The sequence below is a fragment of the Lontra canadensis genome, unplaced genomic scaffold (assembly GCF_010015895.1).
Source record: "Lontra canadensis isolate GAN:19392208 unplaced genomic scaffold, GSC_riverotter_1.0 scaffold75, whole genome shotgun sequence".
Classification (NCBI taxonomy): Eukaryota; Metazoa; Chordata; class Mammalia; order Carnivora; family Mustelidae; genus Lontra; species Lontra canadensis.
The window spans coordinates 10,290,312-10,351,259 of record NW_022631069.1 but is presented as its reverse complement, the minus strand read 5'-3'; the positions used below and the strand labels follow the sequence as shown (position 1 = coordinate 10,351,259).

General features: G+C 41.1%; 1 protein-coding gene across 1 annotated transcript; it reads right to left on the bottom strand.

Annotated features, from left to right (window-relative positions):
• Positions 1-2,233: 2,233 nt before the first annotated feature.
• On the bottom strand, positions 2,234-39,848 carry AKNAD1 (AKNA domain containing 1). Its single transcript, XM_032881584.1, has 15 exons — positions 39,759-39,848; positions 35,299-36,384; positions 32,936-32,975; positions 32,408-32,556; positions 32,249-32,311; positions 27,654-27,784; positions 20,529-20,685; positions 15,206-15,286; positions 15,026-15,117; positions 12,106-12,203; positions 7,920-8,042; positions 7,717-7,824; positions 5,377-5,455; positions 3,161-3,290; positions 2,234-2,401 (listed from the first exon to the last, which is right to left on the bottom strand). The coding sequence occupies exons 2-15, from the start codon at positions 36,277-36,279 to the stop codon at positions 2,270-2,272; spliced, it is 2,364 nt and encodes a 787-aa protein (XP_032737475.1). The 5' UTR covers positions 36,280-36,384; positions 39,759-39,848; the 3' UTR covers positions 2,234-2,269.
• Between the last annotated feature and the right edge of the window lie 21,100 nt (positions 39,849-60,948).

Here is a 60,948-nt window from a genome sequence, read left to right as displayed (position 1 = left end):
TTTCTAGCCTAGGTTCCATGGATTTGCTTCAGGTGTCCATGAACTTTAAAAAAAAAATTGTGTGTGTTCTTACATCCCTTTTCCCTGTAAGAGGGGAGCATGGGGTAGGGAGAGTCCATAGCTTTCAGTAGTTTTTCAAAGAGGGTTGAACCCAGAAAAGGTTAAGAGCGAATGATTTGTACGAGAACCCTTGAACCCTTCAGAGAAGTTTAAATTTTTTTTTAAGATTTTATTTATTTATTTGACAGAGATCACAAGTAGGCAGAGAAGCAGGCAGAGAGAGGGAGGGGGAAGCAGGCTCCCTGCTGAGCAGAGAGCCCGATGATGCGGGGCTTGATCCCAGGACCCTGGGATCATGACCTGAGCCGAAGGCAGAGGCTTTAACCCACTGAGCCACCCAGGCGCCCTGAGAAGTTTAATTTTAACCTTGGGGACAGGATAGTGATGCTTGGCACACAAAACAAGTTATCAAATTGTGATTAAATTTAGGTTAGTGATAAATCTAGAAGCCTATTAGCATATGTACAGTTTAAGCTCCCTCTTTTAAAATGCTACTACCCATCTTCACTCTCTTCCTTATGGTGCCAAGACTTAAAGTACCTTCAGCCACAAAGTCAGAGATCTCTTCCGTCTGGCCTCTGCTTTATCTCTTCTAAGGCACTCTAAACCAATTCCCAAGCCCTAAAGTTAAAAGTAGCCCATTCTCCAGCCAGCTAGACAAATAGCAGCTGCCTTGGCCACAAAAATCTTCAAAGTGGGGATGGATCAACTCTGCTTACCACTGACTAAAGCTCTGGGGGTTGGAAATTGTTGACTGGAGTGAATAGAGACCTCAGGAAGCAGGGAAAGAGCCAATCTTGGGCTGCTCTGTCATGAAAGAGGTTATAAACCAGTCTTAAAGAAGCAAAAATAATAAATAATAATAAATTTTTTAAGAGATTTTATTTATTTATTTGACAGAGATTACAAGTAGGCAGAGAGGCAGGCAGAGAGAGAGAGGAGGAAGCAGGCTCCCTGTGGAGCAGAGAGCCTGATGTGGGGCTCGATCCCAGGACCCTGGGATCATGACCTGAGCCGAAGGCAGAGGCTTAACCCACTGAGCCACCCAGGCACCCCATAAAAAATTTTTTTAAAACAAAAAAAATGTCTTGTTCTGACGGTCTACACAAAATGCTATATACATTTAGTTAATCCCTGGTCCATAGTTTTAGAGAATTGTCTTCACTTTTGTCCCAAATTAATCTAGGACTAACATTTTTGCATCTGACTTTAGGAGATCTTCACATAGTTCACATTATAAACATAAGAATTTCATACTGTACAGAAAGTAAAAGTAAAGATTCTTCCTTCCCTGAATGACACCCAGGTTCCATTTCCTAGAGGTCCACTGAATAGTTTTGTGTATTGTCCCAGAAAATATGAATGCCCTTTGAAAAACATACACAAATGAGGGCACACTGCATGTATTATTGATCGTTCTTGCTTTCTTTCACTATCTTGCAAGATAATCTGCCTCATTTTTTTCCGCAGCTACAGAGCCCTAACTGCATGACTGTTATTTATGAATCTCCACGGGGGGTATTAGATGAGTTCCATTTGGGGGCTCTTCCCATCTGTGCTCCAGTGGCCACCCCTGCGTAATACCATGGCCTATTATGTGAGTTCCCTAGGAAGTAATTTCTAATAGTGGGGTTGCTGCTCAAAAGGTAAGTGCTTTTACATTTGTAGGATTTGATACCAAGTTCCCTTCCCCCCAGGTTACACCAATTTACACTTCCATTCCCAGGGTACAAAAGCATCTGTCACCCCCAACCTCGCTGACACTGGCTTTTCTAAACTTTAGTTTTTGCCATACTAATAGGCAAAAGTATATTTTGGTTCTATTCTTTTTTATTTATTTATTTATTTTTTTAAATAATCTCTACACCCAAGGTGGGGCTCAAACTCTTGAGCCTGAGATCAGGAGTCGCATGCTCTTCCCATGGAGTCAGCCAGGTGCCCCTAGTTTATTGCTTTGATTTTTTTTTTATTAGGAATTAGGAATAATAGATTTATTTTAAAATAAATACTTGTTGATTCAATTTTAAGAATCAGGGTCCATTGTTTTTTTCCTTTTAAGCACTTTGTGTGCCTCCCCCGCCCCCATGGTTTTGCTGTTTTCTCTAGAAAGTCACCTTCCTAAATGGTATAAGAAGATACTTTGGGGAGGAAAATCAAGTTTTCTTTGCATTTCTTTTCTTTTTTAAGTCCTCAGTTGCCTTGGGTTGAACTAGTATTTCAGTTGATTCCTCCATCTCTTTACTTTGGCAAGATCTTCTGCAATAGTTCTAATCATTCGATCAGTGGTTTCTTTCAAAATGGTTGCTGTCCTTAGGGCATGATCCAAAGACAAGTTTAAAATCTACAGAGGAAAAATCCACACATTTTATTTAAAGTTACTGTTTCTGTTCATTGGGTTATCTCATTATTAAACATTGCAAGGTGGAATTTTCCCACCCAGTCTATTCCTGTTTTTGACGGTTGGTTTCCTAGGTAACTGGTCTGAGATGGAATATATTTTTTAGGGAAAGGGACAGAAAAAAAAAAAAAAAAAACCCACCCAACACGTGACCAATGAATGTGACTCAGAGGGCGAGATCAGCAACCTGCTGGGTCGCTGCCCGGCCACAGAGGAAGAGATCTGTGAGAAAGAAGGCAAGCTCTTGGGGGTCGTCAAAGGAGACGGAAGGGTCATAACCCCTGAGAGGGGACCCACGGAGACTAGTGCTTGTGTTGGAAGCATTTGAAAATGGCCTGGGATTTGACTGGAAAATAGGGAACTGCAGGGGGCTCTAACCCCGCTGTCACTGGAACAGACTTGTGAGCGGCTGGAAACAAGCCGCTGCCTGCACTCCCGGCCCAAGGGATCCTGCAGCTGAGGCACCACCCACAAAACACTTTCTCCAGGAAATTTCCCTTGGAACCAATTTAGGAATAATACAAACTATGTAGCTGCTCAGGCTGTGTGTCTTTATGTTAGTGCTGAGCACAAGTTGATTTTAGTGGAGCGTTTTCTGGTCCCCCCATAATGTAATAATTTAAAAGCCATCAGTTTTGTGGTCAAGACCATACTTACAAGCTGCAAGGATTCTAGAATGTTTTTTTTCCTGAAGTTCCTCACCTCAGATTCTGTTTCTTCGATACTGCCAAAGTTGCTTAAGGACTTGCTTCCCAAAATCCTGCAGAAGTGGAAATGGGGTGAGGGGGTAACAAGGTCTGAATTAAAGGTCATGAAAACCTTAAGATTGTTTCTGGAAGGCAAAAGCATAATTGTATAAAGCTCCCCTCTCCCTCTAGCTCTGTGGTGGTTCAGGAATGACTGTGTGTGTGTTGGGGGTGAGGAGTTTGTGCAGTATCTGCCTTTTGTAGCTCTCATAGTCCTGTTGTGGCTGACCACAGAAATAATTTGTTCCATGACCATGAAGGGTTTTTTCTCCCAGAATGTCTTCCGTTGGCACAGAAAGAGGCAAAACTCCGACTTTTATTCAGTTTTCATTATTTTTCAAGCCAGCCTTCTACCCTGCATATTTATAAAACAAATGCACACAAATCTGCCAATTGCAGGCACTTTGAGTTGAGTTCATCTAGCACCAGTGAGTTTAGAGCAAGGAGGCAGCAGCAGTAGAAAGATAAAAGCAGCACCTCTTTAAACAGCTCCCCTGGACTACTAAACTATAAGTATCACTCTGTCTCTTGATGGGCTGGGTGAATAATGGGGGCCACTGTCACCATGTAACTGTTGTTCAGTTGTGCACTGCATAGCTCTGGGAGGTTTCATTTACAGTCTATGCAAAGGGCACTGCCTGGTGTTATGCTTTGCACAACCATGAGTAGTGGACCTAAGGGATGCCACAAGATCTTGCCTGTTGACACATGGGCCGTGGATTCATCCTCACATTCCCCCTGGCTTGAGATTCCTTCTGTTAAGCAGTACTTCGCTGGTACATACAACACTTGCAGCAGTCATCTCCAGAAAGTGGCTCCAAATGCTATGACCCGAAGCCCCCCTTCATTCCTCTCCCCTACCACATTCACATGACTTGGTTCTACAGGTTAGTTTAATACTTTGGATCTACCATCCAGTTGAGAGCATCAGAGAGTGTCAGCATCGGGAGCCCCTAGCTAATGAAAAACTCCAGGCAGGGCAAGGCAATGTGGTGCAATGGGAAGGGTGTGGGCTTCAGAGTCCTCTGTCTCCCCACATCCAGTCGGTCACCATGATCAACAATAACAGCCATCACTTGCTGAATGCCAGGTACTTTTCCAGGTGCTTTATATGTATTGACCCAATCCTCAATGAGTTTGGTACTATTATGATTCCCATTTGGGGAATAATGGGGAAATATAGTGAGGAAAGGGAGGCAGTCAGAAGTCAGGCAACCAGCTCAAGGACACAGAACGAAGGTGCAAACCCAAGACATCACCAGAGACCACATTCTTAAACACTACACTGCATTATGATAGTAGCTAATGAGTTCAGACCGAGTGAATGAGCGCAGAGCCTGAACTATTAACCACTCTGCTACACTATTGATTCTGCCTCCTAAATAGCTCTTGGATACTAGACCTCTCTCTCTCCTCTACCACTCTTGGCCAAGCTACTATCATCTCACTTGGACTATTGTACCAGCCTCTTACTTGGCCTCTGTGCTCCAATCCTTGACTCCTCTACTCCATTCCTGCTCATTTAGTAGTTAGAATGATCTTTTAAAAACACTAGGAAACTTTAAAAATGCCCTGGCTAAAAACTTCATTGGCTTATTATACTCAAAAGTCTGAAATCCTTCCTGTAGCTTACAAGCCCTTGCATGGTCTCGCCCTGCCCATCCCACCAGCTTCCCCTCACCAGCCCTCATGCCCCACAGACACAGCCACTGCACTGTTCTGGAATTTGCCAAGGGGCCTTCCTACTCCAGCAAGCTCTCTTAAACTGGAATGGCTTCACTCTTACCTTTACACCCCCTTGCTAATTGATTCACATTTATCCTTTGGTGGATAACCCCAAATTAGGTAATGGTACTCCGTACACCCTCTTTTTGGACTTACAAAGACTGGCTCTTCTACCAGGAAAGTAACTTCCATGAGGTCAGGGACAGTAGTTTAATTTTTCACTGTGTCCTAAGAACCTGGCACAGGACCTTGATGTTAACACTCAAATACTTGTTGAATGAATACATGTATGTTTGAAGTATTAGCCATACTTTCATTTGAATCTTGGCTCAACTACTTATGATCTAGGTGATCTTGGGCCAAGTAATTTCATGCACTAAGCACATTGTATGTACCCAACTAGTGGGTAGTCATATTTGTTATTGTTAATAATAAAATAATACTTACATTCCTGGTATGGGCTCATGTTCATGAGAGGATTTTGGATTCAGTGTCTGGGAACAGATCCATTCTGCCTTTGAACGAGCTGAAAGATGTTAGCTATGATTAAATTCAGAGCATCAAAAATGATCCCCAGGGGCACCTGGGTGGCTCAATGGGTTAAAGCCTCTGCCTTTGGCTCAGGTCATGATCCCAGGCTTGTGGGATTGAGCCCCATATCAGGCTCTCTGCCCGGCAGGGAGCCTGCTTCCTCCTCCCTCTCTGCCTGCCTCTCTGCCTACTTGTGATCTCTCTCTGTCAAATAAATAAATAAAATCTTTTTAAAAAATGATCCCCAAATGGTAGATATATGGGTATCATTTCCCAGACTTTTCTGTGTGAAATATTTCATGAAATTTTAAGAAGAAAATTGGGGAACATAGAAAACAAAGAACTTTCTATCAGGTATTCTGAGTTCAGGAAAAGAAATTTAACTCATTTATCTTAAGGAAATCAACCTTTAATGGGGGTTTTATCAGTAGCCATGAGACCAGGAGTCTAGGTTTAGGTTTGCTGGGAGCTAGCTGTGTGACACCTGAGCATGCCGTCCAGCTTCTGTGGACTCAACTACTTCATCTGACAAGTGGAAGGATTATCCCTTTGATGGGGATTGATGTCTTCTCCAAACACAGGAGCAAGGTTTCTAGGAGTCAGAAACTAAATTATGTTACTAAGACAATTCCAGAAAATAGAGACTAAACAAAAATAAATAAATAAATAAACATAGGAAAGGCACCATGGAAGACAAGAAAGCCAGGGAAAGGAAGAAAGAAGAGTAGTGGCCAATAAGTCTGCCTTCTCTGTTGCTGGTTCTCCTTCCCAGGTCTCCTGTCTTATTCACCAGTCTCATAGCTAGGCTTCACTCCCCCTCAGGAGGATCCCATTTGACAAGGGAACTGGGAGACATTGTCGCTCAGACATGGAAGGCAGAGCAGAAGCCAGAAGGTCCAAATTAGACATGTTGACCACCCAAACCTAAGTTGTGATGAGCAGAGATACTAATGAGTTTAGTCTTAATCCTGTGCTAGTCTACAATTTTAGATTTTATTTGAAACATAGAAACTCAGAGTTGGGGAGGGACCATAGGGTCATCTGCTCCAGTTCTAGTCTGGTCTGCAGATTTGCACATCCTGACAAAGTACATTGTCTCCGGATGGGATCTGTAGAGACATCTCTGCAGATGGGGCTCACAACCTCCCACAACAGCCCACTCCATTCCAATTTCTGGAAGGTTCTTTTCAATGTTGAGCAATACCTCTCTAAGACTTCCACCCTCTCGGCCACTGTACAGTTAGTAATGTGGCTCAAAGTCACACTTCCAGTGACTCAGTTGACCCCTCATTCCCTCATGTATTGGAATGACAAGTCTCATGGGCTATAAACCCAAAGGCCAAGGAGATAGTAAAAAATCTGCTCTGTTACTTCTGCAGAGTTTTAGTGGCTGTCATCTTGACAGAACACATCCACTTGAAGGATTTTGCAGCTGGGGACATGGGGGGCACACAGCTGAGTTCAATCTGGTAAATGGCATTCTTTCATCTCGGAAATTGGCAATTGTGAAAGATAAGAAACATTCTCCCTGATGCACTGTCCACAGATAAGGAGAGAAAGCGCTGGAGGTTTCCCACAAGGAGAGGATGTTAAAGAACCTGATATGGCTGCCATTCAGAAGCAAAACATGGAGTATTTCCTTCCTTCCCTTTTGTTCCCTTAGCACACTCTGACTTTACAATTCTAGCACCACATTTGGCCATGAACTTTACTTTTTTGGGGATGAGTTCCTTTCATAGAACTCCTTGGGGAGGGAGGAGCCGTGTCTTACTCATCTTTATAAATAAATGTTTGTGGGCTTTTAATTTTTTCCAATGACAGCAAAATTTTGCGTTGAAATTAGCAAAATGATGTTTAAGGAGTGTAAAAATAGTCTGGTTTTTTACATGCCAACTTTTAGTAGGGACATATTTAAAGCTTTCACCGCTCCTGAATAATAGCAATACTAGTGGCAACTTTTCGGTTGGTCATTTGTATAGTAAATATTTACCATTTGTTACCTACTTACACTGAGTTAGCACTTGATAAGTTTCAAGGTCCTTTATTGCCAGGATTTCCTGTCTCCCAGCCCTGGCCCAGCCTCTGGCCATCCAGGATGCAAGAGCCTCAGGTGAGTACTGGAGAACCAAGGAGCAGACTGGAAAGGGCAGGGCATCCCCCACCCCAAAGGGAAGCAGTGGTCGGTATGATGCAGGTCCCACATGCCTGGGAGACCACCCTGCTTACAAGATGAGATCGTGCAGCAGATGTACTTACAAGGTGAAGAATTTTTATTTTCGTTTAAAAAGCAGAGCTTGACAAAGGCACTTCTTTCATTAGGATTTAAGTAATTCTGTCCTGGCATGTTGTATTTGTAATGAAATTCTAAAAAGAAAAGATGAAAAATACAACTCATTGCTGGCAAACAATAGCCGTCCCCACTTAACGCCTTCCTTGCAAGGCACCTTTGTCATGCTCACCTTCAAGTGGCTTTTTGCCACAGACTCTTCTGGAATTATGACTCTTAGTGCCACAGATCTCACACTGATTACTTTGCAGTCCAGTCCCAGAAAGAGAAGAGCAGCTGGGGCCTGCATCAGAACCTGAAAAAGCCCAAGTTACACAAAGAAAGTGTGAGTTTCTTCATCAGAGTCATAAAATGTGGTGTGGAGAGTAGAGCTCGAACCTCTCCAGGTATGTAGTTGGTTGCCAGAGTGTTCCACTTCCCCAGTTGTGTTCCCAAGGGGAGCTGCCAGCCTCGGGATGATGTTCAGAATCCTCTTATGACAACCGAGAGATGTTTTGATAAGGAACAGATCTGATATGAAAGTCTTAAGATTTTCCTTGCACATGGTGGTGCTTAGTGAAGGTCTGTGGAATTGATGGGTCTGTGAGAATGTGGCCCACAGAATCAACTACAAATGCAAGATGGAGGGGCGCCTGGGTGGCTCAGTGGGTTAAAGCCTCTGCCTTCGGCTTAGGTCATGATCCCAGGGTCCTGGGATTGAGCCCTGCATCGGCCTCTCTGCTCAGCAGGGAGCCTGCTTCCCCCTCTCTCTCTACCTGCCTCTCTGCCTACTTGTGATCTCTGTCTGTCAAATAAATAAAATCCTTTTTTTAAAAATGCAAGATGGATATTTTTCCAGATTTGCCCTGATACACCCACATTCTTTTCTCAGACCCTGTTGTGGCCAAGAGCTTGTGCTTTGTCGCCCAGACAGTTGGAAAGATGGTTTTTCTTTACATCAAATCCATACGCCGATATGGGCAACTGAATTATAGCTCTGTCTTTATACATGCCACAGAGGCTAGCAGCCTGTATATCTAACGCAGGTCTAGAACCTCGCAGGCTGTGGACCATGGAGCCCTCCAGGTAAGGCTAGAGTGTGAGGGCCTGCGCCAGATGGATGAGTACATCAGGCTTGGGTGTCCAAGCAACATCTCAGCTCCAGGAGGGATGAGACCAGGGGACAAAGTCTCTGCCAATGCTACCTGCTTCACCGCTCTGGTGATTATGCTCATTTGTAACATTATCTTTCAAAGAATAAGTCACAATGGAATGAGCTCTAGAGATGTTTTTTCTTCTCCATATTCTCAGTCAGTAGCCACTGAGGGGCGCCTAGGTGGCTCAGTTGGTGGAGCATCTGACTCTTGGTTTTGGCTGAGATTATGATCTCAGGGTCATGAGATCAAGCCCTCTGAGTCGGGCTCTATGCTCAGTGTGGAGTCTACTGGAGATTCTCTCCCTCCCCTCTGTGCCTCTCCCCCCACTTGTGCATCCTCTCTCTCTCTCTCAAATAAATAAATAAATATAATCCTTAAAAAAATAGTCATTGAATTCCTTCTCAATCCATAACTCAAGAAAATTGCAATAGAGGATTGAGGGCATACCCTGAGAAGGTTGTATAGTGGAAAGGCATGAGGTTCAGATAGACCTGAGTTTGAAGTCCGGGTCTGCCACTAGTTAGCCGTGATGGTTAAAAATTTTTCCACAAATTCTTCAATATGTTCTTCAGAAGGCAGAGCCTAATTCTTTACTCCTTGAGTGTGAGCTGGATTTAGGACCTGCTTCTCACAAAATTATAATGATGATGTATAGCTTCCAAAACTAGGTCGTAAAAGACACCAAAGCTTCCATTTTGGTCTTTCTCTTGGATCTCTTGGCTGTGATGTCATAATGACATTCAATGTGGGCCTACTGGAGAGGCACACATGGTGAGGAACTAAGACCTCCTCCCAATGGCCATGTGAGTGAACCATCTTAGAGGCAGGTTCTCTAGTCCCAGTCATGCCCTCAGACGATGGCGATACTGGCCAACATCTGACTATAGCCTCATCAGAGAACTTGAGCCTGAATCACTCAGCTAAGCTGCTCCCAAGTTCCTGACCCATAGGGATTCTGAAAATGTTTGAATTTGTTTGTTATTTTGAACCATTAAGTTTCGAGATACTTCACTACACAGCTGTAGAAATACACCAGCTCTTTGATTGGCAAGTTACTAAATTTCTCAGAGCCTCCATTTCCTTATCTGTAAAATAAAGATAATAATTCCTACTTACAGGGATGTAAGGATTGCTGAATGTTATGCACCATGTCAATAGTTCTCAAATATTTTACATCAGAATGCTTTTACACTCTTAAAATTAAGAACCCTAAAGAGCTTTTGCTTATTATAGTTTTTATCTATCATATATCATAATATATGCCATTTTTTGACCTGTGGTGAAAAATCTCACCCTGCATTGGAGAAGAACTGTTATATGGCATTCAGTTGGTTGAAGATGGACTGGTACAGAGATATCTATTATAAATTTCAAGTCATTTTTGCTAGTGAAGAATCATTCAGATCTTCCCAAGACTGAACTGACAGTCCTAAGGCTTTTTTGTTTTCAAGTAGAATTTTAAACTGAAACATTTAAAAATGTTTGATTTATTTCATCATTTACAACCAATGGTAAACCATTTCATGCTGACAAAATAACTTTTTTTTTTTAGTTTTTAAAAGCTTTATTCATTTATTTAAGAGAGAGCACACATGTGCTCATGGAGGCGGAAGGGCAGAGGGTGAGGGAGAGGGACAAGCAGACTCTGCACTGAGCTCAGGGCGCAATACAGGGCTTCATCCCAGGATCCTGAGATCATGACCTGAGCCGAAACCAAGAGTCCAATGCTCAACCCACTGAGTCATCCAGGTGCCCCCAAATAATGGGTTCTTAATGCAAAAGAGCTATTTTTATTTTTATTTTTTTAAAGATTTTATTTTTTTATTTGACAGACAGAGATCACAAGTATGCAGAGAGGCAGATGGGGGGGTTGGTGCAGGCTCCCTGCTGAGCAGAGAACCTGATGTGGGTCTCAATCCCAGGACCCTGAGATCATGACCTGAGCCAAAGGCAGAGGCTTAACCCACTGAGCCACCCAGGCGACCCAAAAGAGCTATCTTTAAAAATTAAAAGAGTGGCAGTATTTTATGTTTTGGCAAGTGACTTGAATATCTGGCGTAACAGAAGGCGCTGGATCCCACAGCTGCATCTCCATTCAATCGGTTGCAGTATTGGCCTTGCACGGGGACTTAGCTAGGAAAGAGGGCCTCACAGCCCCGCTGAAACCTTCTGGGCCTTCTGACCACACTTGGAAAGCCTGTCCTGGTATAGCAGCTGGTAGGTGTTCAATCAATGAAACATTACTATGACTATTAGGAAAGGAATCACTGGGACGCCTGAGTAGCTCAGTCGTTTAAGCATCTGCCTTTGGCTCAGGTCATGATCAGGTCATGATCCCAGGGCCCTGGGATGGAGCCTGTGTCAGATTCCCTGGTCAGCTCAGGTCCCTACTCAGCTCAGCTCCCTGCTTCTCCTCCTCCTTCTACCCCTTCCCCTGCTTGTGCTCTCTCGCTGCCTGTAACTCTCTCAAATAAATAAAAATCTTTTAAAAAAAGAGATTGAAAATGAATCATCTACTGAGAAGAAGTAGTAACTACACATGACAGAGCAGAAAGAACACCAAGTTGAAGGAAGGGCTCTTGGCCAATCGCTCTTAAGAGCATAAACAAGCCTCGTTAGCTCTCTGGCTCCGGGTTGTCGTGTATAACAGGGAAGACCGGGCTCGGGTGGGGACCCTCATGCTGGGAGCTGCCTGAACAGGCAGGCCTCGGCCTCACCTCTTCCTCAGCCAGGGTGGTTCTGCCCGGGGATGTTTTTCTGCTTAAACTACCTTTGGAGGAAGGCTCCTCTGACTAAAAATATCATTGAATTCCATGCCCTGCGTGCTCTCCCGGTCTCCCAGCTCTCTTTCTTTGCTTCTCTGAAATGTGTATGGACAAGTCGGCAGCAAGTCTCCCATGGCCAGGAAGCTTAGCAGGTGGGGATTCTGGGTCATGCTGGAAGGATGACACCCAAAGCTGAGGCCACCTCACAACTGAGTACATGGAGTCCTGGGACTCCCGCACAGACACAGGTGGGCGCTCTCACCCCGTCTGACCACATTTGATCCATTTGAATCTATTCCATTATTAATTTTTTACATAGTGCCAAAAACATACAATCTGCAACCCCCACATCTGGGTAAAGCTGCTTGGTCTGGCAGATGGTCTGCCGGCAGGGAGCAGACCCATGGAGGGGGACCTTGAGGATGGAGCCCCCACCTCCCCAGGCCCCTCAACTTACTGTGAATCGAATCTGCATGCAGGGACTTTTCTTGAATGGCGGGGGGACACCTTCCACAGTTGGTCCTCCTGTGCCCTTTTTTCTCCGTGTTTTCCTTCCTATAAAAGGTGCATAAGATCCCATAAACTTTAAGCCCACTTCTAGAGATTGTGAGCATGCTGGTAAAACTGAAATGTTAAATTTCTTGTATCAGAGCCTGGGACGATGCAGGAGGTAGCGTCTTGTCCTCAACACAGAGATCCCTCTGCCTCCCTTTTGGAAAGCTTCACTATAAGAAACCATACCCAGCACCACCTGGCCTAGTAAGAATATGTATACTAAATGTTAAAAAATAAATCTGTTTTGTTCCCCAGAGGACAATATCTAATCACCATGCACACACATGCAATGTAGAAATTTGAAGCATGGAATTGTAAAATTTGGAGTTTTCTTCATATTCATGTCTCAAAATCAACTCTTTTCAGGGGAAGAAGCTGTGCTCCCTGTCAGTATTGGGTCACATGGCTTTGGCTCCACACATGCAAGCTGAATGTGTCCAGAACATCCAGCAAGCTGGATTTCAGCTGTACAAGGCCACCAGGGGGCACCAGAAAGATCTCTTCCAGGTGTCTTTTACCAGGACACTTTCTCTGACCTGTCTTTCGCTTCATCCTCCCTCCTTCTTCACGGAAATTCTAACTCCTTCAGAGAAATTCTAATCCATCACAATTCTTAATAAAGCCCTCGCTCAGCCCCTGAGGTACGGTAATAGCCCTCCAGGAAAGTTGCTTGTTCTTAGTGTGGAAGGCATTGTGCCCTTGATGTCCTAGACACAGCTGGTGAAAGGAAAGAGGAGAGGGGAATGGGGTACCAGGGTGGGGCACAGGAGGAGGAGCCCCAGGCGTTGCTTGGCATATGCAGCACCCCTCAACCGCACCCAGGCCCGCTGACCTCTGGTGGAGAGGGGCCCTGTGCTTGGAGTTGGTGGGGCTGGGGGCTGAGAAGCTGGGTCCCTCCCCTCCCCTTGGAAAAACATGCTATCCTCCTGACTCACATATTTTCTCACACCTCATTTTCTGTCTCCACCCTCTGCCTTCGGGGCATTTGAACATCTGCTCTCCAAAGTGGAAAACTTGGATCTCTTTCAAGAGAGTTCAGTCCCACACATGACTTTCTTTTTCTGCCTCTTTTAAGCTTCTTTGTGCACTAAAATCTTCTTGCCAAACATAAAAGCTAAGGACGATTCTATTTGAGGAGACAGGTTCCCAAAAGGACAGAGTAGCTAAAGTGTACTCTTAAATCCAAAATCCTGCTTCAGACATAGCACAAAGGGATATGCATTTTATTTGTGGCATATTTATCATCTATTTGCATATATATAAATATCCCTCGAACATCAGCAAACTTCATAAAGCAATGTCCTGAGAGATATCTAATCTTCTAGAAAAATAAAGAGTGTATGTAGTCCTTTCTTCAATTAATCCCTCAGGTATTATGTAGTTCACCAAGATTTCAATTTATAAATCAATTTATACATTTATAAATTTCAATTTGTAAATGAATGTATCCCAGTCATACATTCATTGTTAGATCTGATCATCACACTCGGCTGTGCTTTTCCTTCCCTCTTGCCTGTCATAAAAGAGAAAATTTAGTCTGGAACATCGGTCCCTGACTTGGTACTTAAAAGTATCTGTAGGGTCTAGACTAGGACTTTGGAAGAGAAGCATTCAATACGTCGCATGCTTAATCAAAACATTTTTTTAACATCAAACTGTTATTATACTTAATACAATTTTAAAAATTCCAAAACCTTGGTTTCATTCAATAAATAAAAATAGTGGGCATGGGGTGTCTCAGAGAGTAGGCATCATTACTGCCCCTTATATTTAAAGGAGAGTCAAAGCTGATGACTGGCATGTTGGTTTAAAGCAGTTGTCCACACCAGATGATGCATGGTCATTTTTAGCACAAACACCCTTCTGTTTTGTTGGGGGGGGGTGGCAGGGGAGGCGGACACTCACTTAGGACAAGCGCCCATTCCCTTGGTGGAATCCTTTCCAACTTCAGACCTTGTCATCTGCTTCTATTAGAGCCTATTATGTGTATGTAATAATAGTTGCTAAACATCTCCTCCCTCCTTGACTCTTGACCTTTCCAAGGTAAGTTAGCCCAGCTTTGGCCCGCATCCAGGATACTTCCTGAGCATATAGGTGACGCCTCTCACTAACTGACAGAAGCTGCAAATAAATGATTCTGAATCCACATGGGCTAACGAGCGAGCCAAGTAAAGTTTCAAGAACATTAAGGATTTCTCCTTGGGATTTTACATCGATAGCTTTTTTTTTTTTTACACAATTTACAACTTCTTAACCTCTGGAAGATTTCTTGCTCAAGAATGGGGAGAAGTGAACCCTGAGAGGTGGAATTAGGTTTATTTCTAGTGGGACTGGGGACAGAAGGAGGGAAAGGGCAGATTTTCACTCCTCACCAGGAGCTCGTCTACAAATGGTGCACGATATTCACCCCTTTGGGTAATGTTCTGACAGAGCCTACAGGATCAGCCACCCTTCGTGTGTGCTGTAGCTACGATTCTTAACCAGGGGAACTTCTGAGAATCACTGGAGCAGATTTAAAAGAAGTATTCCTACCAGCGCTCCAGTCCCGGTGAGGCTGACACAGGAGGTGAAGTTGAAGTGTGCGCATTATTTGACAATCTCCCCATGACTCTGATGCTCACCCCACTGGAGAACCACCGCCAGAGCGATTTGTGCATGGGGAGGGAGGCGGGGCCTGCCCAGCCCTGCGATCTGTGATTCTGAAACTTAGCCAGCGGTTTGCTGGCATCTGTTCATTTCATCTGACGCCCACTCTCCCTGGAGCTATCATCCTGGCTCTGGCTCCCACCCATCCTAGGGATTCAGCAGCAAGAAGCCCTCACCATTCAAGAACCCCGTGGCAAAATGCACAGCTTGGACTGGTCATCTGCGCGTGGTCTCGGTCCTGGTTTCCCGAGGTGTTGTTGGGGTTCTCCTGCACCACAAAGCACACACAGATGTGGCTGTGCGCAAGGAAGTGACTCAGGCCGCCACCGCTCACGCACAGAGGCAGCTGAACTCACCACTTCAGGACTCCTTCCCTCGGATGTCTCTGATTTCTCCCCTTTCTCCCTCGGTGGGGTCTGTGCTGTAATGGCCTGGGGCTTAAAGAGAGAAGATTTCAACACTGGCTTGGCCTCTCGCATTCTCCAAACATTTAAAAATCTAGTTTATAGGGGCACCTGAGTGGCTCAGCGGGTTAAAGCCTCTGCCTTCGGCTCGGGTCATGATCCCGGGGTCCTGGGATCGAGCCCCGCATTGGGCTCTCTGCTCAGTGGGGAGCCTGCTTCCTCCTCTCTCTCTCTGCCTGCCTCTCTGCCTACTTGTGATCTCTGTCTGATATTATATATATATATATATATATATATATATATATATATATATATATACATATATATATATATAAATCTTTTTTAAAAATCTAGTATATAGATGAGAAAATACTTTACCCCTTTTTTTTTTCCTTAGTTTGGAATTACCCCAGGCTCCGCAGGAGGATGAACAGATTTAGGAAGATAATTTTTAAATCCATCAATCTGACCACTCTTCCTAGAGCTCTAAGAGCTTTTCCAAAGAACTGCATTCAACTACAAATTAAAACAGGCTTTAGGGACTATTCAGAGGCTGAAATTATTGTTTATATGTCCTTTTTAACACAGAAAAATGACACTACTTCACCAAAAGGCCTGACACCACCCAGAGTGTATTTTTTACTACAGTTTTACCCTTTCTGCAAACAGAAAATGTGCTTTTCTTGCCCCATTATAAACAATGCTGGCACAAGCATCATTGTACAGATAGCTTTTTCCATATTTTGAATTACTTCCTTAGGAAATGTGTAGGTCAAAGGTTGTGAACATGTTTGTGTGATGATACCTGTTGCCAAATTGCTTTCCGCAAACGCTGTAAGAATTACACAGCCGCCAACAATGTGGGCAGCTCAGTTTGAGCACACCCTCTGCTGCCTCAGGAATTATCCTTGAAAATGCTTTTGTTAATTTAAAAAGCAGGGAGGTGGCACCTCATGTTATTGCCTCTGTTATTAAAGGAGAAAAGCATTTCCCCATGTGCTTATTTATTGGCTGTGTTTCCTACTTGTGACTTTCAGTTCATCTCCTTTGTCCATCACTTCTTTGGAGATTTTCAGTGTTTCCTTACTAGCAAAAACAACCATTTGTTGACTGCTCATTGGGCCAGGTGCCCCTTTGTTCCTTCTCGCCATCCTGGCATCCTGAGGCTCAGAGAATTTCAGCCACTTGGCAAGGTCACAGAGAGTAAGTGGCAGAACTGGGATTGAACTCTCCCCTTCTCCTTGTGTTCTTAGCCACAATCTTCCTGCTCCTTTGTGAACCCGTCAGAGTCCTTTGTATAATAAAAATCTCAATATTGAACATTATTTGTTCCTAATATTTTCCAACTTGTCTGCCTTTAAAAGAAGGGGGCTGCGGTTTTGGTTTTGCAAATAGTTAAAATGTTGATGTTGCCAAAGAGGAGGTGGCAATGGCCAAGAAACATATGAAAATAGTTAAATTTCACAGAGGAATACAGGTGAAAACAATGAGATACCAGTTTCACTTACCACTTTGACAAAGGTTGAAAAAAAGAAAAAAAAGATTCCCGGGGTGGGCTTGGGGAGATGGGGGACACAGCTCCTTTCCGATGTACAGCTGGGGCCTGACACACCTTGCTAAGGGCCAGTTTATCAGAATTTTCACTCTGCCTCTTTAACTACACTCCTAAGTTTTTAGTCTAAGGAAATAATCGAGTATGGCCCAAAGCTTGCATATAAAATGATGTTCCCAAAGTAGTGTTTGTTATATCAAAGAACTGGAAAAAAACAAATATCCATCAATAAGGGATTGGTTAAATGACTTGGTAATGAAATACAATGCAGCCCTTAAAAATGAAGCTGTAGATTCATTCTACATGATTGTTGAGGTGCATGTGATAAATGTTAAAAGAAAAAAAAGCATCATACAACTATATAGCATGATCCCAGTTTTGCAAAAATGTGTCTGTGTCTGCAGAAAAAAAAGACTGGACAGATACACACTAACATATTAGCTATGATTTTTCTCTCTGTGAAATGTTCTTCCTTATACTTTGTCTTCTCATTTGTTTTCCAATAAGCATAAATTGTTTTTATAATTTAAAAATTAAAGAATTTGCCCCTGTGTTTTCTTTGATCACTTCTCACTTTCAAGGGTAGAGGGGTACCCCTCCACTTCACAGACAAGGCAGATTTACATGAGCAGAATGTAGGCAGGTGCCCTCCACCTGAACTGGGAGACCTGGGAACCAGTGTCCCCTGACATTTGTCCCCGGCAAGTCTCCTCACCTTCCTAAGCTTCCAGCTCTTCTTCTGTCAAGTCTTTGCCAACTGTGAGCTCTGAACCAACATTATACTTTCGTCACTCTCCTTTCAGACCCACAGTACTTCCAACTCATTCATAATGAAATAATCTCAAGCTGTGGGCCCCAGACCAGCAGCCCTGGCATCACCTGGGAGCTTGTTAGAAACACAGAATTGCAGGCTCACCTCAGACCCACCGAATCAAAGCCTGCATGGAGGAAGCTTAACACACGATTCCTGGACGCACCGAAGTTGGAGAAGCCCTGATCTGGAACAGGTACCCCAGGCAAGTGTCTCCTGAGCTCTGAGAGTGGGAAACAAGAGCCATACCAGCAGCTGTCACCAGCACTGACATCCAAGGCGTCAGCTGGTTTCAGAGCCCAGGGCTCGCAATGAAGCCAGTTTCAGAGCCACACTTGGCAGCACCGGCTTCAGTCAGAGATCCAACAGAGTGAATGGAACCTAGCAGGGCTGGGCTGCTGGATGTGCCCCTGGGATCAGAGGACCACCTCACAGCCATTTGATCTGGTTAGTCTGTGTTAGCATTGTTTTGGGGGTTTGGTGTTTTTGTTTGCTGTTTTTGGGGGGGTTTTAGGCAGTTTGAATTTAGAATCCATTCTTGAGCTCCATGGGAGGCCCACTTTAGGGGATTCTTTGGCTAAGAGTCACTGGGAATTTAATGGCAGCGTTCCTGGGACGATGGGAAGGAGCAACCTGAGGTAGTATGTGGTGGGGACATCTTGTGGCCACTCTCCCTTTCTCCTCTCACAACTGGTCAGGCCCTCCCTCAGGAGCAATAGCTGCGAAGGAAGGGGTCTGTCGTGGCCCCAAAGGACGCCCCCATGTCCCTTAGGAATCTGTGGCACCGCACAGAGGGACTGCCTTTAGAACTGCAGTTCCACGGGGAGGGACCCACATCAGTTCAGCATCCCCACCACACCCCTAAGGCATGGTCACATCCTGCCTGGAGTCCCTGTCCCCAACCCTCCACCTACCTGCCTCCTTCTCAGCTCTCCCTCCAAACTCAATTTAAATCTTACCTTCCCTGACCTTGTTTCCCCACTCAACTGGGCCCTCCCACAGTGAGTGACTTTTAGTCACATGCCATTACTGAATAGTAACAAAAGCTAACACCCAGCTAGTGGGCTTCCTACGAGCCAGGCCCCGCTTCAAGCACTTTACCTATATTAACTCACTTCACACCGTAACAACATCAAAACAATTTCTGACAAGCTGCCAGGTGATGTCAATGCTCTTGGTCTGGGGACCACACTTAGAATTATTTCATTACAAATTAATTGGAAGTGTTGGGATTAAAGATCTGTGCGTCTGAAATGATATGACAAAATTATAGTGAGAAGTAAATAATAGTAATTCTGTTGGTTCAGAGCTTTACAGTTTGCAAAGACTTTTTGCAGAAGAGGATTTGGAAGCTTAGGCTGGTATTATTATCTTTATTTTAGAGAGAAGGAAACTGAGGCACAGAGAGGTTACATAACTTGCCCAAGGCCACAAAGCTGATGAGTGACAGAGTTGGTATTCAGATCCAGGCAGTTCAGCTCCAGAGTCATAGGAATGTGTCACGTTAAATGCATTGCACTTCTAACATTCTGTTATTACACATTAATTTTATTTGTTCATTGTATGTATCCCTTAGAGATATGTAAGCATCTTGAGGGCAGGTGGTTTGTCTGCTTTGTTTATGTTATACCCCAATACCTAGAAAAGTGCCTAGCATTTGGCAATAAGTGTTTGTTGAATGAATGAATGATCCTCACAATAGACTCTTTTTTCAGGGCTACTTAGGACAAAATTCTAGAGCTCTCTTTATTTCGCAGTAGTTGCTGGTAAACTTGCGACCCAGTAAAGAAAAGCAAACCCAGATTTGAAGAAACTTCTGGGAGGAAGGCTAGGCTCACTCCCTGGGCTCCCTCATACCACTGGGAAGCCAATTCCTGTTCACAGCTGGGAAGTGTTGGAACTGTTAAATCCACAAGGGCTCAGAGGTTACTATACTGAGCATTCACGCTATACCAGGCATTCAGTCAGATGTCTGAGACACAAAGATAGGTACAAAGGCATAGGGGAAAGTGAGACACAGTGCTGTGGGAACACAGAGGTCCGAGCAAAGAATTCTGCCCGGGGTGGGGGACTGTGTGTCAAAGTTACATAAATGGCCCAAATCAGAAGCTGAGCCTTGAATGAAATTTTGCTGGGAAGGTTAAGTGTTTTGAAGGGGCAAACATACTCCTTTGGCAGGGCTAGCATTTATGTAATCTTCAATATCTTGTTCTTAACTGTGACAAAAACCTATTCAGAGTTTGAGAATCAGCCACAGGTTGTGATTTCAAGTACTGTCTGAAACAAAATAAATAAAAGTGTCTTTGTTCACAGATGAAAACAAAACAAAAGAGTCACTTTATGGCAATTATCCAGATGATTCAGTTTCTCAGAATTTTAATTTAGTCTGAAATGTTTCTGATAGTTGAGGCTACAAAAACAAAAAGCGTAGAAAGACAGTGCTGATTGCTTTGAATTCCTAATCTTGCATATGTAGACAATCCCAAAGAATTTAACTTGAGCGAAGGAAAATGCAGAAGTGGACCCATGGGAAATAGTTCTTCCCACTGAGTATGTTATTTTTTATGTAGAAGAGGGAATATAAAACTATTAAGAAGAAAAATTATTTCTTCCAGGCACAATCCACAAAAATGTTGCTCTTCATCCAGAAGAAATAGCTTTTCAGTGATTCCTCAGTTTAAACTGCATTGTGACATTTTAAACTAATAAGATATTTTAAAAGCCAACACTTAAAATAGCTTCTAATTTTTAAAAGGTGGTTCCACTTTAAATAATATGATTCATGGGACTTTGGAAAGTTAAATTTTCATGAAATATTAAAATAGAATTCATGATTTCATGGTTTAGGATTCTATAAGTGCATAAAAAACATTTTTCCTGGCATGAAATTAGGCTGTAGGTTGCTGTATTACCTCATTTGAGGGTGGAGAGGATGTGGATGCCAAGTCATCCGGGATGATTGGAGAGATCACCGGAAAAGAGACGGCTGAAGTACATTTGCCCTTATTAATTTTCTCTTTAACATCTTCAAGTAGCATCTCCAACTTGAAGATTTCACCTTCCACTTCTCTAATAGACATAAACAGGCATCTTACTGGGTATGCAGTCAACATTCTAATTAGTAACAACAGCTCGTGAATATAGCATTGATCTATATCATTAATGTGGTTTGGCTTCAGACAGGAAGGATAATGGACACCCGCCCTGACATGCATCCTGTTTATAGCCTCACTCCAAAGGCCTGGGCTCTAGTCCTCATTTTGTTATTCATTAGCTGTGTATCCTTGGGAAAATCACTTCATCTTACTGTGCCTCCAGGGTCTCAGCTATAACATGGGGAGAACAATAATCTGCTCATCTGGATCTAATTATTTTGAGGTCCCTTACAGTTCTAAGAGCTATGATTCTATGGAAATAATGATTTATATTAATTGAAAAGAGGAAGGACATGAAATATCTGAATCATTTGATTAACAACTTGATCTATAGGCATATGTACATACATGTACACATGTATAAACAAATTTTGTATGTGTAAATGTGTACATAAATATAAATATCGCTTTTTCCCAAAAAGAACCTAGTTTCCTCAAAGTCTAATTTACCTCATATTAATCCACAAAGAAAAATCTCAACAAATTTCAAAACATTAAAAATTATACCACTGCTTTCTCACTAAGATCAGGAAAAAGGCAAGGATGTCCCTCCACCCCTCTTTTTCAACATTGTGCTGGAAGTCCTACCTAATGAAATAAGACAAGAAAAGAAAATATAAGGTATATAGATTGGAAAGGAAGAAATAAAAGTGTCTTTGTTCACAGATGAAAATCCAAAAGAATTAGCAGAAAAACTAGAACTAATAAGCAATTATACTGAGGTTGCAGGATACAAGGTTAATATACAAAGGTGAATCACTTAGCTGTATACCATCAATGAACAAGTGAAATTTTAAATTTAAGACACAATACCATTTACATTAAGATCCAAAAAAATGAAATACTTAGGTAGATTTATAAGACCTATATAAGGAAAACTATAAAACTCTGATGAATGAAATCAGAGAACTAAATAAATGGAGAGATATTCTATGTTTGTGGATAAGAAGACTCAGTATTGTCAAGATATCAGTTCTTCCCAACTTGATCTATAGATTCAGTGCAACCCCTGTCAAAATTCCAGCTTGATCTTTTGTGGATACTGACAAAGCGATTCTAAAGTTTGTAAAAAGAGACAAAGGACTCAGAATAGTCAACACAATATTGAAGGACAAAAACAAAGTTGGAGGACTGATGCTACCCACCTTTTTTTTTTTTTTTAAGATTCTTATTTGTTTATTTGACAGAGAAATCCCAAGTAGGCAGAGAGAGGAAGGGAAGCAGGCTCCCTGCTGAGCAGAAAGCCAGAGGCGGGGTTCGATCCCAGGACCCTGGGATCATGACCTGAGCCGAAGGCAGAGGCTTTCACCCACTGAGCCACCAGGCACCCCATACATTACCCAACTTTGAGACCCATTATAAAGCTACAGTAATCAAGGCAGGGGGGTATTGGTGAAAGACTACACAAATAGATCAGTGGAACAGAATAGAGAACCCAGAAATACACCCACACACTCACCTGATATTTGACAAAAGAACAAAGGCAATACAATGCAGCAAAGTTAGTCTTTTTAACAATTGGATATCCACAGGCAAAAAAAATTAATCTAGACACATACCTTATACACTTTATAAAAATTAACTCAAAATGGATCACAGACCTAATGTAAAATGCAAAAGTGTAAAACTCTTAGAAGATAACAGAGTAGAATACCTAGATAATCTTGGGTATGGTGATGACTTTTGAGATAGAAAGCCAAAAACACCATTCATGAAAGAAATAACTGATGAGCTAGATTTCATTAAATTTAAAACTTCTGTTCTGCCAAGAAAATGAGAAGAAAAGCCACAGACCAAGAGAAAATATTGGCAAAGGACTGATAAAAGACCATTATCCAAAATATACAAAGAACCCTTAAAACACAACAATAAGAAAACAACCAGCCCAATTTTAAAATGTGCTACAGACCTTAACAGACACTTCACCAAAGAAAATATACTAAAGGGAAATAAGGCTATGAGAAGATGCTCCACACCATTCGTCATCAGGGAAATGTAAATTTAAACAACAATGAGATACCACTAGACGTTAATGGAATGGCCAAACTATGGAATGCTAAGAACACCAAATGCTGGCAAGGATGTAGCGCAATAGGAATTCCCATTCATTCTTGGTGGGAATACAAAGTGGTAGAGCTACTTTGGAAGACAGACAGTTTCTTTCAAAACTAAGCATATTCTTACCATACGATCCATCAATCACACTCCTTGGTATTTACCCAAAGGAGCTGAAAATTTATGTCAGCACAAAAACTTGCATACAGATGTTTATAGCAGCTGTACTCATACTTTTCAAAATTTGGTTGCAACCAAGATGTCCTTCAGTAGGTGAATGGATAAATAAGCTGTGGCACATCTAGACAATGTAATATTATTCATCCCTAAAAAAATTGAGTTATCAAGTCATGAAAAGACATGTGGGAACCTTATACACATATTACTGAGTGGAGGAAGCCCAATCTGAAAAGTCTACATATTGCATGATTCCAACTATGTAACATTCTGGAGAAGGCAAAACTGTAGGAACAGTAAAAAGATCAGTAATTGCCAGGGGCTGGGGGAGGGATAAGAAGATAGAGTACAAAGGATTTTCAGGGCAATGAAAATTCTCTGTGATGCCATAAAGATGGATACAAAGCATCATACATTTGTCCAACACCAGAGAATTTAAAGCACCAACAGTGAACCCCAATGCAAACTATGGGTTTGAACAATTACGATTTATCTGTGTAGGTTCATCAGTTTTAACAAATTTATGGCTCTGGTGGGGGATGTTGATAATGGGAGAGAGGCTGTGTGTGTGTGTGTGCAAGCAGAGGTATATGGGAAATCTCTGTGTCTTACTCTTCATTTTCCTGTGAGACTAAAGATAATCTTAAAATGTCTTAAAAAAATTATACCGTCTACATTCTTTGATCACTGGAAATTAATAACAAAATGCAGCAACAAAACACTCATCCTAATAACTCTTGGGTTACTAGGAAACAAAACTAGAGATTAGGGGTACTCTACAAGCAAATAAGAAGTGAGCAAACAACATGTAAAACCAATGTAATGTAGCTAGTACAGTACTTGGAGGAAAATTTATAGCTTAAAATGCATTTACTAGGGGGGGAGTTCAAAATCAATAAACTAAATATTCAAAACAGGAAGATAGAAAAAAAGCACAATATAAACCCCCCCAAAAGAAGAAATAAATGGAACTAAAAAGAATTTGATCAATAAAATAAAACATTTTCTTTGAAAATCTCTATAAAATAAACCAGTAGAAAGTGACTGAAAAACATTAAAAATGAGAAAGGAAAGATAACAGAAGAAAAATTTTTAATCAAATGGGATTGAACGACTTTATACCAACAGTTTGGAATCTAGATGAAATGGACAAGTCTCTAGGAAAGCATAAATTATTAAAATCTACTCAAAGAGAAGTAGAAAATCTGAAAAAACTAACCAGAGAAAAATAGAAAGGATTATCAAAAACCTACCCCTACAAAAGGCATCAAATCCAAGTGGGATTATGAACGAGGTCTAGAAAGACTTTAACCCTTTTGGAACATAAAAAGAAAAGGGAACATTTCCCAAATCATTCTATAGTTGAACATTAGGATGTTGATTAATATGTCAATATTAATTAATTATAGACTAATCTATATTAATAGGTTTAGGGAATAAATTAAATAGTTTCCTAAATCCTTTGGTTAAACATTTTCCTAAATTAAAAAAAAAATCTAATCCTAGTAAACTTAGGAGTAGAAAAAAACTTTCTTGATAAAGCTTATCTACTTGAAACTACAGCAAGCATCATACTTGGAAAAAAATTCCCTTACTCTTCAGAACATGACAAGAATGCTTGCTTTTGCTAGTATTATTTATCATTGTTTTGGAAAACCTAGCAGATAAATCGATAAAAAGAAACGTGATGTTAAGAATTGGTGGGAAGAAAAGATAAAGTATTAATATTTAGGGGGGAATGGGAGCGGGGAGAACCCATCATTATTTTCAAAGGCTATGACTGTCACACCTAAGATAATCAATGGATAATCAATGGTTAATCAAATACTAAAAGCAAACTTGTGTAAGGTAGCCCAGCACAAGTTAAATATGTGATTTTTCTTTATTTCCTGTATATCAATTATGGAAACATCTATTGCTAATGCTCAGAAAACCTACAAAATAGCTAGGAATAAGTCTAACAAAACATGCATGAAATCTACACAAAGAAAACATGTTCCTGGATGGAAAAACTCACTGCAAAGATTTCAACTCTAACTAATCTGTAAATTCAACACAATCCTGAACAAAATTCTAGTGGAATTTCATTGAGGAAGTTTGGTGAGCTGATTATAAAGTTTCTCAGTAAGAAGAAAGTGCAAGAACAGCTAACAAAACTTAAGAAATATTTCAAATGTACTCCAGACTACAGTAATTTAAAACTGTGTGGTTAGTGTGGAAATAGAAACATAGCTCAATGGGATGGAACAGAACCCAGTCCCATCTACACGTGGAGGGTTTTTTTATGGAATAAAAGTGGCTTTTTCATCCAGTGGGAAAGGCTCCTCTACTCAGTTAGCGGTGGTACAAAGATCTAAGTGTGGAAAACCGTATCGATACTTAAGTAAAATATAGGAATATATGCTCTAATCCAGCAGGCAGACAAGAACTAGCAGGGGACAAGGAGAAGTTGGAAACTGGAAGGAACTGAAATGGTAGTGCAAGGCCTGAAGGTAGTGGGAAGAAGTGGGCTCAAGGACCACGGCCAGGTGGGTTGGAAGCAAGCAAAGGAAGAAAGAGGAGGTGAAAACACGAAGATCTGGGGATGGGGAAAAGACTTTTTTTTTTTAAGTTTATTTATTTTTTAGTAACTCTACACCCATTGTGGGGCTTGAATTAACAACCCTGAGATCAAGAGTTGCCTGCTCTTCTGACTGAGTCAGCCAGGTGCCCCGGAAAAAACGTTTTTGAGGGAATTTGTGATCTGTTCCATAAAGCAGAAGACAAGGTTGTATGCTGACGGTATCAGAGAGAAGGGATCGGTGGAGACAGAGCCCCACCCCTTGACTCCTTGGCTTTCAGTGTTAGCGTGTGAAACGATTATCTGACAAACAAGCTGCATGAAATAAAACAACTATTTTTGCATGTTACCTTTTTTAAAGATTTTATTTATTTCTTTGATCGAGAGAGAGAGACAGCAAGAGAGGTAACACAAGCAGGGGGAGTGGGAGAGGGAGAAGCAGGCTCCCCCCTGGAACAGGGAGCCCGATGTGGGGCTCAATCCCAGGACCCTCTTACCACGATCTGAGCCAAAGGCAGATGCCTAATGACTAAGCCACACAAGTGCCCCCTGCATATTACCTTTTAAAGGCAATAATAAGAAGGTCTTAATAAGAGCACATTGCGGATTTAAACAAGTAATTAGTCAATGAATCAGCAGAATTCTTTCCCCTGCAAAAAGTCATCTACCATGGCCTTTGGATTCAACACTTAGAAGGTTTTGGACAATTGCATGAGGTTCTGCCCATTGCCACATTATGCCCATGCGAGACAAGAGGACCAGAGTTAAGCCGAGCAGCCTTGCTTGCTCTGAGCAGGTTTTAACTCAGTTTTGAGAGACTGGGTCCTTCCCTTGCCCCAGTATTGAAAGCTTTTCCTGTATCTCGGATATAATTGCAGTTGAAGCTCTTTTGATGTATACTGGGTCCAGCACACCGTGGGTGTAACTAGGATATAAATACAGCATTGCATAACTTTGGTCTCGTTGTGCACAGAGGCCTGACTTTAAAATGACTGCCCAGACAAGTGGGAGTCCTTGGAAAATAAATATCCTTACTCTATTAGTTTTTAAATAAATAGTGAAAGTATGTAAAGATCTTTCTTTTCCCAGAAAACAAAATAAGCCTTTGGGAGGAAAAATCAATATTAAAACCTCATCCCTGCTGTCTAATTACTCAGTATTGAAATAACAGTAGACAGAGATTTCATTCATTTTGAAAAAGTAAAATTGTACTTTGGGGAAAAATATACCTTAGGACACTAGTGCCAAAATAGAAACCATTAAAGTAATCTGGCCTCAAGAATGATTCCATGTGAAAAAATGCTATGAATACAGAGAGCTGAACTTAAAAAGATTAAGCCTCCTAAATGGATTCTTTTAACTCATACCAGGAAATTAAATGGAAACAATCCTAGGCTTGAGTCCTGGAATACATCTTAAAATTATTTGGATTGGAGAAAGAGGCGTGCAGGGCCATAAAAAATGGCCAGTTGGAAACTTAAATGAATTTGCTTCCAAGTTTCTCATGTGAACTAACTCAGGAGTCATCTTGACCTTTAAGCTTTAACATTTTCCCTTTATGGGGATTGGTTGGACCCTCGGCTCCAACAGCCTAACAATGGTCCTCTTGGGCCCACTACCCTGCTGGAATTGTCTGTGGATGGGAAAGAAAAGGGGGAGAAAGAGACAGAAGAACCAGACGGGGGAAACAGGGGCAGAAGTGGGGTGAAGGGCAGGACACGGGGAACTTGGAGAGAAGGCCCCCCTGGGGTTAACATGTGAGCCTATCTAAGGTTTTTTTGTGTTGTTCTGAGTCTCAGAACCAATTCTGACATCCAACAAAGGACTAAACTGTAGTATAAAAATCTCTCCTCCAGGAGACAACTGTTCATTTCGAGGACTCCATCTGCGCCGGTGCCCTGACCAGGACTTCATATGTAGCGGGAATTCCACACTGCTTGTCGCATGGGGTAACTAACACCTGTTCACTGGTGGCAGAGTTTTTGCTGACCCTAAGGAAGCTGTGCAAGCTCTCGGCCGGCAGCCACATCAGAATCCCATGTGAAGGAGGTCGCCTCTGCCCCCTCCACCTCACACAGTTTAAGCCTGACCTTTCTGGATCAAAGTCACCGACAGCTGGGGATTCATGCCTGTGAGCTTGCTTCAAAGTCAGATGCTTCTCCTTGTTGTCCAAAAACTCCTGCTCCAGCAGTTCAAGATGTCCCTGCAGTTTCTCCAGGACCTGTAGCAGCAAAGTCACTGGAATCACACACATGGAAGCCTCTGAATGTGGTTGTTTTCCCATCAGATACAAGGAGGGTATACTCTATGCTAGTTTCAAAACAAAGCCACCATCCTTCTCCTGGCAATTTTTTTTTGTTTCAGAGTCTGACATCGAAAATACAGACAACCCAGAGTCATCTCCGTGTTTACAACACCCTCCTGGTACACAGCTTTTTCAGTACACTGACCTGATTTCTCTCCCAGAGCCTACCCAGGAACCTCTAAACTTCCATAATAGGATAGCAATAATCATGTGCTTTTGCAGAATGATTTGTAGCTTACAGAGCACTTTCCCGTGCATTGTCTTACTTAATCCACACATCTGTGTTGTAAATGTTGCCAAATAGATGTTGTTATCTCAGATGTATATGGGAGGAAATTGAGCTCTAGGATGTATGTCCGAAGCCACACAGACCTTAAAAGCAACTGATGTTAGAGGAGCTGCGTTTGAATCTATGGTCCTTGGACGGTGAGATAGGGAAGGAACGTCAGGAAGTTTAGCTAGAGCTTCAAATGGGTCTTTGAGACGTCCACACACACTGCCCATGCAGATGAGTACTTAAACCCATGCAGGTTAAGGTCTGGTCTTGAAGTGTGCAGGCCTTGGCCCTGCGGCCCCAATAGCTAAACATTCCCTGAGAATTGCCTGTGTGGGGCCCTGGGCCAAAAGTATGAGAGATACACAATTATATCAGGCACAAGCAGCCCTGGTCTCAGGGGTTTTATTCCAGTTGGGAAGAGACTGGATTCAAGGGTTTTGCCTTGGCTCGGGAGAAGTGAGACCTAAGTCAGGCTTAAAGAATGCTCAGGAGGACCTGGACCAGGCAGCATTCATGAACGTGGAAAGGAAAGGATGACTGGAGAGATGTTGCACACAGCACAGTTGGGTTACAGGATCAGATACCCTGGGGTTCAAGTTCAGTCTCGTTACCTAACAATTATATTATTTTAGTCAACTTGAACTCTAAACTTCAGTTTTCTCATCTGAGATACTAATAGCCCTCACCTCATATTGTGAAAATTACATGAGTTAATGCTGAGTGCCAGTATCATCACCACCAGGATTAATTCTGATTATTAAAAATGAATAAACAAGTTTGGAAACATACTGGTCAAAGGGCATACAAAATGGCAGGTGTAGTAGATGTTTTCCATGTCCTCTGCCCAGACTCATCCTCCATCTCTCTCTCTGCCCCAGCCAGGAGGCTCACCTTCAGTGGGCTACCTCAACAGGCTCCCTTTTCCTGACACTGGTTTCAGCCAATGCAAGGCAAAAGGAGAAGAGAGAAATGAAGACGGATGACGTAGGGGTCTTTTTATCCCTGATGTCCTCCTGCTTGTACCAGCTACTCCTACTACTATAGCTACTCTCCCTAGGCCCCCAAATCTGCTGTTCCTTCTATGAGATGCTTTTTGTCCCTTATTGGTTTCCCCTTGCCCACACCATTGTAAAATGATTCCTTATTAAATTCTCCTCAGTTGTTCCGCTGGAGTAAACTGTCAAGGTCCCTGCCAGGACCGTGATGGATACTGCAGATCTCACAGATAATGCTCAGGTTTCTAGCTTGGGAGGCAGAAAGAATGCGAAACCCCTGACTTAAAATGAGGAATCTGAAAAGGCTGACAGATTTGAATGAAGCTGTCGATGTTGGACAAATAGAATTTTCAGCAAGAGCAGGAGAGCCAAGTGAAGATAAGCACAGACATTTGGAGCTGGAGGTAAGAAGTTAGGACCTGTAACTTAGGGATTGGTAGATGGTGATGGCAGTGAAAACCATGAGAAGGAATTAGGTGTTCAAAGGAAAGGAAAAAGAGAGAAAGATAATCACAAGCTATAATTTAAGATCTTGGGATTTAAATTATATTATGTCACAGACAAAGGTAGAGCATGGTTGTCTAGCCATAAATGTACCTCCTTTAATTCTCATAGCAACTCTGAGATGGGAAGACACACTGCATGTCTGAGATCGTACAACTAGTACTTAGAACTAGAATGCTCCAACATCCAAGTGCTTTCAATTCTGTTGTGCCGCTCATGCTGAGGTTAGTTTTATTTTTTTATTTTTAAAAATTTATGTATTTGACAGAGAGAGAGGGAGCACAAGCAGGGGGAGTGGGAGAGGTAGAAGCAGACTCCCCACTGAGCAGGGAGCCTGACACAGGACTGGATCCCAGCACCCAGGGAAGGGAGCTGAAGGCAGATGCTTAACAACTGAGCCACCCAGGCACCCCTTTTCTTTTTTAGATCTTTTTTTTCCCCGGAAATTAGTTTTAGCCCTGATATCTAGGGCTTTGACTCCCTCTTCTTTTACCTGTCCCTATTTGCTGATTCTTTCCTTGGACTTCTTTATGGCTTACTTTATATGTTGCCTGGGCAATCTCATAGCTTCAACCAACAGCTATACCCAAATTTACATTTCTGCCCAAACACTGAGGCCTTTGAGGCCCAGATCCATTGGTCTAATTGCCTATTAGATCTCTCCAGCTGGATGTCCTGTAACGACCTTAAAATGAACTTGGTGCCTTGCTTCCTGCTCACCTCCCACACCCACTAGGAACTGGATCTTCCATTTTTAGTCCTCACCTTGGTTGCCCAAGCTAGAAATCTGAAACTCATCCAAGCCTCCTCCCTTCCTTTATTCACCCCTCTTAATCAGCCACCACTTGGTTAAACTCTTAGATGTGTTCCCCTCTCCATCCTCATTGCCAGTTTTGGTTCAGGGTCTCATAACTTGTTGCCTAGAGTATGGCTTCCTGGCTACAGACTTGCCCCCTGGGTGCTTGCCATTTCTTGGCTTTCAGTCCCCCCATCACTCAACCTCAAGGTAAAATCTAAGCTCCTTAGCATGGTTTAAAGGTCTTTCATAATGAAGTCCTTAACACCCTCTCTAGTTTCCTCCCTTTCTTTTCACCACACAAACCCCGAGCTCCACCTGGTCAATTACAGTGCCATACAGGTCCTCAAACTGTCAGCACTCTCTGCCCCTGTGCCATTGCACAGCTGGTTCTTTTTCTTGGAAGGGCCTCTTGCCCCTACTTTGCCAATCTCATACATATGCATCCTACAGTGTCAAGCTCAGAGGTTGGTCCCTTCCAGGGAGCCTTCCCAAGTGCTCTCCAATTGGCAAGGGTGAGCCTCTTCTAGTTGGCCTCAGCACCATATGTAACAGTTCTCGAGCTTCATGTTGCTTCTCTGTTTATCAACCTGTTGTTTCTAGGAGACTTTAAGCCACTTGAAACTGTTTCTTCATCTCCAGATCCCTAGTGCCTGGTACAGAGTCTGGGACATAGGAAGTACACAGTAAGTATTTGTTGAATGAATGAGTGAGTGAATGAGTTATTTAATTAATATGAAGAACGAATGAGTAATGCACTATTGCACTGTGTCTCTTAACATTTGGGTCTTCCTGGGTTTTGTCTATGCTGTCTGGTTTCTACTGCACAGCCTATTCTGAGCTTTGTGGTCCTTCACTTCAGGAGTTCTGACCACCTGCCTTCTAATCACCTGTTGTTGACCTAATGGCCACCTGCCTTCTAATCACCTGTTGTTGACCTAATGGCCTGAACAGCAGCTTTGACTCTGCACATTTCTGGCTCTAGCAATCTCAGCTTTTTGCCCCATTGCCGTGCTCCACCCCCACATCCCACAACCCTGGCACTGATGAACAAGGCTGTGTGGTTGCAATAGAAATCAGTGATTTGACTAAATGCAACAAGCAAGGATGTGACAGTCATGGATTTTGATCCGAAAAGCATAGCTTTAAGATCAGTTTCAAGTTTTCAAAGTTTTTATATATTGAGTTGTCAGATACTGGGAAATTTTATAACCTGTATCCCCCAGAACCCAACAACTCTGGATGGGTTTGCCCTTTATGATAACTCACATGTTATTCTCTTAAGCCTATCATGGTCTCAGATTTATTGTGGGGTGACTGCTAAGGAATAACAGCCATAGGTAATAGATTCCCTTGACAATGAGAGAGGGATAAATGCATACAGAATTAGAATTCTAAGCTCTTTTAGCCCCTGTAACACAAAGCCCCCAAGCCTCAAATAACAAATGAGATCCTCAGCCTCAGTCTATTGGGAGGCAAGGTGGGGGAATGGGAAGATGGGGAAAGTGGAAATAGGGTAAATTAAACGTTAACAACATTTCCTACTAGTTACCAAATATATTAAGCTTGAAATATGTTATTAAAGATCTTAATTCAATTCAACTCATCATTAATAATTAAGGGCAAAATATATGTAAGACACGAGGCCAGGCCTCTGGAGGTCACTGTCCTTTATCTTCAGCAGAGTTTTTCACCAGAACATTTCCACTCCCACCAATGTAGAGGAAATATGGTGCTATAAAATCATTTGTATTTACCCATGTCAAATTCCCTAACAGAGATGTTTAAAACTGGATAAAATTTATTACCAGACTCTTGTCTTGCAAAAGATAGGGAGAGTCCTGCACTATGCTTTTGGAAAACTCTTGTACCTGCAGTGAAAAAATGCAATATTTCATTAGTAGCATGATATCTTACATCTGAATTTGGTCACTTCTATCCATCATAATAAGCTTTAAAAATATTACTTTAGTCTTCAGTTGATCAGTCTGTTCTTTTAACTTCTGACACATCTGTTTCCCTTGGGTTATCTTCTGAAATATGTAAGAAGAACTTGGGGAAAGGTCTTTCTGAGTGATTGATGACACCTTAAAGAGACTCATCTCAGATTCTATTCCTGTATAAGAAAGAATAAGTTTTGGCTTCCATTCATCTCAACTTGACTACAGACTTATTAAGTACTAAAAACAGAAGTCTGTGGCAACCACCACCATTTGTTATTTAAAAAGAGGTTTCAAAATGTATATCTAAATCAAAAAGGTTTAAAAATGTTAGTACCTGGGATGCCTGAGTGGCTCAGTCGGTTAAGCATCCAACTCTTGATTTCCGCTCAGGTCATGGTCTCAGGGTCGTGAAATCCAGCCCCACATCAGGGTCCAGGCTGGGTGTGGAGCCTGCATAAGATTCTCCCTCTCCCTCTCCCTCTGCCCCCCCCCATCTCCTCATTATCCTCTCTCTCTCTAAAAAAATTAAAAAATCAAATCAAATATTAGTACCTGTGAGATGTTCTCGGTGAATAGGTATTGTGGGCTCCATCTGTACAATTAGAATATAAGAAAACATTATTTAGGGATGCCTAGGTGGCTCAGTCATTCATTGTCTGCCTTCAGCTCAGATCATGATCCCAGGGTCTGGGATCGAACCCCATATTGGGCTCCCTGCTCAGAGGGAAGCCTGCTTCTCCCTCTCCCACTCTCCTTGCTTGTATCCCTCTCTCACTGTCTCTGTCAAATAAATACATAAAATCTTTAAAAAAGAAAAGAAAAGAAAACATTATTTATTGTTAATACCATTATTCAAAAAGCTCCAAAATGTTGTGGTCATCATGGAGACAGCCCAGAGTTGTGTCAAGACATGGGTCCCTGATGCCAAGGTTGAATTCCACTCTGACACTTATCTGCTGGGTGACTCAAGACAATTACTTCATCACTGTGAACCTCAAATTCCTCAGCAATAAGATGAGGATAGAAATAGAACCTACCTCCTAGGGTTGTTATGTGGATGAAATGTTAGGTATTACCATAAGATCTGGCATGTGGTTAAGCATTCATGACATATCAGCTGTTACTACTACCATGTTCGATACTATTACAGGGAATACTGAAACATTTCTCCCAAAACTGGACCATAAGCTCCATGAGGGCAGGGGCCATCATTGATCTTCTCACCAGCACTGTGGCTTTTCCTCTCACTAAAACTATGCACACAGTAGACACACTCTAGAGAATAATATAAAATCGTATGTGTTAAGTTCCAAAATGTGAGTCAAGATAGTGATTGTTTACTCACCACAGACTAACAGGGCAGGAGCTTAAATTTCAGGGTGACTCACCTTGAGGGTCTTCCCACTGTTCTCAACACATAAAGCTCAGAAACATGCCCGTCCCCAAGTGCTCAATGGTGGTGGTCAAACTAGACTTTGGTTATGACGAATATCTCAGTTGTATGATGGATAGTCTATTCTCCCGCCTTAATCGACAGGACTAGAGAAAAGCAGACACCTGACTTTAGACTGCCACTGACCAGAGAGAGGTGAGCCTAATAGCTATTCTGTTCCTACTAACCTCAGGGCACTGAGGACTGTGCCCCCTCCCCCCAGGGGTGTTTTCCTGCAAGCCAAATGAGAACCCCTGAGATTTGCCAATGTCAGACACAGAGAAGCACAACAGTCAAGGCCAGGCGGGCTGCTGGCTTCAGGTGTGTGTGGGGGGTAGGGAGCAGGGAGTTCTGCTCAAGTTCCTGAGAGCGTTCAGCTGAAAAGAAGGAAGCTGAAGCATGAAGGGGTGAAAATGGAAATAGGCAGAAAGTGTTCAGTCCAGAGTGCCCTTCATACAAAGTTTAAGGGAAAGATCATACTGTCCTGGTAAAGTGCCAGAGAACTAAAATGTTTACTTTGATCATTGATGTGAATTTACCTAACTACTGAACCTCAAGTAATCAATGAGGTCCCAAGCCTCAATGTGTTGAGAAGTTGGATAGGGGATGGGAAGAAGAGGAAAGGGAAAATAGTATAATTAAACATTAATAAAATTCAGTCTTTGGGGGCATCTGGCTGGCTCAGTCGGTAGAGCACGAGACTCTTGATCCTGGGGTGGTGAGTTCAAGCCCCATGTTGGGTGTAGAGATTACTTAAAAAAAAAAAAAATCCCAATGTAAGCATTAAAAAAATTGCTACTAAATTGTTGCCAATATAGGAAGCCTGGAATGTTATTAAAGATCTAAATATGATTTGATTTAGCATTAATAACCAAAGGTGTGATATATGGAAGGCAGAAGGCCAGACCCTTGGGAGAATCAGGCAATAGAAAGATGAAGACAAGGTTGTTGTCCTCCAGAGTACTCAAGTCTAGTAGAAGAAATGGATATTTCCAAATTATCATGACCCAAAGCCGGCTGACATAAATGCTCTGACAGAAACCTAAACATCAGAGGATGTGAAGGAGTGACTGGGGTGGGAAGGAGGGTCGGAAAGTGGGGAATTGAAGGAGGCCATGAAAAACCGCCAGTCTTTGACAAACAGAGATGGGATGTTCCATTTAGGGCAGGAGTTCTGAGGGTACAAGCATGTGGGCCAGAGAGTTTGGGGACCAGCCAGCCCCCCATGACTCCTGGGGGATGAGAGCTAAGTTTATAAGGATAGGATGGAGCCCCCACCAAAAATGGGGAAACTCAAATTCCAGATCAAAGAATTTGGAGTTTATTCGATGATGTGGTGGTGTTCTTCTAGCCCCTGATTCTTCTCAGAAAGACACCCACTGAGCTTCTGGCAGGTCAGTTCCATGTTCCTCACAAAGACCCACACTGATATGGATGAGCAGTGGCCCTGATCTTGCATTTCCTGGAGACCACTTTCACTTACCTCTATCTGTTGTGAAGGTTCAGCAGTTTTCCTTTTCTGCCCTTGCCTTTCAGTACAGTTTGACCTAGACATGCTTTCTAAAATATCTTGCACAATAGCTGACTTATCTCTCAATTTAGGAGAAAAGCTGGCTTGTTTATCTGTTGTAAGTGGTTTATTAATTGTTTTATTTTTAGGGCTTTTCCCTTTGGGAACAACCTTAGGGAAATCAGATAACTGGTAATGAACCAGACCAGGGCCATGTTTGAACCCACTGCCTGAAACTGCTTTATCAGTCTGCGGTTTCTGGGGTGGCTGCCCTTGGCAACTTTTTGGTTTATCATGTGGACTCTTGATTTTAGTTAGAAAATGTGAAGTTTCTTGATGGCTGCTCTCTCCAGCAGCCTCTAAATCAGAGGCGTTTTCTTCTGTCACAGTTAGAGAACAACAAGGCATTTTGCTGTGTTCACCACCCTTTTTGGGGCTCAGTTGGTCTGTGAGTTCTGGGGTTTGTTCTTTTGGCCAAGAATTCTTAACATGGCACAAAATAATATTTTTAATAAGAACTTCATCAGAACTGTCGGCATCAGAAATCTCTGGGAGAGTTTCACAATTAATGTCTTGACCTTTTAAGAATTCCTCATTGGAAAGATGATGGAGTAAAATATCAGAAATGTTTGACTTTGAAGGGACTCTTTCATTAGCTGGAATATCAAGATTTGTGGTGGATTGTTTCTCTTTATCACAGCTTTTGTTGATAACAGTTTTAGTCATTTTACCCAGAGTCATGGCCATGTCTGCATGTCTGCAAGTCTCTTTATATGTAGCCTTTTCTTGAAGGTCATCTACTGTTAGAAGAATTTGATTTGAAACATCAAGGACATCATTTTTTGAGGCAAAATTGTAATCATTGTATATCTTAATTTGGGAGAAATCCCTATCATAAGGCAAATCTTTCCGTTTCTTAGAAGTTGTATCTTCTGAGAAATGGGCTTTGTCCATGAATGTGCGGCCTGGCCTTCTTTTTCCCTTGCCTATTCTTGATGTTCTTAATTATAACAGTAGATCTTCTGGTTTTCATTGATTGTCTTCATTGCGTGTCCTATTCTGTGCAAAATGAGAAGAACCTCATTGTTAAATATATTGGAATAATGTGTGAAACTATGTTTATGTTGCTGTTGATGCCAGAATGAAACAGATGCTTTTCATTTAACAAACGTATGGCAAAATGCTCAGCCAAGTGGTATATAAACAAGGAATAAAGAAAAAAAAAAGTTGGGAGGAGGTTTTACATTTTTTTATTCATAAATTTTGAGGGAGAATTTGGTCTCTAGTTAATGACCAAATATTTATCAATCTCTCCTTGGAAATGCTGTTTGGAATTTATTCTCTCAAAATAGGAGCTTGGGCTGCAAGTGAAGAATTGCTATGCTAAAATGCCAGGGCTGTCACTTGTCTACACATCTCTGACAGGCCTCCACATTGTATGTTCCTGAAAGCTGGCTCAGGTCAAACATAGCCACCAGCCTTCTCTGTGCTGGGGCTTTTTCTTCTGTCCCTCCAGACATTCTGGTCCCCTTCTGATTTTCTCTTGTATGTTAAAGAAAGGCAGAGAAGTACTAATAGGAATATGACCAAGGAACAAAAAGTCCTTTTGAACACCTGGAGGCCAGTCTGCCACCAAGCATCCCTTTTCTGATTAAAACCCAGGCAGAAGTGAGTCGGGGAGGCTACCTTGCTCTGCGGAGGCTACAGCCTGGTGGTAGCAGTGTATCTTAGGGATACTCTTGAATATGGTCAGAGCAAAACCCTCTGCCATTTGGTATCAGTCTTGCTTTCCTTTTAAACAAAATGGAAAACACCCATTTAGATATCGCCTCTCGATTTGCGAACTTTTGGAACAACTCCTTAGAAGCAGTAAGATTTCTTTCAGTTTTAGGTGGAGTAACTGAGGTTCTGAGTCAATTAGGGGGCCTACCGCCACCGGCTACCTCCCTTGGCCATATAATGACAGGTTTGGATGAGTGGATCTCTGAAGCTGTCTCTCCCTCTAATTTCTTATGAGTTTGTGAACTGGTGGTTTATTAGATAACCTGAAAATCTAAAATTATATGTTTGACCAAAAAATGAGCCAAGGAAAAGGAGTACAAACTAAATGTGGTAAAGATGTCTACAGAACATTGTTCAAAATCTTAATTTGTAGATATGTGTCAATGTTAGAGAACCCAAATCAAACATATTTTGTTTAAAGTGAGAGGGGAGAGAATTGGGAAAAGGAGAAGGAAAGAAGGGGAAGAGGAAGAAGAGGGGAAGGAAAGAATAGGGAGAGTGGGAGGATAGGAGAAGAAGAAGAAATACTGCAGAATTATTTTACATTATTTAGTGCCTCATATTCATTGTAAAATGAGGTATACCTTCATGAATAGAATTGCAGGCTATTCCAACCCAAACTGAAGAACAAGGGAAAATGCTTCCCAGGGAAGTCAAAGGCACAGTGGGAAAGCAAGAATTGAGAGCCTTTGATGTGAATTCCAGCTTCTCTACTCATTAGCTATATGCCATCGGGCAAGTTACTGTATTTTTCTGAGCCTTTGTTTCCTCTTCTGAAAAATCAGAATAATACCTAGTTCCCAGGATTGCTAGAAGAATGTGATAATGCATGTAAAGCTCTTGGCATAGTGTTTGGCATACAGTGAGCATTCAATAAGTGGTAGTTTAAAAATAAAAAAAAAAAAAGTCTCAGTGTTGAAATACTGAAGAATGCCCAAAGATGGAAGGCTGGGTACTCTATTTGTGGGGATAGAAATAACCTACCTGAGATACGATCTCTATAAGAGTTTTAAACTATTTTAAAAATCTACTTGTAAATGAATATGCTGTTTGATAGTGAAAACAATCACTAAATAAATTTAAATAGAATGTGTCTAAGACATCCAAATGACCAACAGGTAGATGAAAAGATATCCAACATCACTCATCATCAGGGAAATGCAAATAAAAATCACAATGAGAAATCTAACACCTGTTAGAATGGCTATCTCCAAGAAGACAACAACAAATGGTGGCGAGGATGTGCAGAAAAGAGAACCTGTGTAACCCTGCTGGTGGGAATGTGAATTGGTTCAGCCACTATGGAAAACAATATGGGGGGTTCTTCAAAAAAAATTAAAAATAGATCTACCATATGATCCAGCAATTCTACTTCTGGATTTATACATAAAGAAAATGAAAAGAGAATACCAAAGAGATACATGCACTTCCATGTTTATTGCAGCATTATTCACTCTAGCCAAGAAATGGAAACAACCTAAGTGCCCATCAGCAAATGAGTGGATAAAGAAAATGAGGAAGAAGGACATCCTTCCATTTGCAACAACATCAATGGACCTTGAGCACATTATACTAAGTGAAATAAGTCAATCAGAGAAACAAATACTGAACAATATCACTTAGATGAAGAATCTATAAGTGCCAAACTTCTAAATACAGAGAGTAAAATGGTGGTTACTGGAGGATGGGGGGTTGGAGAGAGAGGACAGTTGTTGTTTAAGGGTATAAAATTTCAATGAATAATAAATAGGTACTAGAGCTCTAATGCACAGCACAGTAAATAGAGACAACAATATTGAATTATAATCATAAAACTTGCTAAGAGGCTAGAACTTAATTATTCCAAACACTAGAAAGAAATAATAATTATGTAATATGATAGAGGTATTAATTATCACTGGAATGGGCAGTCATATTACAATATATAAATGTATCAAATTAACATGTGTACACTTTAAAATTACACATACTGGGGCACCTGGGTGGCTCAGTGGGTTAAAGCCTCTGCCTTCGGCTCAGGTCATGGTCTCAGGGTCCTGGGATCAAGCCCCGCATCGGGCTCTCTGCACAGCGGGGAGCCTGCTTCCCCTTCTCTCTCTGCCTGCCTCTCTGCCTACTTGTGATCTCTGTCCGTCAAATAAATAAATAAATCTTAAAAAAAAAATTACACATACTATGTGTTAAATATACCTCAATAAAAAGCCTGCTTTCTGAGGGAAAAAAGAACATCTTTAAGTGCCTACAGAGAAAAGAGAAAAAGAAAGACACGTTCTATTTTTGCAGGACTTTTAGTGGCCCAAGTTACAGCCCCAAACTCATCCTCATGCCTTCCTTGTTCTTGAGATGCTCTTTGTTGACCTCTAAGTCCTTTTTGCTAAGGAAGAAAAGACCCTTTGTTAGCCGGATCATAGTTTCTCAAATATCATCCCACTTAAACTGATAATATTTAATTTTTGCTAAGAAAAAGAAAAAGAGAGACTACCAACGTAAGCTAGAAGTCTGAGAAACTCATCAGATGTGGGAAAACAGCTTCTCTTGTTATTATTGTTATTGGGGTGTGTGTGTGTGTGTGTGTGTACAAAATATCAAATGGATTTTGTCTGTGAAAGGACAATTTACATTCTTAGCATTATAATTATAGGGTCTCTTACAGGTAGCTGAAAGGAACTGGAACATCTTCTCATGTCAAAACCCGGCTCGATCTTGGAATCCAACAGTGAATCCAAAGAGATTCTGGTCAGAACCCAACAGAAACTTTCTATAGACCCAATCCGATTTACTGAGCTCAGGTGAACATATTTAGGGCTGTGACTGCTTATGTGTACTGACCATTATGTGCTCAGCAATAGCTCACAAATCACCCTGAACACTGAGCAAATGAGGCTCACATGTCCTGGTGACCCACCCCTGTGAAAACACTGCAGTCTGGGCCTTAAGCGACAGGTGCTCACCATGCTGCCATCTGTTTCCTGTGTGGTTTGCTTTTTTATAAAATCTGAATTTGGTGTTGAGATGCTGATTTATGCTCACTAATTTGGCCAGTTTAAAAGAAGATAACCATGGTTGGGATGACTAGGGATCTGATGGGATCAGTTAAGAATGTTTATAGAAGGGGCGCCTGGGTGACTCAGTCATTCAGCGTCTGCCTTCGGCTCTGGTCATGATCCCAGCGTCCTGGGATCGAGCCCTGCATTGGGCTCCCTGCTCAGCAGGGAGCCTGCTTCTCCCTCTCCCTCTCCCTCTCCCTCTCCCACTCCCCTGCTCGCTTTTCCTCTCTTGCTGTGTCCCTCTCTGTCAAATAATAAAATCTTAAAAAAAAAAAAAAAATGTCTGTAGAAGGGAAACCCAAAACTCCTTAGTAGTTAGAGGTTCAAGAGGGTCAGTGAGTCACTGTTTCTGGGTAGTAGGTGATGTTTGCTCTATGCACTAAGCCCATTTAGTGGTAATACAATGTATCACATTCTATACTGGAGGATTATTTCCATCTTCAGTGGAAAACTGTGGGACCATGTGCCTGTGACCGTCACTTACATCATCCCTAATACCTTTCCATTCTGTGTTAGACCTTTGCTAGCCGCCAGACAGGCTATGACCCAGAGGCAGAGGAGAAAGCAGACATTGTTTCTACACACCCTGGCATTGTTTCTACACACCCTAAAATAAATTTAGTGAATTTATTCACTAAATAGTGAACCGATTTAGTGGTTCACTAAAGTATGAACCACTTAATACTCAGGTCTTGAACCCCACTCTTCTAAGATCAATCCTATGAAGTGTAATAAAAATAGTTGACTGTTGGATCCAAATTCTTCTTCCTCCTTTATATGTGTGTCAGGAAGAATGTGAATAGGTTACAGTTAGAAGCTATAAGTTCATGATCCAATGATTTTTTTTTTAATTGTGGTACCTGGGTGGCTCAGCCGGTTAAGCATCTGTCCTCAGCTCAGGTCATCATCTCAGGGTCCTGGGATGGAGTCCCAAGTCAGGCTCCCTGCTCAGCAGAGAGTCTGCTTCTCCCTCTCCCCCGACCCCCTACTCATGCTCTCTCTACCTCTCTCTCTCTCTCAAATAAACAAATAAAATCTTTTTTAAAAAAGATTTTTTAATTTGGGGGCACCTGGGTGACTCAGTTGGTTTAGTGTCCGACTCTTGATTTTGGCTCAGGTCATGATCTCGGGGGTCATGAGATCAAGCCCCACACTGGGCTCAGCGGAGAGTCACTTGAGATTCTCTCTCTCCCTCCCCCTCTGCCCCTCTGCCTGCTCTCTCTCCCTCTCTCAAGTGAATAAGAAAACAAAATCTTTAAAAAAAGATTTTTTTATTTTTAAGTAATCTCTACAACCAACGTGGGGTTCAAACTCACAACACTGAGATCAAGAGTCACAAGTTCTACTGACTGAGCCAGGCAGGTGCCCCTGCAACAGTATATTGAACGGCCTAGAACAATATGCTGCTCTAAGTCTTCACCCAACACATGCCACAGTCAACACAAAGAGACAATAGCAGTAGCAATAGAAACTCACCTCCACCATGGGGGTCTCTGCACATCACAGAGTGAACCTGTGAATCTTTCGATACAGAGGAGCAACACTTTCATTCTAAGTAATCTTTCTTTTTTTCAATAGTAGGAAGTTGGCTGCAATTAAACAATAGAACAAAAACTGAGCATCCAAATCATGGTGTGCCTACTTCTTCCATGTTCCTTTAATTGCAAGAAATCAACTTTGAAGACTACCTAAGGAACTTCTGATGTGATCTAAGCTTGTCTGTGTGCATGTGTGTGTCTGGTCTTTTTTTTTTTTTTTAAGATTTTATTCATTCATTTGACAGACAGAGATCACCAGTAGGCAGAGAGGCAGGCAGAGAGAGAGGAGGAAGCAGGCTCCCCACTGAGCAGAGAGCCCGATGTGGGGCTCGATCCCAGAACCCTGGGATCATGACCTGAGCCGAAGGCAGAGGCTTAACCCACTGAGCCACCCAGGCACCCCATGTGTGTGGTCTTTTAAGAGCATTCAAAAATACTTGGTTTTACCCTTTTAATTTTCAGATTCTCTCCCTCTATTTCCAGGTCCAGATGTCTATTTACCCACAAAGACAAATATGAGATGGTTCAGAATAATATGTTCTAGGCCACGCCTGGAGACCAGGTATTCACGGATTTTGTATCCTGTGTATGGTGTTTCTAGATTCAAGTATTTTCAAAGGTAATATGATATGGGCTCCCTCTGCAATGACTGCATTTGATTACATACTGGAAATGCTATCAGCTAACTTTATCTCAGAAATATGGCTGCCCACAAAGGCAGTGTCTATAGCTGTAACCATATACCTTTCATCATGGCTGTCTGGTTTCCTCCTGCCGTAGATTGGCAGAAGAGGCCCTGTGTTGGAACAACAAATCAACCCAGTGCTCCCTTGAGACCCATATGGGTGTATTATTTATAGCCCATCTTGGAGATGTAGGCCTGTGCATGAGTCTGAGGACCACCTGTTCCAAATTATTTATCCTGAAACTATTTGAAAAATCCAAGCAAAAAACTTTTGAAACTGTGAGTGAACTAGTATTTGGAGAACTTTCTTCCCTGTGTTTTACCAGCAGCCTTTGCTTGGTGCTCTTGTTCTTTTGGGGGTCAGTGCTGTCTCTTTATCTAATTTTCCTGTTGACACAACCATGCAGTCATCTTGGATTATCTAATTTATGCTGTAAACCACAGACCTTTGCTGTGCTTTGGAAACAGAAAACTCCTGCCAATTGATTTCCTAAAAATAATTCTAATCACAAATTTTAAAGAACGTTGATCAAAAGAAGTTAGAAAAAAAAAAAAAACATTTATCCTTTCCCTAAACTTTCTTGCTTAAGTTTGGCAACGCCCAGAAATGAGATGGGCCAGAATATAAATTATATCCTTGTAGAAAAATAATAGCACTACTTTCTTAACCTCTTTCTTTATAAAAAGCCCAGAGACTCCCCCCAACATGACTATGATATAAATATCATCTAATGTAATGCTGAAATGCCAATTTTTATTGGACAATTTAGCTTGCTTGATTAAAATCCTAGAAGTGACAGCCATACAAAAGAAAAATAATGCTCAGCACCCAGCCTATTATGATTTCCTTGTGGAGGCTTCATAAACATTAATTAAGGCACACAATACCCTGATGAAGTATTTCTTCATCACTCAAGCAATATCACCACCTCAGAAATGGAAACTCAAGACAGCGCTAAACAATTTAGGCCAGGAAATAATTACCTACTCAAAAGATAACAGTGCTTTGCAGCTAAATAACACTTTTTTTTTCTTTTCAGTGTAACAGAATTCATTGTTTTTGCACCACACCCAGTGCTCCATGCAATACGTGCCCTCCTTAATACCCACCACCTGGCTCCCCCAACCCCCACACCCGGCCCCTTCAAAACCTTCAGGTTGTTTTTCAGAGTCCACAGTCTCTCATGGTTCACCTCCCCTTCCAATTTCCCTCAACTCCCTTCTCCTCTCCATCTCCCCATGTCCTCCCTGTTATTTCTTATGCTCCACAAATAAGTGAAACCATATGATAATTTACTCTCTCTGCTTGACATATTTCACTCAGCATAATCTCTTCCAGTCCCATCCATGTTGCTATGAAAGTTGGGTATTCATCCTTTCTGATGGAGGCATAATACTCCATAGTGTATATGGACCACATCTTCCTTATCCATTCGTCCGTTGAAGGGCATCTTGGTTCTTTCCACAGTTTGGTGACCGTGGCCATTGCTATAAACATTGGGGTACAGATGGCCCTTCTTTTCACTACATCTGTATCTTTGGGGTAAATACCCAGTAGTGCAATGGCAGGGTCATAGGGAAGCTCTATTTTTAATTTCTTGAGGAATCTCCAAAGTGTTTTCCAAAGTGGCCGCACCAACTTGCATTCCCACCAACAGTGTAAGAGGGTTCCCCTTTCTCTGCATCCCCTCCAACACATGTTGTTTCCTGTTTTGCTAATTTTGGCCATTCTAACTGGTGTAAGGTGGTATCTCAATGTGGTTTTAATTTGAATCTCCCTAATGGCTAGTGATGATGAATTAAATAACACTTTTTAACCAAGAGTATCCAACCACATTACAAACTCTAACTAAACACTCTCAGACACTTAATAAGTATTTCCCTTTAACCTCAACAGATTGAAAGAGAGAAAGCAGTTTAGCCAAAATTACACAAAGGGTCACTAGCCGTGCGGATTCAGTCCCTTGGATTCTAGTATTAGGTGGAAAGTGAAGAAAACAAGGTTTATGGAGGACGCATTATGTGCTGGGCCTTTGGATATTTCATCTCATCAATCCTCTCCATGGTCCCTGATAAATACTCTTTCCCTGCTGTAGGCTAAGGAAACAAGCTCAGTGGAGCAGCTAGGACAACTCAGTCTGATTCCAAAGCCAGCGTGCTTCTGCTCCTATAAGACCACATGTCACAAAGTGGAAGAAGAAATATAAGTGGTCAGACTCAACAGATACATACATATAGATATATAGATAGATATCTACACACACACACACACACACACCAGATACACACACATACACAGGTTTGGTAATTAATTTGCTATTCCTGATGTAGGCAATTCTCCCAAACTTAGTGGCTTAAGACAACACAAATTAACTATCTTTCAGTTCTGGATGTCAGAAGTCCAAAAATGGATCTCAGTGGGCTAAAATCAAGGTGACAGCAGCCTGCATTCCTTCTGGAGGCTTTAAAGGAGAATCCATTCCCTTGCTTTTTTCAGTGTCTAAAGGTGATCTGCATTCCTTGGCTGGTAACCCTTCCTCTATCTTCAAAGCAACATCATAATGTCTTTACATCTCTCTCTCTCTCTTTTTACAAAGATTTTATTTATTTATCAGAGAGAGAGAGAGAGGAAGTGAGCACACAAGCAGGAAGCCCGATGTGGGGCTCAATCGCAGGATCCCAGGATCATGACTTGAGCCGAAGGCAGACACAACCAACTGAGCCACCCAGGTGCCCCACCATCTTCAAATCTCTTCTTGACTCTGACACTCAAACCTCCCTTTTTCACTTCACAGGACCTCTATGATTACAAAAATGGGTCCACCTAGATAATCCAGGATAATCTCCTCCCCTCAAAATCTCTAACTTAGGGGCACCTGGGTGGCTCAGTGGGTTAAGCCTCTGCCTTCGGCTCAGGTCATGATCCCGGGGTCCTGGGATCGAGCCCCGCATCGGGCTCTCTGCTCAGCAGTGAGCCTGCTTCCTCCTCTCTCCCTGCCTGTCTCTCTGACTACTTGTGATCTCTGTCTGTCAAATAGATAAATAAAATCTAAAAAAAAAAACCCAAAACTCTAACTTAATCACACCTGCAAAGTCTCTTGTGACCTGTAAAGTGACATTTTCATAGGTTCCATAGATTAAGATATAGGTAACTTTGGGCGCCATTATTTTGCTTATCACAGTACCCTATTTTATATTTTGGAGAATTTTTAGAAAACCAGGACCTATGCCTCATCATTTCTTCCCCAGCTAGTATCTCTTGTGCCCTTTATCCCCAAAACCCTTCCTAAAATGGAGCTTTGACTTCTCATGGAGCAACCTTGTTGAGATACAGTAAATACTATAGAAGGACATACCACAAAAGGAGAAGGTTTAAAAAAACAATAAATGATTGGGACACCTAGGTGGCTCAGTCGGTTAAGTGACCGACTCTTGGTTTCAAAGTCCTCATCTCAAGGTTGTGAGATCGAGCCCCCTGTGGGGCTCATGGTCTGTGCAGAGTTTGCTTCTGCCTCTCCCTCCCCTCTGCCAACCTCCTCTGGCCTTTCCCTTGCCCACTCACTCATGAGTCCTCTCTCAATCTCTCTTTCTCAGATAAATAAATAAATAAAATTTATTTTAAAAAATAAAAAACCATAAATGATAGCTATTTATGCATGCAACCACCTAGAGGCATCTCAAAATAATTACGCCATTTGAAATAAGTCAAAAAAAAGTACACGTCTATATAAAATTCTACAAAATGCAAAGTAATATATAGTGATAGAAAGCAAGTCACTGGTTGCCTGAGGTTGGGATGCAGGTCCAGGGAAGGATTGCCAAGGGGTATAAGAATGTTTTTAGTATTGATGGATTTTTTTTTATTTATTCATTTCAGTTTTATTTAAATTATAGTTAGTTAACAAACAGTGAGATACTGGTCTCAGGAACAGAAGCCGGCTAATTCACCACCTGCATAGAACCCCCAGTGCTCATCCCAACAAGCACCCTCCTTACTGCCCATCACCCATCTAACCCATCCCCCACCTACCTCCCTTGGATTGATGGATATATTGATTGTGGTGCTTATTTCGCAGATGTATAAATATGTCACAGAAACATCAAACTTGACAAGTTGTGTACTTTACGTGCTATTTATTATGTCAGTTGCAGCTCAATAAAGCTGTTAAAAAACATACATGAAAAGAAACCTCAAAATCCTCCAAGGCACACAAGAACTGCATAATTGAGGTTAAAGAGCCAGAGAGAAACTTCGGTCCTGCTGCAATAACCTCATCTATATAGTTGTCCAGAAAATTCTTATATGCCTCATTCAGATATTACCATGTCAGGATGATAGAAGATTTGCAAGCAGAACACATTTGGGAGATTATTTTGCATATTATCGAAGCTTCTATGCTTGGCATGTGGGGCCCTTTGTGAGCTGTGTGGGCCGCCTACCTCTCCAACCTGTCTTCCTGCCACACCTGGACTTGAAATTCATGCTTCAACAATGCCAGGCTATTTACAGCTGTCCATGCTCACCTGTGTTTGCTGTCTCCATATAATGTGCTGCTGCCTTCTCTGCCTCCTTGGCCAAGAGAAGCCATCACCTCCTCCACTACCTCCAATTCCTGGACAAGCATCTTGGGCTGCACTTTCCCCACCGTAGTATAGGTAATTGTTTCGCTTCTGTCTCTGTCACTAGCCTCTCTGAACTCCCAACCGTGGTGTATAGCAGAGACTCAGCAGTTATCTCATGGAATTAGAAATGCTTCCAGTAGATCATAGACACAAACCTGAACCATTAGGGTATGTACAGGGAAGGACATCCACCAAAAGAGGAGTTCGGCTATTGGTAGATGAAGGCGAGAGCCTGGTCATGATGTTGGTGGCAGGGACACCAACTGCAAGCCCAGCGAGGGCAATGGTTCTCAGTAAGAGGCAGGGCCACTGCAGAGGGTTTCAGAAACTTTGGGTGTTCTTGGTCATCACGGCACTGCCTGACTGGGAAGGTGCTCCTGCAATTGAGGACCTGGAGACCAGGGTGGGAGCTCAGTACAGAGCAGCCCTAAAAGAAGAATGATCACCTCCAAAGTTCCAATAAGGCCTTCATTTAAAAAAATAATACTCTAGGGGCGCCTGAGTGGCTCAGTTGGTTGAGTGTCTGCCTTTGGCTCAAGTCATAATCCCAGAGTCCTGGGATCAAGCCCCAAATTCGGGCTCTCTGCTCAACATGGACTCTGCTTCTCCCTGTCCTTCTGCTGCTCACCGGGCTTCTGCTCCCTCACTCTCTCTCTCTCAGACAAATGAATAAAATCTTTAAAAAAAAAAAAAAAGTACTGCTCTAAAGAGAAAAAATCTTTTCTCTGTAAAGACTGAAAATGCTCCTCTTCCTTAGTGCTTCAGGTGAGGGGAGTTGCATTCAGGGAAGGGCCAGAATCCTCTCCCCCGCTGCAAACACTCGCTCTCCTTGTCCCTGTCTCCTGCACCAGCCATGTTTCTCTCCTCCCTTTTACTGTCTACACTTCCTCTCTTTTGTTCGTCAGATACTCGGTCTCCTTCATACACTGGGGCCTTCATTTCATGCTGTTTACTCTGCCCAAATTGGCCACTCTACCTTCTTCCCTCTACCTGGTTATTTCTTACTCATCCTTTGGCATGCCATTTCCTCTAGAACCTTCTGTCACCTCCTATACAAGGCCTGTTTCCCCTGATAGAAGCTTTCAGAGCCTTCTTTGTATCTCTCTAATAGCCTTTTATAATTCTAAAATATTGGTGGAAGAAAGAAGGAAAGAGAGAGAGGAGAAGAGGGAGGTGGGAGGAAGAAGAAAGGCAAGCAGAGAGGAAGACCCATTTGGCTGTTTGAGGAGAGTGGAAAGAGCACACGTTTTTATAAGCCAGACTCTTAACTCTCCTCTTTATTAATTGAGGAACTTGAATAAGTTATCTAAGTAATTTGCACCTCAGTTTCCTCATCCACAATATGAGCATAAAGGATGTTTGTGGGACTTAAATGACAGAAATAGAGTATCTTGCTCAGTGTCTGACACATGGAGGGTGTTCAATAAATGTCAAATCTTCTTTCTCTCTCACTCTCTTCTTCCCCTAAGGGAAGGACTTGTCAATGTAGAGATTTAACTGAGGAAGCTGGACTAAAAAAACCTTTATGCCTAGCTTGATGGAGAGAACTTCTGTAAGCCTTCATAATGGGTTTAAGGGACTCACAAATGTCTTTTGTTGTTGTTGCTGTTGTTAAGCTTTTATGTATTTGTCAGAGAGAGAGCACAGCAGGGGGAGTAGAAAGCAGAGGGAGAAGCTGGCTCCCCATTGAGCAGGGAGTCCCCGATGTGGGAGTCAATCCCAGGACCATAGGATCACGATCTCAGTCAAAGGCAGACACTTAACCAACTGAGCCACCCAGGCATCCCAACACTCACAGTGTCTTAAAGAAAGACTGTGGACAGGGGGTGGGCAGTTGTAATGGGTGATGAGTAGAAGCAATGAAGCAAATTCATAGACATTGATATGGAGTGTTGCTCAATATTCTTGAAAGACCTACTCTTCATAATCCTTCCAGCACACTAGCAAGTATATGTAGGATGACTATACCTGATTTCATGGAAGGAATGTGAGCTAACCAGGAAGTGAGGGACCTCTAAAAAGCTTCTTGGTCTTTTATGTCTCTGACATCACAGTCTCACTAAGGTCCTACTGATGCCCCCCTCAAAAAAAAAAGTTGGGAGAGGGTCAGTGACACCTATCTGAGGTGGCGTCTAGCCACTAAATAGAAAGAGTTCTAAATGACCACAATTTATGTTTGTGTGATTTGCCATCAAGGGAACCTCTGGGCACATCTGCAATCCCATAATTAAGACTGATAATAACGTCATAAAATAATGGGTATGATCTTCAGAGGAGAACATTTGCATACACATATTATCCTAGAGGCAAACAGACTCTTAGAAGTTCAACACACAGGAGATTGCCAGGCTAGTCATGAAAGTCCCGCCTCCTTTCTAAGTAATCCACCCTACTAAGTGATATTTGGAATAACAAAGTAGTAAGTAAGTTTCATTGTGCAACTTCTTTTGTAGTGACACCACGTGAATTAAAAGTACTTGATTGCCTTGCTAACAGGGAGCCTCCAGATCTACTGTGAAGCAGTAATACTGACCACTTCAACTTTAGAGAACCCCCAAGTTAACCCTGTAAAAGAACACAGGGCTGTTTCCTGGTTAAAGTCCCGAACTACTTACTCAGACAGGCTTCTTAAACCGACCTTCTTTGTGATAGTCTCACTTGCCTTTACCAGTTCCTGTCCTGGATTTGAAGTAGAAAGTTCTGTGTCCTGGAAAGCCCTCAGTCCAAGAATGATTAGCCACCCTAACTGGGCAGATGCTGTCACCCCTGCCAAACTCCTAAACTGTTATCTCCTCACCCCTATTTACCCCTGTTTCATATCTATGCATTTTTTTTCTGTTTTTTAAAATTTTTTTATAGAAAGCCACCAGAGGGAAGTAACAGAGCACACTTACAGGGGAATATTCAGATCCATGGTATTTTTTCTTAGTTTTAACCTTTTTTTTTTAAATTGCTTTATGCTTTTAGCTTATTGTTTAAAATGGGGAAAGTACAGAAATGTCCAGACTCAGATGGCTTCAGCCTAATTCTCTCTAGTGTTTATTAAACGTGTTTTCCATAGTTCGGATCATAATAAATAAGCAATTCTGCAATATACATTTTTAACTGGATAAAGAACATTTCCCCGTGTTCTTATACTTTGAAATAAATGCCTATTTTTAATAGTTATATCCACTACATGGCTACACTGCAATTAATCATTTTCCTAACAACAGACATTCAGATTGTCTCCAGCTTTCAATATTTTTAAATGACATAACAGTAAATATCCTTACCTATACCCTAAATTATTTCCTTGGGATAAATTCTCAGATGGGAAAGTATTAGGACAAGTATAAAAATTTTAATGTTCCTAATATTGATTTCAAAAAGTCTGTAAAAGCTTATATTCTCACCAGCAACATGGCAGTGATATTTCACATGCTCCATAACACTGAACAGTAACATTTAAAGAAATCTTTGGGGGCACCTGGGTGGCTCAGTGGGTTAAAGCTTCTGCCTTCAGCTCAGTTCATGATCCCAGAGTCCTGGGATCAAGCCCCACATTGGGCTCTAAGCTCCACAGGGAGCCTGCTTCCTCCTCTCTCTCTCTCTCTGACTGCGTCTCTGCCTACTTGTGATCTTTGTCTGTCAAATAAAATCTTGTAAAAATTTTTTTAAAAATTTTTAAAAAGAAATATTTGTCAATTTTTTAAAAAGGTATTTCAATGTTGTTGGGTTTTTTTTTCAAGATTTTATTTATTTGACAGAGAGCGATCACAAGTAGGCAGAGAGGCAGGCAGAAAGAAAAAGGGGGAAGCAGGCTCCCTACAGAGCAGAGAGCCCGATGCAGGTCTTGATCTCAGGACCATGACACCATGAGACCATGAGACCATAACCTAAGCTGAAGGCAGAGACTCAACCCACTGAGCCACACAGGTGCTCCATCAACGTTGTTTTAGTTTATAGCATCTTGATGACTGGCAAGGTTGAACATTTTTCGTATATTTATTGGTCTCTTTTATTTTTTCATTTGTGAATGATCTCAGTCCTTTGCTCATTTATCTTTTATCCACAATATGACTAGTTTTTTCTTATTATAAAAAGTAATACACGTTCATTATGGAATGTGTAAAAAAATGTTAATATAGTGTTTTATATATGTTCTTTAGAGAACTCAATCCAATCTATTACATCTATGTCAAGTATACATCTAAGCCATCTTTTTTTTTGAAGTATAGTTGACACACAATATTCCATTAGTTTCAAGTGTATAACATAGTGATTCCTACAACTCTATACATTATGCTATTCTTATTGCAAGTATAGCTACCAAATGTTACAATGCAACCCTATTGTAATACCATTGAGTATAATCCCTATCCTGTACCTTCCATCCCTGTAACTTACTCATTCCATAAAAGGAAGCCTGTACCTCCCACTCCCCTTAGCCCCTTTTTGTTCAATAGCCCCCCACTGTTCCCTCTGACAACCACCAGTTTGTTCTCTGTATTCATGGATCTCTATCTGCTTTGTTTATTTGTTTATTCTTTTTTTTTTTTTACTCCACATATAAGTGAAATCATAAGGTATTTGTCTTTCTTTCTCTTGCTGACTTATTTCACCCAGCACAATACTCTCTAGGTCTATCCATATTGTCACAAATGGCAAGCTCTTTTTTTTTTTTTTTAAGATTTATTTATTTATTTGAGAGAGAGAGAGAGCCAGGGGAGGGGCGGGGGAGAGGGAAGGAATCTCAAGAAGACTCCCTGCTGAGCACGGAACCTGACACAGGGCTTGATCCTACAACCCTGAGAACATGACCTGAGCTGAAATCAAGAGTTGGATGCTTAACTGACTGAGCCACCCAGGAGTTCCATGTTTTTTTTAATGGCTGAGTAATATTCTCTCTCTCTCTACATATATATGTATATAAAATATATATAATATCTTCCTTATCCATTCATCTATTGATGGACACTTGGGTTGCTTCCATATCTTGGCTATTGCAAATAATGCTGCAATAAACACAGAGATGCATATATCTTTTTAAACTGTGTTTTCATTTTCTTTGGGCAAATACTCAGTAGTGGAATTACTGGAGCACATGGTATTTCTACTTTTAATTTTTTGAGGAACCACTATACTGTTTTCCACAGTGACTGCACCACTTGACTTTCCTACCAACAGTGCACAAGTATTCCTTTTTCTCTATGGCCTCACCAACACTTGTTATTTCTTGTCTTTTTGATACTAGCCATTCTGACTCATGTGAGGTAATATCTCATTGTGGTTTTGATTTGCATTTCCCTGATGATTAGTGATGTTGAGAATTTTTTCATGTATGTTGGTCATCTGTATGTCTTGGAAAAAAAGGTGTCTATTCAGTTCATCTGCTCATTTTTAATTAGATTTTTTGGGGTTTTTTGATGATGAATTGTTTAAGTTCTTTGTATATTTTGGATAGTAATCCCTTTTTGGATATATCATTTGCAAATATCTTCTCCCATTTGGTAGGTTGCCTTTTTATTTTGTTGATGGCTTCTCTGGGCAAAAAACTTTTCATTTTTGTGTAATCCCAAAAGCTTATTTTTGCTTTTGTTTCCCTTGTCTAAGGTGACGTATTTAGAAAAATGTTGCTAAGATTGATATCTAAGGGATTAGTGCCTGTATTTTCTTTTTGGGGTTTTACTGTTTTTGGTCTCACATTAAGATCTTTTAAAATACTTTATTTATTGAGAGAGAGCACAAGCAGAGGGAGAAGCAGGCAGAGAGAGAAGCAGGCACCCCACTGAGCAAGGGAGCCTAATGCAGGGCTCTATCCCAGGACTCTGGGATCATGACCCTAGCCGAAGGCAGACGCTGAAGGACTGAGCCACACAGGCACCCTTCACACTTAGACTTTTAATCCATTTTTGTTTATTTTTATGTATGGTCTAAGAAAGTGATCCAACTTTATTATTTTGCATGCAGCTGTTCAGTTTTCCCAGCACCATTTACTGAATAGACTCTCTTTTCCCTATTGTACATTCTTGCCTTCCTTATTGTAGATTAATTTGTCTTATATAAGGATAGGTTTATTTCTGGGATCTCCATTCTTTGCCATTGATCTGTCTATTTTTGTGCTAGTACCATACTGTTTTATTACAATTTCATAGTATATCTTGAAATCTGGGATTGTAATACCTCCAGCTTTATTTTTCTTTTGATTATTGCTTTGGCTACCCAGGGTCTTTTGAGGTTCCATACATATTTTAGGATTATTTGTTCTAATTCTATGAAAAATGCTATTAGTATCTTAATGGGGATTGCATTGAATCTATAGGTTGCTGTGGATAGTATGGACATTTTAACAATATTAATTCTTCTAATCCACGAGTGTGGGATGGCTTTTGTATGTTGGGAGTTTTTTTTATTACTAATTCAATATCATTACTAGTAATCAGTCTATTCAGATTTTCTACATCTTCCTGATTTGGTATAGAAGATTGTATACTCCTAGGAATGTATCCATTCCTTCTGGGTTGTCTAATTTGTTCCCATGTAATTTTTCATTGTAGTCTCATAATCTTTTGTACTTCTGTTGTCTCCTTTTTCATTTTTTATTTTATTTATTCATGTCCTCGCTCTTTTTTTCTTGACAAATCTTACTAAATGCTTATCAATTTTGTTTCTTCTCAAAGAGCTAGATTTTGATCTTTTCTTTCTTTTTTTGTCTATTTCATTTAATTCTGCTCTGATCTTTCTAAAAAAAAAAAAAGATTTATTTTTATTTATTTGAGGGGGATGGGGCAGAGGGAGAGAATCTCAAGTACACTCCCTGCTGAGCAAAGCCCAACATGGGGCTCCATCTCACAACCCTGAGATCATGACCTGAGTCAAAATCAAGAGTTAAATGCCTAACCAACTGAGCCAACAAGGTGGCCCTTAATTCTGCTCTGATAAGTTTCCTCCTTTTAGTAACTTTGGGGTCAGTCTTCCTTTTCTAGTTTCTTTATGTGTAAGGTTAGATTGTTTAAGATCTTCCTGTTTTTTTGTGGTAGGCTTGTATCACTATAAATTTCCCTCTTAGATCTGTTTTTGCTACATCCCAAAGATTTTGGACTGTTGTGTTTTAATTTTCATTTGTCTCTCTGTATTTTTTAATTTCCTTTGATTTCTTCATTGACTCATTGGTTGTTTTGTCTTCATGTGTTTGTGTTGTTTACAGTTTCTTCCTTGTGACTGATTTCTAGTTTCATACCATTGTGGTCAGAAAAATACTTGATATGAGTTAAAGCTCCTTAAATTTATTGAGACTTGTTTTGTCACCTAACATGTGATCTATCCTGGAGAATCTTCCATGTGCACTTGAAAAGAACGTGTGTTCTGTTGTTTTTGGAGGGAATGTTCTGTATTTATTTGTTAAGGCCATCTGATCTATTATGTCTTTCAAAGATATAGTTTCCTTATTGATTTTCTGCCTGGATAATCTATTCATTGATGTAAATGTGGTGTTAAAGTCCCCTACTATTATTGTATTACTGTCAATTTTTCCCTTTATGTGTACTAATACTTGCTTTATGTATTTAGATGCTCTAGTGTTGAGTGCAGATATACAATGCTCTATCTTCTTGTTGAATTGATCATTATGTAATACCCTTATTTGTCTCTTGCTGTGGTCTTTGTTGGTTTTTCTTTTCTTTTAAGAGAGAGAGTGGTGGGAAAGAGGAGAGAGAGAATCTTATTTCTTAAAGATGTAATTATTTATTTGAGAGTGAGAGAGATCAGGGGTGTGGGGCAGAGGGAGAGGGAGAGAATCTCAAGCAGACTCCCTACTGAGCAGGGCACCTAATTCAGGGCTCTATCTCATGACCCTGAGATCACGACCTGAGCCAAAATCGAGAGTCAGGCACTTAACCAACTGAGCCATCCAGGTTCCCCTGCGGACTTTGTTTTAAAGTTTATTTTATGATTGTTAATTGAATTTTAATTTTAAAAATGTCAAAGACCAAAATACATAAAAATTAAAAATGAAGTTCATTTTATATAATATAAGTATTGCTACCCTGGCTTTTCTTTTTTTCTTTTTCTTGTTTCCGTTACATGAATATCTTTTTCCAACCCATTCACTTTCAATCTGTAAGTGTTTTTAGGTCTGAACTAAATCTCTTGTATGCAGCATATAGTTGGCTATGTAGGTCTTATTTTTTCGTCCTTGCCATCACCCTATGTCTTTTGACTGCAGAATTTAGACCACTTGTCTTTAAAGTAGTTGTTGATAGGTATGTACTCATTGCCATTTTGTTAATTGTTTTCTGATTGCTTTTGTAGTGTCCTGTTCCTCTTTCTTCTCTTGCTCTCTTTCCTTGTGATTGATGACTTTCTTTAGTGCTATACTTGGTTTTCTTCCTCTTTATTTTTAGAGTTTCTTTTATAGGCTTTTGGTTTGTGGCTACCATGTGGTTTATACATAATATCCTAAGTATACAGCAGTCTGTATTGATGGTCACTTAAAGTCAAACATATTCTAAAAGAACTTCATTTTTACTCCTCCTGACACATTTTATGTATATGTTGTCATATTTCACACCTTTTTATGTTGTGAGTCCCCAAAACTAATTTACAGATATATTTTTTAAATTGTTATATGTTAGGGTGTAGATCTCCTTGGGTTCATCTTGTTTGGAATGTCTGTGCCTCCTGAACCTTGATATCGGTTCTCTTCCCCAGATTAGAGAAGGTCTAAGCTATTTATTTCTTCAGATACCTTTTCTGCCCCATTCTTTTCCTCTTCTCCTTCTGGCACCCATATAGTACAAATGTTTGTTTACTTGTTATCCAAGAGATCCTCTAACCTAACGTCCTTTTTTTGTTTGTTTTGGGTTTTTTTGTTTGTTTGTTTTCCTTTTTTGCTGTTCAGTTTGGGTGCTCTCCATTACCCTGTCTTTCAGATCACTGATCTGTTCTTCCATATCCTCCAATATACAACTGATATCCTCTGATGTATTTTTCATTTCAGTTATTGTATTCTTTTTTTTAAGATTTTTTAAATTTATTTGACAGACAGAGATCACAAGTAGGCAGAGGCAGGCAGAGAGAGAGGGGGAAGCATGCTCCCCGCCGACCAGAGAGCCCGATGCAGGGCTCGATCCCAGGACCCCGGGACCACAACCTGAGCCAAAGGCAGAAGCTTTAACCCACTTAGCCACCCAGGCACCCCTGTATTCTTTATTCAGTTTGGTTCTTTTATATTTTTTATTTCTTTGTTGAAGTTCTCACTGAGTGTATCCACTCCTCTCTTCATTTTGATTGATGTTCTATGTTTGTTTCTATGAATTAGGCAGAACACCAATTCTTCTAAACTCGAAGGAATGGTTTTGTGTATGGTCATTCCCTGTATAGACTCTGTATAAAGCCATCATTTTTAATGGCTGTTTAATGTTTCATTGTATGGATGAACAAGTACTGTTTTCACTAATCTCTGGGCATATGTTGTTTGTCTAATGTTTCTATATTGTAAATGTATGATGAATGTGATGAACATCTTGTACATTTATTTTGCACACTTGTCTGATCATTTATGTAGGTAAAGTCCTTAAAAATAGAATTATTTGGTTAAGAGGTACTGAAGCTTTTGGTATATATTACAAAATCTCCCTTCAAAATGAGTTATACCAATTCTTAGCCCCAACAACAACATGTGAGAAAATTAATTTAATCATATCCTCACCAACATTAAGTATTATCATTCTTTTTCATCTACAATCTGGTAGGCAAAAATATATATATATCTTATTGTTTTAATTCGAATATATTTAAAAACTAGTGAAACTGAAGTTTGTATGTGGGCTGATTGTGGTCTCTCAAAATTCCATTGTAAAGTGCTAGTCCTTGTCCTTTGTCTTTCTACTGAAAGACATTGTTGTCATTTTTTCTGTTGGGTTGTTCCATTGTAAGAACTCTTTAAATATATTTAGTATTAACCATTTGTCCATCACATATGTCTTCATTTGTCATTTTCTTAGGTATTCCTTTGGAAAGCTCTTCCTCCTCATTTTTTTTTCCCTTTTTTTCTTCAAAAGATAGAGCTACCAAGTCCACATTCTTGCTGAGTAACTACTATACCTAACATTCTGATTTGGTTTCAGTAAAGGGAGCACTGTTATTTTCTTATAGACTTTGTTGAAAAGGGAAGAAACAAGTGTTTTCTCCATGATTTTTCAAATTTGCCTTGACCCAATGGCGTCATTTGAACTTAGAGGAAATTCCAGCCACTGTAGCTTTATCTTAAAAACAAAAGAAAACGGGGAGCCTGTGTGACTCAGTTAAACATCTGCCTTCAGCTTGGGTTAGGATCCCAGGGTCCTAGGATTGAGCCCCTCATCTGGCTCCCTGCTCTGTGGGGAGTCTGCTTCTCCCTCTCCCTCTGCTTGCCTCTCTCCCTGCTTGTGTACACACGCTCTGTCAAATGAATAAATAAAATCTTAAAAAAAAAAAAGTGGGGGCACCTGGGTGGCTAATCGTTAAGAGTGTGCCTTCAGCTTGGGTCATGATCCCAGGGTCCTGGGATCAAGCCATGACAGGCTCCATGCTCAGTGGGAAGCCTGCTTCTTCCTCTCCCCCTGCTTGTGTTCCCTCTTTTGCTGTGTCATTCTCTGTCAGATAAAAAAGAAAAGCTTTTAAAAATATATAAATAAATAAATAAATAAGAAATTCCATACATTAAAAACAACAACAAAAACACTAAGTTTGATGTTTTGCTGTTACGCTGAAAAGAAATAAAAATAATAATAATAATGAAAAAACAACAACAACAACAACAACAACAAAACACTAAGTTTGACCTATCCTAACAACCTTGCATATTGTAAAGCTAAGCACACTCATTGCTCTCTCCCTTCTCTGAGGCACTGGGAAATGATCAAGTGTGGGAGGTCGCAATAAGGCTTGAGACAAGGACCAAACCAGGCCCTGACTTGTGCCTCCTTTAAAGTCCGAATAACCTAACAAAAGGTTTAGGACGAGAAAAGTTGAGTAGCACTGAGAAAGGGTCTGTGCTATGTGTTGTTCGCTCACCTACGTGACGTCCCACACGCTTGCTAAACAGATGAGAACAATTCGGTTGGGGTCATAAGTTCATGGCTGGTCCTTGCTGCTCTAGTACAGCCCATAAATTACTTTCAGGTTTGCTGTATCAATACAGAACACTTGTACTGGCATCAGCATTTGGTGTCATGAGGTCTGCTTATAGTTAATTGTGAAACTTATTATGGGAACTCATGGTTGTTTAACTAGACACAGATGTATTGCTTCTCCTATTGTAATATCATTATATATATGGCCTTAATGCTTTGAATAAACTTAGCACTGTTGGACATCCTCCTCAGTGCTCCTCCTGCCCCCATCTCTTTGTCTCTTAAGTTCTTTTCACCATCCTCTTACCCTCACATTCCTGGTCGATTTGTCATGCCAGCTGCGACAATCAAGGAAGTGTCAGTATCAGCAGTGTTTACACCAGAGGGCTTTTTGTAATGGAAATGCAGTAAAAACCCCACTGCAACTCCCTAGCACCCAATATAGTGTTTAGCACATAATTTGTATTTGAACACATGTGTTAGATAAATGAGTGAATTTACAAGGCAAGAAAGAACAATGACATCGGTTAATAGTGGTATCCACATACTTACCACTTACCGTGGTCATCACCTCTTTCTAGCACCTTCATCCATCTAATATCATTGTCCTTTTTTTTGAAGGATGATAACCTTTATAACTTCAGTTAATGAGGGTCTGTGATGGCAAAATCAATTTTTGTTTGCCTAAAAATGTCCTTATTTCACTTTCAGTTTTAGAAGATATTTCCACTGATTAAATAATTCTAGGTTGACCGTTATTTTCTCTCAGCACCTTCTTTTGGCTTATATTTTTATAGTTGCAAAGTCACCACCTGACAGCTAAGTGTTGTTTCATTAGAGTTAGTCAGCCCTTTCTCTTGCACTGGTTGTAAAGTCACTTCGTTTTTGGTGCTCTGCATTTTCATTATCTTAGGTATAAATATCTTTTTTCTTTTTCTCTTTCTAAAATCTTGCCTAAAGTATTGTCCATTTTCTTCTCATTTTAGTATTTCGATTAGACACATGTTAGATCTCCCTTTATCCTCCGTATTTCTCTTTTATGTGAAAAAATTAATTTGGTTCTATCTTCTAGTTTGCTAATTTTCTCTTCAGCATGTCTAATCTGCTCTTAAACCTGCCCACTAACTTTTTTTTTTTTTTTTTTTTAAAGAAAGAAAGCACAAGAGCATGCAAGGATGGGGAGAGCAGGGGAGAGAAGGAGAGAGATAGTCATAAGCAGGTTCCATGCCCAGCACAGAGCCCAAAGTGGGGCTCAATCTCACAACCCTGAGACCATGACCTGAGTTGGATGCTGGGGTGTCTGGGTGGCCCCAGTCTGACTGTGTCTCAGGGAATGCTCTCAGGGTCCTGGGATCAATTCCTGCATCAGGTTCCCTGCTCAGCAAGGATCTGCTTCTCCCTCTCCCTCTTTCTCTGCCCCTCTCTCACTCATGCTCACTCTTTCTCTCTCTCTCAAATAAATAAAACAAAATAAAAAAGATTTGGATGCTTAACCGAGCTACCTGTTGACTTTTAAATTCTAATTATTATGTGCCTGCTTTTTAAGTCGAATTTAAAAAAAAAAAATTCTTTTTAAACCCGTGTGTTCATTTTTGGCAGAAACTGCTCTTTACTTATATCTTCAATCTTTTATTTTATTGCCTTAAATCTATTAAACCTATTTTACTCTGTGACTGGTAATTCCAATTTCAAAGTCTTTAAGAGTTTGATTTTGTTTTTTTTTCCTGCTAATTCTTGTACAAGATTCTTTGTTTCTTTGTATGATTTGTAATTGGACTAGAGTTCACATTCCTTGGAAATTTGCTGTGTAAATTTTGGGGGTTTGGATCAAGGTGGTGTCTTAGCCAACTTGAGCTGACAAAATACCACAAACTGGTTTGCTTAAACAAAACATTTGTTCCTCACAGTTCAGGAAGCTGGGAAGTCCAAAATCAAGGTGCCAGCAAACTGTGTTTGGTGAGGGACAATTTCTTGGTTCTTAGAGGGCTGTTATCTCACTGTATCCGTGTGTGCGAGGCTGCTCTTTGGGTCCTTTTTTTTTTTTTTTTTTTTTTTTATAAGGGCACTAATCTCATTCAGGAGTGCTCCTCCCTCTTGACTGTCTGTGATCCTATACTGCCACAATGGGAATTAAGTTTAAACATTTAAATCTGGGGGAGATACATTCAGTCTCTAAAGGTGATTTGGTTTACCTTTGCCAGTTGTCACGGGGCACCATCAACCTGAAACCACTTTAAAATAATTATGTGCTTGAGTTTCAGACAAGCCAAGTAGAACAGATTATTGCCTTTGGTAAAAAACAAACAAACAAACAAACAAACAAAGCAAACACACATACACACAGAAATATCAGGAGATAATTCCTTCTCTATTCTATGTTAAGGATAATTACAGGCAATTTTCTTCTGTTGTCTTCTGATAAAATGTTGACGAGGACTTTGGGAGATCCTGGCTTATGTGTAGAGTCTCTTCTTCGATTCTTCATCTTGATAGGACCTGGCCTTTGTCTCTTTTTTCCATGTCTCATGAGACTGTGACAACTGAAACTCGAGTTCATCTGCTTAATTATGTTACTAGTTCCTAGCTTCTGAGTAATCTGTACTTGAAGGGTTGAAGGCTAGGTCATTGATAAATTTTCTATTTTTTAAAAAACCACGAGAGACTATGGACTCTGAAAAACAATCTGAGGGTTTTGAAGGGGCAGGGGGTGGGAGGATGGGGGAGCCAGGTTGTGGGTATTATGGAGGGCACGTATTGCATGGAGCACTGGGTGTGGTGCATAAACAATGAATTCTGTTATGCTGAAAAGAAATGAAAAAAAGTATTTGAAAGCATTTTAAGTTGTTTTCAGT

Coding starts and splice junctions, on each gene's coding strand:
- AKNAD1 (XM_032881584.1), bottom strand. CDS start 36,279: ATGGACAAAGCCCATTTCTCAGAAGATACAACTTCTAAGAAACGGAAA. Junction 32,312..32,407: donor CTGATCAACTGAAGACTAAA/GTAATATTTTTA, acceptor TTTTCACTGCAG/GTACAAGAGTTTTCCAAAAG. Junction 27,785..32,248: donor TTTTGCAAGACAAGAGTCTG/GTAATAAATTTT, acceptor TTGCTGCTACAG/GTCCTGGAGAAACTGCAGGG.